Source organism: Salarias fasciatus, chromosome 14, assembly GCF_902148845.1.
Source record: "Salarias fasciatus chromosome 14, fSalaFa1.1, whole genome shotgun sequence".
NCBI classification, from domain to species: Eukaryota; Metazoa; Chordata; class Actinopteri; order Blenniiformes; family Blenniidae; genus Salarias; species Salarias fasciatus.
Window position 1 is genome coordinate 165976 of NC_043758.1, and position 72089 is coordinate 238064.

General features: G+C 45.9%; 2 protein-coding genes across 2 annotated transcripts; one reads left to right on the forward strand and one right to left on the reverse strand.

The window, feature by feature from the left end:
* The first annotated feature begins 1275 nt into the window (after window positions 1-1275).
* On the forward strand, window positions 1276-33277 carry LOC115400636 (alpha-(1,3)-fucosyltransferase 6-like). The gene is made up of 3 exons (XM_030108642.1): window positions 1276-1377; window positions 1916-2135; window positions 32334-33277. Exons 1-3 carry the CDS (start codon window positions 1276-1278, stop codon window positions 33275-33277), a joined length of 1266 nt encoding a protein of 421 aa, XP_029964502.1.
* A 27538-nt stretch (window positions 33278-60815) lies between these two features.
* Window positions 60816-68369, reverse strand: LOC115400638 (galactose-3-O-sulfotransferase 2-like). The gene is made up of 5 exons (XM_030108644.1): window positions 68347-68369; window positions 66299-66382; window positions 65911-66039; window positions 65508-65787; window positions 60816-61616 (listed from the first exon to the last, which is right to left on the reverse strand). Exons 1-5 carry the CDS (start codon window positions 68367-68369, stop codon window positions 60816-60818), a joined length of 1317 nt encoding a protein of 438 aa, XP_029964504.1.
* Between the last annotated feature and the right edge of the window lie 3720 nt (window positions 68370-72089).

Below are 72089 nucleotides of genomic sequence, written 5' to 3' on the forward strand. Positions count from 1 at the left end.
ATATTTCTGCCTGCCTGGAACTTTGGATTGGGGGACTTTGTCAGGACATGTGCCTGTGTGATGGGAATTGGTGAGTCAGGAGGCAGGAGAGGCCTGGAGAGGGCGTTGCAGCACAGACAGAGCACTGAGATGGCGCAGGAGCGCGGCCGCTTCTGGCTGTGTACGGAGCAGCGGCACCGAGGCGGAGCGGCGGCTCACGAGTGGTGAGTCGGTAGCGGTGAATCCAGGAGCGGCGAGGCAGCAAGACGGCGGCACGGTTTCCACCGCTAGGGAACCCGGGCACCAGGGACAGAGGCGTGTGCCCGTGGGTACCGGTGTGGTACAGCGAGGCCGTGCCGCCAGCCCAACATGGCCGCAGCGTCGCACCGCGGACCTCGCCTGCACCCCCTGGTCGTGAAGGCGGACAGGATCGTCGCCGACCTGCGGGAGGACATCCGCCGGCTGTCGGAGGAGCTCAGGGGAACAGACGATCTGCTGGAGCAGGCCCGGTCGCTGGCTGAAGGACAATCTATGATCATCTCGTCCTACATGAACACCACCGCTCCAGCTCCCTGGGCTCCTCCTGCTCAACCCCGGACCATCAGCGCTCCTGGGCGGAGGTGGTAGTGCGGGGCCGCAAGCCCACCACGGCTTCGCCTCCACTGCCCCTCTCGAACCGCTTCCATGCCCTGGTGCAGTACGATGGCAGCCCGGCAGGTGGTGAGGGTCCGTGGCCTCTGCTGCCTCCGCGTCCTCTGGCAGGTCCACTGCTCCCTGCTACAACAATAACCCAGAAGCCACCCCGCCAGACACCGCCAGGCCACGTCGTCGCTCCACCATGGCCCTGGACACTAACACCGCAACCCCGGAGACGGCTCTCTCCGCCACGGTCCCGGCCCGCTCCAACCCGGCCACGGAGACGGATCTCTCCCCTGCAGCCCCGGATCACTCCGCTGCGGCCCTGGAGCCGGACCGCTCCCCGCCGGTCCCGGAGCGGCAGTGATCGCCCTGGACCTCGGCCTCTGCTGCCCGCCTGAGGCTGATCAGGGAGGCGGTGAGGAGGCACTCCGGGAGCCACCACCACCGCCGCAGGGAGAACCGGGACCAGGACCAGGGCCAGGACCACCGCTCCAGCATCAAGGTTGCTGCCGGCAGCGCCGCTGCGCTGACGGAGCGCTCCCCAGCCCCGGACACCCACGTCATCTCCCCGCAGCCGCCCCGCCCCGTCCCCTCTTCTCCCCCATGTCACTCCTGGTTGGGGACAGTAGCATCAGGAATATTTGCTTTTTTAATGCCATGACGCGGTGTATTCCTGGTGCTACTGTCCCCATGATCCTCCACGGACTCCCGGAGCTCCTGCAGTCCCTCCCCTCCACTGTCCGCCGGGTCATCGTCCACGTCAGGACTAACGACACGGCCCGGCGGCAGTCGGAGTCACCAAGCAGGATTTTAAAGACCTTTCTAACCTGGTGGAGAGCTGTGGGAGGTCGGTTTTTATCTCTGGACCTTTGCCGACCTTCTCCAGGGGCGCTGAACGCTTCTCCAGACTGCTCAGCCTCAACACCTGGCTCCAGCACTCCTGCACAGCCTCCAACTTTTATTTCATTGACAATTTTAATCTTTTCTGGAACCGCCCAGCTTTTTATCACCAGGACGGACTTCACCCGAGCCGCTGGGCAGCTCCATTTTAGCAGGTAACATTCAGCAAGCCCCACGCACTGCACGCTGATGCCGGAGCATGTCGATTCTGCTGGAGTGAACTGACCCCCGCTGCCATCTACGGCCAGAGACGGACACGCGAGGAGAAATACTGCCAACGCTCAGTGAAAGATAAGTTAAAGGAAAGTGAACACCGAGATCCCCCGTGTGAGTGTGGTTCACCTTCAACTCTGTGGGAAAGGGCCTGAGGGTGCTCTCCTCTCCTCTCCCCCAGCAGCTCCACGCTCCGCGCCAGGGGAGCTACGCCGACCCGGAAGACGCTCCCTGGATCACTGCCGTCACCTACCGGTACACCACCGCAGCTAGCCTGGGACGCCGTCGTGGCCTGCCGGATCGCCGCCGTCACCTGCTGGTGCACCACCACCGCTGGCCTCGGACGCTTGCGGGGCTCCCCGGATCGCTGCCCACGCTCCGCGGATCGCCGCCGTCATTAGCTGGTACACCACCGCTGTCAGCTGCTGCTAGCCGCTGTTAGCCTGGGACGCTTACGGGGCTTGTCGGATCATCATCGCCAACGATTACCGCCATACGAGCAACAACCACAGCAGCTCGGCATTAGCCACCAGGCAGCAGCAGCAGTTAGCCACCGGACCACCAGCTACCACCAGGCAGCAGCAGCAGCTAGCCACCGGACCACCAGCTACCACCAGGCAGCAGCAGCAGCTAGCCACCGGGCCACCCGCTACCACCAGGTAGCAGCAGCTGGTATCCAGAAGGTGTATTGTGACTGGTACATTGTGTTAGAAATCTAATCACATCATGCCTCCCAAAGGTGCTAAAGACCTCTCAGTACTAGAGGAAGAGGCACCTGTAACAATGAGTGTTGTCTCCCAGCTACTTGAACAACAAAAGGAGTTTTACAAAGAAATGTTACAGCAGCAACAGGAAAACTTCAAATGTTCTGTGCAAATAATGATCGAGAGTGTAAACAAAAGAATGGATGATGTGATCAGAGATCTGCAGGGGGTAAAATCCAGTTTGGAATTTACCCATGCAGGTGTGGATGAAATGTCCAAAGAGCACAAAACAACAGTAGCAAAAATAAAACAACTTGACATTGCCATAAAGAAAGTAGAGGGGGACCTGGCTAGGATTCCTTCTCCAGACTGTTTTGAGAAACTGGATTACATTGAGAACCAGACCAGGAGAAACAATATCCTGGTGGACGGAATCCCAGATGAAAAGGGTGAAAACTGGGATGAGTCAGAAAGGAAAGTCAGAGCTGTGCTACAGAGGAACATGGGTTTGGACGCCAAAAACATTGAAATTGAGCGTGCCCACAGAGTTGGTACATACAAAGAGGCTAAAAGGCCCAGACCAATCATTGTCAAGCTTTTGAGGTTCAAAGACAAGCAGACCATTCAATCATGTGCAAACAAGCTTAAAGGCTCAAACGTCTACATTAATGAGGACTTTTCAGACGCTGTCCAGAAAAAGAGGAGAGATCTCCTCCCAGAGCTAAAGGCTGCCCGTGAGAGAGGTGACATAGCCACCCTAAGGTTTGACAAGCTGATCATAAAGCCCAAAGGCGGAAGTGCAGGTTCAACATGAGGTTGAGTTTGGTTTATGTGTTGTTTTTGTTTTGTCCAGAATTAAAGACTTATTAGTTCTGAATTAAAACAATGGATAAAGCTGTTTTAGTCCTAGACCCTGAACCCATGGACTCTAACTCAGCTGACTGCTACATTGCCTTGGAAGATCAGACTTTCAAGCCCTTTGATGGTCCCAAGTTTGATGCCTACAATGGTGATGTTGACCCAGATCAAAACTTTTTTTCCACATTTGACATTTCTAACCTCTGTAATTATTATGATGAATCTCAATTCAATGAGTTATGTTCTTCTATGCCAGCAAATATGTTTTCTTCTTTCCATCTCAACATAAGAAGTCTATCATCTAACTATGACAACTTTATTCATTATTTATCTTCACTTAAGCATGATTTTTCAGTTATAGCCCTAACGGAAACATGGCTTACAGAAGACTCTAAAGAAACATTTAAACTTCTAAATTACAATTCAGTCCATTATGTAAGAGAAAACAGAATAAGAGGGGGAGTTTCTCTGTTTATTCATTCTGATTATGATTTCAAAATAAGACATGATCTTTCTCTGAGAACAGACACGTCCGACGTTGAGTCTATTTTTGTTGAACTTCCTGTCACTGGTGGAAAGAGTATTATTGTTGGAGCAATATACCGCCCTCCAGATCTGTCATCGAAGACTTTAATGAAGGTTTGTTTTATTTACTTGACCGTGTTAACCGTGAGAATAAATCTTGTTTTATCTTAGGTGACTTTAACTTAAATCTCCTTAAACACAAGTCAGATACCCTTGTTGAGGACTACCTTAATGTTTTGTATTATAATTATTTTTTCCCTCTTATTCATAAAGCAACACGAGTTAAAGAGACATCAGCAACTCTTATCGACAACATCCTCTCAAACTCTCTGACTGGTTGTATGAAATCTGGTGTATTGTATCTAGACTTGTCAGATCATTTAGCTATTTTTCAGTTTTCTGAAATCAAGACTAACAAAGCTAAAAACATTAAAGAAAAAATTTCTAAAAGAATAATGAGCGAGAAAAATATTTCCAAGTTTAAAGACAGGCTTGACTCCAAATCCTGGGATAACATATATGAGGAGAACAATGCTGAGTTAGCGTATCAAAAATTCATGGATGTATTCTGCTCTTGTTTTGAGGAATGTTTTCCTGTCACAAGTCTTGTAAAGAAACACCACTCAGATTTCAAAAAACCATGGTTTTCACCTGATTTGTTGAAGTTTTTGAAGAAAAAGAACAAACTATATAAAAGATATGTCAACATTCCCACTCCTCTCAATCACAGTGTGTATAAATCCCACCGAAATATATATATTCATGAAATTAGATCTGCAAAACGAAAGTATTTCAGTGATGAATTAAGTAGGTGTTCAAACACTATTAAATCCACTTGGAAAGTCATATATCAACTGATTCAAAGAGAGAGGGCTACCACTAAACTGCCTTCTGTCTTTCGAAATGGTGAAGAATCTTTAACCAACCCATTTGATATCGCCGAAAAGTTTAACGAATTCTTTGTAAACATTGGTCTGAAACTAGCAAATAACATCCCCTCCTGTGACGGAAACCCACTGGATTCCTTAAAAGGAACTTTTCCTGTTATCTCCAGCTTTGAGCTCCCCGACACCCAGGAAATAAGTGATGTAATTGACCAGCTGAAGTTGTCTGCACCTGGCCATGACAATATTTCAGCATTCCTTGTCAAGTGGGTGAAGCAATCAATCTTGCAACCTCTTCATCATATTTTTTCCCTGTCTCTGAAGACGGGAGTTGTACCATATGACTTAAAGATTGCAAAAGTCATTCCCTTGTTTAAAGCGGATGATCCTTGTTGTTTCAATAACTATAGGCCTATTTCTATTTTGCCATGCTTCTCAAAGATTTTAGAAAAAATAGTTTACAAAAGGATTATTTTTCATCTAAATTCTAATGAAAATCTTTTTAAACATCAATATGGCTTCCGAACAAATCATTCCACATCTATGGCTTTAATTCACCTGGTTGATAAGATTGCATCAGCGCTAGAAAAGGGTGAGTTTGCTTGTAGTGTCTTCCTAGATCTTTCAAAAGCCTTTGATACGATAAATCACAGTATCCTATTGGCTAAGCTTCACAGATATGGTTTCCATAAAGATACTCATCAATGGTTGTCAAATTATGTTTCAAACAGAACTCAGTTTGTTTGTGTAAAAGGCTGCCATTCCAACAGAGCACAACTTCACTGTGGAGTTCCACAAGGATCCATCCTTGGTCCACTATTATTCCTTGTTTACATAAATGATTTGTGTAACATCTCAAACATCGTTTCTCCAATTATGTTTGCAGATGACACAACACTGGTTCTCTCAAACCCAAACTTCAATTCCTTAATAAGGGATGCGAATGATGGTTTAGATGCCTTTGTCACATGGTTCAAAATGAACAAATTATCTTTGAATATAAAAAAATCTAACTTTATTATCTTCAGTGGGAAAAAATCATACAATAAGGATTTATCTAAAATTATAATTGAGTCCATAGAGATGCCCCAAGTATCATCTACAAGATTCTTAGGAATAATTATTGATGAGAGTTTGAGTTGGAGAGAACAGATTTACTGTGTGAGTAAGAAAATACACAAATCTATTGGTATAATAAGGAAAGTTAACCAACTTGTTAGTAAACAGTGTCTTCTTACTCTTTATTACAGTCTAATCTATCCGCATCTTTCATATTGTAATATTGTTTGGGGGAGTACATTTACAACCACTCTTACAAAAAATCTTAATTCTTCAGAATCGCTTTGTTAGACTTGCATCTCGATCTGTCTGGGACGCTACTGCTGCTCCCTTATTTAAAAATCTCCAGGTTCTCACTATTTATGATATAAACAGTTATCAAATATGCATTTTTATGTACAAGATATTTTCTTCAGATGACAAGGTCCCTGAGCATTTTAGGACGTACTTTGCAGCAAATTCTCATTTTCATTCTTACTCAACACGACAGGCCTCAGCTCCACATCCGCCCAAATGTCTTAAATCTAGAAGCCAATTTTTGTTTAGGTATAGAGGTGTCAAAGTTTGGAACAGTTGGTACCACATTGCCAACAATTGTAGATCTTTATCTATCTTCAAAAGTCGCGCAAGAGAGCATCTAATTCAAAAGTGTAGCCAAGAGAGCTCTGTACTTTAGCTTTTCCCTAGACTGCTAACTTCTTTTTAGTTTATTTTCAGTGTTGCCTATAATGATCAACAAAAATGTCCATTTTTATGAGTATGTCCATATAAGGTCAACAGCATTTTTCTTTTCTTTTGTCTTTTTTTCTTCTTTCTTTCTTTTGTTTTGCATGAGAGTTTATGATGCTTTTTGATTGTTTTGTATTTTATTTATTTATGTATTTTATTTATTTGTTTTTTTTTTTTTGTTTGTTTTTTTTTTGACGATATCTGCATAATTTTATTAGGTGGGGGCTCTTCATAAGCCTTAGGCTTGCCCGCTCCTCCCTGCACTGTTTCTTTTTCTGCACTGGTTTTTGTGATATATTTTATTGTATGTGCTAAATAAACTAAAGTAAACTAAACTAAGCAGTACACACATCCCCCGCTGACTGACGACCTGCAAGCCCCCCCACCCCCCCCTTCCACCACATGCCGCACACACCCCTCACACACCTTCACTGCCCCTGGACACACCACACACTGTACACAGCATCCCTGTCCTCACCTCCTCCAGACACCACGTCCCCCGGACTGTTTTTAAACGACAAAGGACTCTTATCAGTGAAACTTAACCAAGAGCCACATCCAGCCCCCACCACCATTAATATGGCGCTGCTGAATGTGCGCTCTCTCTTAAACAAATCTTTTATTATTCATGATCTTATTTTAGACAATAACTTAGACAGTCTGCTTTTAACTGAGACATGGCGGCACTGACGCACCTGTTCTCCTCACTGAGGCTTCCCCACCCAGTTTTAACTTTTTATTTGCAACCAGACAGGGTAAGAGGGGTGGAGGGACTGCTTCCATTTTAAAAAAACTCATTTAACATGTGTACAGTGGCTTTTAATAGTTTTACTTCTTTTGAGCACCACGCCTCTGTTTTTAGCAGTTTAACAGTGTCCAGACCCCCTCAGTACTCCAGTCTTTTATCAGTGAATTTTCAGAACTTTTAGCAATAATTCATTCTAAATATAACAGAATTTTAATAACTGGTGATTTTAACTTACATGTTGATGACATCTCGGACTCTATGTCCAGAGAATTTTTAAACCTTTTAAACTGTTTAGATTTTAAACAGCATGTCACACAACAGAGGACACACCCTGGACCTGGTTCTAACCCCCTGGACCTGGCTCTAACCCCCTGGACCTGGTTCTGACCCGGTCTGTCCATCAGTGTGTCCTCTGGTGATGACCTGGCTGTGTCTGACCACTACTGTGTGTTTTTAACATCACCAGTTTTAACCAGCAGGGGGCCCCGGTGAGAACAGTGAGGAGACGCTACCTTACTTCTGAAGTGGCTGCAGTAGTTTTATAGAGATCTTACAGAGCACTCCTGCTGTGATTTTACCTGCACCCTGTGATTTTATCATTGATGATTTTAACAGTAAACTGAAGTCCAGTCTGGACTCAGTCGCTCCACTTTTAACTAAAACAATCAAGGGCCATCCCAAACCCCCGTGGAGGAAAAACGATACAATCATCAAACTGAAAAGAAACTGCAGGAGTGTAGAATCTGGTGATCTACAGTCAACTTGGATTTCCTCCACCTTCTTTCAACAACTCAAAATTTACAATAATGCAGTTCAACAGGCTGAACTTCCCACTTCTCTCAACTTATTTCAGACAATAAAGACAATCCTCGGTTCCTTTTCTCCACCCTCAACAGTTTTACTAATTCACTAATTTTAATAAAGCTTTTAAGGAGCCGACAGACGCTCTCTGTGAAGACTCTGCAGACCACTTCAGAACTAAAATCATGGACATCAGGTCCAGTCTTTTACCCCAACAGGTTTTATCAGTGAACACAGCTGAACCGTTGTCCATGCCTGAGGAAACACTGGTTGATGAAGGACTCTTGGTCCAGTTTTCTCCCAAGTAAAATCTACAACCTGCCTTTTAGATCCCATCCCCACACCACTTTTTAAATAACTTTATGGTTTCCTGGAGGAACAGATTTTAAATATCATGAACTGCTCTCTTCAGATGGGTGTCTTCCCCACTGCCTTTAAAATGGCGGTGGTGAAGCCCCTTCTGAAGAAGAGCAATTTAGACCCCAATGTTCTGAATAACTACAGACCAGGATCCAACTGACCGTTTTTAAGTAAAGTTTTAGAAAGACTGGTTTTTAACCAAGTCAATGACTTTTTAATGATCAATAAATACACACAATAAATGCACCCCAAATACACATGTCAACTATCATATTCCCCAGAATCTGGCCGAGGCGGTGGAGTAGCGTCCATCTAGAACTCTAAACTTCTAATCAGTCCTGGAACTGAAACTAAGCATAAAACCTTTGAAAGTCTCACTCTGAATCTCACTAACTCCAGCTGGAAAACACAGAAGCCAGTCCTGCTGGCTGGAGTGTATCCCCCCCCCTGCTCCACACTCTGAATGTTCAGACTTTCTCTCCAGTTTAGTCTGAAGCTCAGATCAAATCATTGTAGTTTAGACTTTAATATTCATGTAGATGTTGACACTGACAGCCTGAACACTGCTTTCAGTTCACTACTTGATACAATTGTTTTTTCTCAGGAGGTGAATAAACCTACTCATCACTTTAATATCACCCTCCACCTTGTTCTCACCGACGGTATTGATATGGACCAGTTAACAACCCTGTACTGTCTGATCACTTCCTGTTATCATTTGAGTTTACGTTAACTGGTTTTAAAGTACCTGGGAAAAAACTTAAACTTAGAAGATGTCTGTCAGAGGATAATGTGACCAAATTCAAGGAAATGATCCATCAATATTAACTTCACTCCATCTGTTGGCCCAGTGGACAGCAGTATCAGCATTAGCATTAGCATTAGCAGCAGTATCAGCCCCACTCAGGGTGATTTAGTCGTAGATGAAGCAGCAGCTTCACTCTGCTCCACACTGGACTCAGTTGCTCCCCTGAAGTTAATAACATGAACCCACAGGAGACGAGCTCCGTGGTACAACAAACAACTGCAAACATTAAAAAGATCAGCTGGAAAACTAGAGAGGAAATGGCATCTAACCCAACTAGAAGTATTTCGTACTGCCTGGCAAGACAGTCTATTAACTTATAAAAAAAACTTTACGTAAAACTGGAACTGCCTACTATTCATCCTTAATAGAAGAAACCAGAACAGCCCCAGGTTCCTCTTTAATACCAGAGCCAGGCTGACAGGAAGTCACAGCTCTGCTGAGCCTCAGATCCCCTCAGCCTGAAGCAGCAATGATTTTGTCAGTTTCTTTAATCACAAAATCAGAACTATTGGAGATAAAACTGAAAGCACTCTCCCCAACGTGGTCACAGACCAACCAACCACATCCTCAGATCTGTCAGTAGAACCTGACTCACAGCTACTGAGCTTCCATCCTATTGAACTCTCTGAGTTCCTCATCTAAACCTACAACTTGTACATTAGATCAAATCCCAACAGGACTGTTTAAAGACATTTTCCCCCTGATCAGTACATCAATATTAGATCAGATCAACTTATCCTTAGCGACAGGCTATGTTCCACAGGCCTTTAAGGTTCTGTTATCAAACCTCTCCTCTAAAGCCACCCTCGATCCAGGAGTTCTAACAAGTTACAGACCAGTATCCAACCTTCCCTTTATTTCTAAAATCCTAGAGAAAGCTGTTGAAGTCAGCTTAGCGACCATTTATATAACAATAACCTATTAGAGTCTTGTCAGTCAGGTTCCAGAGCTCATCACAGCACAGAGACAGCTCTGGTAAAAGTCACTAATGATCTCCTCACAGCCTCAGATAGAGGACTGGTCTCTGTTCTGGTCTCTGTTCTGGTCCTGATAGATCTCAGTGCTGCATTCCACACTGCTGATCATGATATTCTACTACAGAGACTAGAATATACTATTGGGATTAAAGGTTCAGCATTAAACTGGTTTCAATCATATTTAACAGACAGGTTCCACTTTGTTCATGTTAATGACGATTCTTCAGCCCGGATCAAAGTTAAATATGGAGTCCCACAGGGTTCTGTTTTAGGACCTATACTCTTCACATTATACATGCTTCCTGTAGGAACATCATCAGGAAACACTCCATTAACTTCCACTGTTATGCAGATGATCCACAGATCTACCGATCCCTGAAACCAGACGACACCGATCAGCTGGTCAAACTAGAAGCTTGTCTTAATGACATAAAAACCTGGATGAGTCATAATTTTCTCCTCCGAAATTTAGATAAAACAGAAGTTATTTTATTTGGCCCAAAACACCTGAGAGAAAAATGATCTAATCAAATACTGACCCTAGATGGTGTTGCTTTAACTCCCAGTAACACTGTGAGGAACCTGGGAGTGATCTTTGACCAAGATTTATCCTTTAACTCCCACATTAAACAGGTCTGCAGGACCTCCTTCTTTCACCTGGTAATATTTCTAAAATCAGGAACATGCTGACTCAAAGCCAGGCTGAGAAATGAATCCATCATCTGTTCCTCCAGAGTAGACTACTGTAACTCCTTGTTATCAGGAACCAATAACTGCCTAAAAAGTCTCCAACTCGTTCAAAATGCTGCAGCAAGAGTTCTCACAGGAACCAGTAGGAGAGATCATATCAGCCCAATATCAGCTTCCCTTCACTGCTTCCTGTTAAATCTAGAACAGAATTCAAAATCCTCCTCTGAACCTATACAGCCCTGAACAACCAGGAACCATCAGATCTTAAACAGCTGTTAGTCCCAGACTGTCCCAGGAGAACGCTTCCTTCTCAGAGTGCTGGTCTGCTGGAGGTTCCTGCTTCTCTAACAGTAGAACAGGAGGTGGAGCCTTTAGCTATCAGGCTCCTGTTATGTGGAACCAGCTCCCAGAGTCTGGAAGGGAGGCTGACTCAGTCTCTGCTTTAAGACCAGGATGAAGACCTTTCTGTTCAATAAAGCTTACAGCTAGGAGTCGCGCCTGCTCGCTCTCTTTCTCTCTCTCTCTCTCTCGCTCTCTCTCTTTCTCTCTCTCTCCCCCTCTCTCTCTCTGTCACTCTCTCTCAAAACTATTATGTAACTGTTCTGTAATGTTGGGAAAATGAGTCGTGGATTTATTGTATAAATCTGTGAACCTGTGTCCACTTCAATGGAAATAAAATTATCTCTCCCCCTCTCTCTCTCTCCCTCTCTCTCTCTTTCCACTATGGGAGACCAAAAAGTCAGAACACCAAAACCCTGGACCAAGAGGCTGTCTCTGAGGTGGAGTAGAGTCGTGCTTGAGGGATCACAGACAGACCATCAATCAGCTGATCCATTGAGACAGCCTGGATTCAATGGGTTCAGTTCTAATTGGGCTTCAATGAAAACAGCTGCTCCACTGATTAATGGAGGAACCCGGACCCAGTGAGTGGAAGGTTTACTGAACCCCGGGTTCTACCATGTGGAACCGACTCCCAGTTCTGCTCCTTCTCTCGTTTCAATGTAATTTCATTGTACTACTGTAATTTCATTTTATTGCTACATGTCACTGATGATTGTTCCTCCTGTAGCCTCTGTACCCTGTGTTTATATATGAACGGTATGTAGATACAAGAAACTTTCTGTCCTGTGTCCTTCTCTTTCTGTCCCCTCACCCCAACCGGGACAGCAGGAAGACCACCTCTGAGCCTGGTTCTGCAGGGTTCTCCTCTGAGCCTGGTTCTGCAGGGTTCTCCTCTGAGCCTGGTTCTGCAAAGGTTTCTTTCTGTTAAAAGGGAGTTTTTCCTTTCCACAGTCGCTTCTTTTGCTCATGTGGAGCTGTTGGGTTTCTCTGTAAAAGTGTCTAGAAACTACCATGTTGTAATTGGCACTTTATAAATAAAGATGAATTGAACTGAAATTGAATAACATTGTAGAAAGGCATCAGTCTGGTTTTAGAGTGAACCACAGTACCGAGACGCCCTTTTAAAGATTTTAAATGATATCAGGTGAAATTTAGATAATAAAAAACTCACAGTGATGGTTCTACTGGACCTGAGTGCTGCTTTTGACACAGTAGACCGCCACATTTTAATAGACAGATTGAGGCACCTGGTGGGCCTCTCTGGTACTGTTCTTAACTGGTTTAGTTCTTATCTCACAGATCGATGTTTTTATGTAAGTTTGGATACATTTTCCTCAGGAACCCATGAAATTAGGTGTGGGGTTCCCCAAGGTTCAATTTTAGGTCCCATGCTATTTAATCTCTACATGCTTCCACTTGGGGACGTCATCAGGAGACACGGCATCAGTTTTCATAGCTACGCTGACGACACTCAGCTGTACGTCGCCGTGTCTCCTGATGACTCAGGGCCAATAGAAACCCTTTTTAACTGTATTTCAGACATATGTTGGAGCCCAGGACTTCCGTCCCGCCGACTCCACCCGGTTCTTTTATTCTATGCTTGGTATGAAAAATGCCAAAACGACTGACTTCAGATTATGACCATTTATTCAAGTATAGCCAGATGTAATGCTCAGCGCTGGACCTTACAGGGAAAGATACAAAGTATTTCGCCCCGAAAGGGTCCTGATTGTTGATGAATCAGAGTTTTTATTCCATGTTCTTCTGGGCTGGGCCCCGACAGATAGGCTGGACTTTGTTCGCAATTGGACAATTTGATATTGATGTCAGCTGCCAACCAAGAGCTGACATCCTTATCCGGTATGTTTTGGAACACTAGTGAGTGTGTGTTGGTTTCTCCGGAACGTGTGGGTATGTTTACACTTTAGCAGAGCATCTTATAACCTTGGTGTACTTCTCTCAGGAAAGGCCTAATGTGCAGTTAATACAATTATTCCATAATAGTAGTGCCAATTAAAGTATATCCCTAACAGTTCCCCCCTTTGATATGATTTCATCACATCACCAAAAAAATGAATGTGTGAGTGTGCGTGTTGATGTGTATGTGTGTTCATGTGTATGCCGAAGTAGGTAAAATAGCCTGTCATCAATCCTCCATGACGTAGCCCCGCCCCCTCTCGGTACATTCCGATCTCAGACAGGATCCTTCACCATCCCAAGACATATGTGACTATGCGTAAGCGTGTTGAAAAGGCAGTTAAGGGCAGCAAGCGTTCTTCATTGCCGGATGCCTATGTAAATATGCATGTGTAGGGAAAGAAGATGAAAAGAGAAAAATTTAAAGAATAAAAATAAGAGGGTAAAAATAAAAGAAAAAACAGCAAGCCTCCCTTCACCGATCTGGGCCTGTCTACCTCCGTACTGACGGAAAACCTTTCCTCAGGAGCTCTAAACCCTTCATTACCACAGATCACAGCTCCAGCAATTTGCACAATTTTGTTTATATAATATAATAAGCATGCAAGCTATTTTCTAATGCTAGTATACAAAACTACAAACTTGTATTAAGGTTTTTTAATGCTAATCATTTTTAATCGTTCCAAGTGTCCAAAAATCATTTTAGTCTTACCATTATCATATGTATTATTACCTTCAGATTTTTCCAATCATTCCAAGTAAAATCGGTTCTCTAATAACTATGTGATTTGTATTATTATTGCTATTATTACCATTATTTATTTACTGATTTTATCGATTGATTGATTTACTTTTATTTTTTTGATTATTTTTAATTATTTTTTTGTGTTATTTTTCCAAGAAAACATAATATCTGTAATATTGTAATTAATTTATGTTTTAAACCGTAACTTTAGTTTTAATATAATTGTATTTTTTTTCAGATTTTCCTTTCTACTGATTATATCCTTTTTATAAATCAATACATGAATCACTGAATCAAACTTAATCTATTTTGAAGGAAAGAGGACAGAAAAAAGAAAAGGTGTGTAACTGAATCAACCCATTTATTAATCAACCTATAAATCATCATAAAAATCATCCCAAAAAATTAATCATTCTAAAAATTAATTAAAAAAAATCATCCTAAATAAGCCTAAAAAAAAAAAATTAACCAAAAAAAAAATCACTCTAAAAAATCAAGCTAAAAAATCAAAGCTCCGGAGTTTCTACGTGTGTGCAGCGTGAATATATGTGGGTATGTATTAGCAGTAGCAACGCAAATGTTATACTCAAAGGGGAGGGGCGTGGAGGTGATCTTCATCAGACAGCGTCGTCCTCTTCATCCCGATATCGCCATGGGTCCTCCAGTGGTCCACTTGGTCCTGGTCCAGGTCCTGGTCCTGGTCCAGGTAGTCTCTTCTTCAGTGTCAGGACCTCCGGGCTCAGAGGGAGACATCAGTGAGGCAATTTTTAGCCATTTGAAAAGGTGGTGGTGGATCTCGAGTGTAACTTTTAGTCAAGGCCGAATCGATGCATCTAAGGCAGGGCGCTCTGATATGAGGGACACAGCGCCCCCTGCTGAGAGTCTCCACCACTGTGACGACAGTGAGCAGCTCCAACAGAGGGAGAATATATGATTTCTATTTCCCAAAGATTTTCTCCCCCCTTCTGTTGGAGGATTATTAGCTCCAGAGTGTTCAGCCAATCTCTCTGACACTGAGCTCAGACCTTCGAAGGCCTTTGTGGGGACCTGATCAGGAGCCGAGTTGTTTGGAGAACTGAGCAGCAGACTGTTCCAAACATGCTGCTCCACCACCTTTCTCAGCCAATACAGAGTCCAATGTTCAAACTAGTCTCCCCTTCGATTATTCAGGCTCCAAACGCCATAATGTCATATTTTATTTGTTTAGTATCTTCTCTCATGCCTCTGGGCCTCCCACCACAAAGTGAGTGTTATGGCCAGGATTGTGATGACCAGCAGGGTGATCAGGCCTGACTGAATATCACAACCAGTCTACACAACGGCTTATCAGACCTCCTGTGAGGCTTGTCCGTCCTCGTCCTCAGAGTCTCTGTCCAGGTTTTTCAGGTGTCGTCGGGTGTCAGTCGGTGGGTCAGTGAAGACACGTCAAGTCCTGTGCCATCAGTCACTCTGTTATCGTCTAGTCAGACTGTGGTCGGTCTCCTGGGTCACATGGTTTGTTGCAGCCCCTGTTGTTTCCTTGGGACTGGTCCCCCACTGTCCCTGGTGGGACTGGTTTTGGAGCTGGACCTCCTGATCCTGTGAAGATAAACCTTCCATGGTTCAGGTTAGAGTTTGATTTTAAACTGAGCTCCGGTTGATTTGATCACATCGTTGTCAGAATGTTCTCCATCACCAACAAGGATCTGTTCTTTTCACTTCACTGAAATTGTTGCTCTGATTTTGTGGAGTTTTCATTAAAAATCATGCAGGATGGTTTTATCAGTAAGGCAGTCTTAATACTCCCTGTTTCTGCAGTCTGTCTTGGTAGCATGAGCTGCTGCTCACACCAGTGGCTGGACGGCCAAAAACCATTTAGAATCAAATTTTTACATTGATACCATCCCCTGTAGACGTTCCTCTGTTTTTCTATATTTCTCCAAAAATGAGTTCAGTTGAAAAACCATATTAAGTGTCAGTAAATTTTGTGTTCTTGTTCCAGTTTAGGCTGAATGTGGAGACGGTGAAGCTGATACCGGTTATGAAATCACAACAATATAATCTGAGAGTGTGTGTGTCTGAGTGCTGCTCTTTTCCTGATCCAGTTGTCTTTCTCTGGTTGTGCTGCAGCTCTTTGAAGGTTTTTCATTGTTTCATTTTATTTTGTTAGTGATCAAGGTCTACTTGTGTTAAAGCTGTTAGTAATTTAGCTACTTGTCATTTATTTAGCAGTTTAATCTAAATATTTTAATTCATATTACTACTTTATAATAATTCATCAATCAATTTTTATTCGCTGTTTTTTTTAATTTATTTATGGTTTTTTTAAACATTTTTTTCCCAAATTAGTGTCATATATTCACTCTGTCGTTTTTCATTTATCAGCTCAGTGAGCAAATAAACCATCCTTTAAGTATATCTAAATCTCTACGACGAAACCCAAATGAATTGAAATGTTCTAAAATTCCCCAAAAAATATTCAAAATAATATCAAATCAAGCAATAATTACTACAAGTTCCTCCTTACTCCACTAAGGAGGGACTGACCCCGGGGTCAAGGGGTCATGTTGCCGCTTTTTTGTGTCCAGTTAAATGAATCTGGAAGTGTTTGAGGAAAGTCTTCTTTAAAATATTCTAATACTGGTGAACACTTCCTGGTTTCTTGTTATTTTAAATTTATAGTAGAGTAGTAGTAGAGTAGCGACAAAACCTTTTCTTGTGGTCTGTCATATTTCTTTTCTTGTTTTCCGACTGATGCTAAGATTAATCAGTTGAAAAATCTTTTAATATTCTCTTCATTTTGTTGTTGTGGCTAAGTTTAATAGAGGTTTATAATAATTCTGAAATGCTGCATTAATCTCTTTCCATATAATGTAAGTTTATCTTGCTTTTGGTACTGATATTCTATATATTGATCGTATAGTTTGTCTTTTCCATATCTTTCTTCAACAATCATTTTGCAGCTTTAAGTCTTACCTGACAAATGTTTTAAAACCTCAACCTTTATTTTATCCACTTTTCTTTTCTTTATACATGTCCACATTTTGATTTGCAGCTTCTTTCATTCTAATCATTACTTGAGGATCTTATTTATCGCTGTTATTTTTCCGCAGGCCTTTTGGATAATTCTTAAGTTCTTAAGTTTTTTTTTTTTTTTTTTTAATTTAATTACTGTCCCAAGAGAGATCCGTTTACCTCTGACAACTTCTTTTAATGTATCCAGAGTATATTTGGTTAACTTCTCTTCAGACATTAATCTGGAGAAAGGTCTGTATTTCAGGTTTTATTTGTAGTATTGCTGTTTTAATGTAAGCTCAGATTCAGTTTCCAATATAGTTTTCTTTGCTCTGCTGTCTAAATGCAGAACGAGGCAAGCTGGTGAATGATCAGAGAAGTTTCTGCTTTCTAAATTCCACCTTATAATCTTGTGTCCTTCATGCTGATAGAATAAAATAAATATCCTTCAGTCTGCTCTGTGGGGAGCAGAGTGTGAAGGTCACTAGTCGTCTGATGGATCCAAGTTTTTCTATGAGTGTTTGTTTGTTGTTCAGCGGAGAGCAGTGACTGTGTCCATCATCAATAATGTCAGATCAGGTCTGATCACTTCTTCTGTGGTCAGAGTCGTGTGTGTTTGATATTCTTGCTGTGACTTGTTGGCGGTCATGTGGTTCATTCTGTTTTATCCCCGAGGCCGTGTTATTGTTAGCTGCCTCAGAGCGAGTGTCAGTCTGATGGAGAATGAGAACGCTCTTCAGCTTCCTCGTCTGGTAAAACTGAAAATCATTGGCTTGTAATAAAACTTGTTACTGCATGGTTCATGTGTGTGTAAGTTTCATGTCCCATTGTTATGTGAGCTGTTTTCTGAATGGAGTTTGTGATGGCGTCACCCCCCTTACGCAGCTCGGTTGTCCTGCTTCAATGGCGTCCACTGTTTAGTTTTGATGAAGGCCTTTTCTCCCTCCACAGTCCATTCGAGTGGGTGGGATTAATTTCAGCTTCCTGCAGTTTTAATCATTTGGCGCAGAGGGTGGATTGTTTCTCTATATTCGCTTACAAAGTTTTTGCTGTAGTTAGTTAAGCCCAGGAAGCTCATTAGTTCTTTCACCGTGGCCGGCTTCGGATGTGACAATATTGTGTCTTTGTGGTCTCCTGTGACTGATATGGAAGGTTACTCTGGGTCGGCAGAGCTGCAGCTTCTGTTTACAAACTTTAAATCCTTTTTCTGCCAACCATTTGAGGAGATAAGTTGTCGCTTCGGCTGTGGTTTGTTCTGATGGACTAGCGATCAATATGTCGTCGACATATTGGAGGAAGGTCACGTCAGGTGGGATAGTCAGCTCTTTCATTAGATTTCTCAGTGCAGCATTGAAGAGGGAGGGGCTGTCATTCAGTCCTAGGGGCAGCCTGGTGTAGGTATATTGTTTTCCTTCATAAGAGAACGCAAAGTACTTCTGTGAGTTCTCAGTTATCGGGATGCAGAAGAATGCATTAGAGAGATCCATGACTGTAAAAAATATGTTCTTTTGCTCTGTTCCTGCCAGCATGGTGTAGGGGTTCGGTGTGTCATAGTTTGATGTTTCCAGATTAGCGTTTATTGTTCTCAGATCATGCACCAGCTGAGAGTCGGGCTTCCCCGGTTTCTCAACCGGGTTCAATGGTGTGTTATATTTTGATCGACATTCAATCAGTACTCCTGTTTTCAGTAACCCCTGTATAGTGTTTCTTACACCATTGAATTTAGCTTCAGGGAGGGGGTACTGTGGCTGATAGATAGGGATCCCATTTTTCATTTTAATGCGTGCTGGTTCAATGCTGGTACAGTGTCCTACATCTGAGGGTCCCTGTTCCACTCCTGCAGGGTCCCTACTCCAGCAGTTTTTCTGCGATTGGAGAGTCTGTGTTTTCTTAGCCGTGTGTTCTTTGTAATGTGGGTTTTTTCTAGTGTTTGTGCTGCATGTGACCTGTGAACAATGCGGTAGCTATTCTTTTGTTTACAGTACTGCAGTAGTGGGTTAACAGCGGGGCTCCAAACGTTTGATTTGTCCAGGGCATGCTTCATCATGGGGCCCAGGTTCTTGGCTGGTCCTGCTGCCACAGCCAGAGTGATGTGTGGCGCTGAGTCTTGATCGAGTGTTTATAACGTCGTCAGTGTGTCTTGTAGATTCACTGCAGCTGCCACGCCTTCTGGTCCAACGTAGATATTCTCCACTGTTAACCCCGGTGTGCCTTCCTGGGTGAACAGATCTTCTTTTGCTTCCCAGACGGCGGCATATTCTGGATCAGGGTTCAGTGAGTAGTTGTAGGTACAATGTGGGGTGTTGACGGGGGCCATGTACGTCCTGAGGCTTCTGATCCACGGCCCCCATTTCTTCTAAGCCTCGTGGAGAGGAGTCTCACCGGGATGTCTCAGCCTGTCCCACCATATCTCTGACCTCTGACCTCTGCCTGTGTGAGCTGAACTGCTGTTTGTATCAGCTGATGGGATGTTTTGTCTCAGAGACGCCGCCTGATTCTACCATCAGGGAAAATACTGTCAGTGTGTTTTTCTTCAACAGATTATTTGTGCTTTCATGGTCGCTGTCACGACCTTCACCAGCAGATTTACAGGACAGTCAGATAGTAGAGAGTAGAAACATCTGCTCCAGTTCTTAACCTTCCCATTTGTGTTTTAATTTCTTTCTAAAGTGGCCATAGCTCTCTTTTTCCCTGGAAAATATTCCAGCTGGTGTGTGTATTAAGGGTGTGTGTGGCTGGTGTATTGTGCTGTATGGTGTTCCAGAGTGAGGGTCAGGATTAGTGAGGAGTCCAGTATTTTTCCAGTTCATGTTCAATTCTACAGCAGGGAGTTATTTTGGGTTGGACACAGTCAGCTACTTCTCCCCCTTGTAGGACCTCGGCACCCCAGGGCATCATGGGATGGTTTAGGGGCTGGTATGGGCTGGTTGTTGTGGAGGTTCCTGAGATTGATACCCCCCTTGTGTCAGTGGGGGGGTCAGGGGTCAGTTTTGTCACGGCCTGTATTATAGGAAAAGTTGTCCATAAGTAAAGTTTGGTTTGATCTTTTCACTCCATTAATGCAGTGGATCTTTGTGGCCTGGGTCTATTTTGGTTTTCACTGCAGTTTGAGTTTGGCAACAGATTTATCTGATCGGTAAATAAAGACTTTTTCTACGGTTTTGGAAAGAGACAGACCTAAATTATTGACCTGGTGTCTGTTTCTAGATTTGCATATTGCGATGACTTTTGCAGTTTTTCATTTATTTATTTTATTTATTTATTTATTTTTCAATTATACTTAGATTATTTCTATTTTCAAATTTTCTGAAATGACTTCTATGTGACCACCAACTCTGTGAGGTCTGGTTAGAAATTTTGTTTTTATGTTACCTGTTGTTAATTATAGAAATATTTCATCTTTGGCTTTTAAATAATCATTGCCTGGTCTACTCTTTGACTTTAAAAAAGTGGTAAGGCATTTTTCATGAAAATTAGCAAAAAGAAAAGTTTTCTTAATTTTGACTTTAAAAAGTGGTAGGGCCATTTTTCATGAAAACTAGCAAGAAAACAAGTTTACTTAATTTTGACTTTAAAAAATTTGTAAGGCCATCTTCACGAAAATTGTCCAAAACAGTTTTCTTAATTTTAACTTTAAAAAAGTGGTAAGGCTATATACTGTATTTTCCGGACTATATATCGCACCTAAATAGAAGCTGCACCCACTACAATTGAAAAAAAATACATATTTTGTCACATATATGCCACACTGGACTACAAGCCGCTGGATTACAGGCTGAGAAATAAGATATATAGAAAGATTTTGCACCATAAGAGTTTATTCATAACGTAACAGAACTGATTGTTTTTGAAAAGTGCCTATAATGCCGGGAACGCACTGGACGCGGAAGCGTAGCGGAGGCGCCGCGCGCGCGAACGTCTCCGCGCCGGCGCTTGGCTGTTCGCACTGGAGGCGTATCTGCTGCCTGCCTCTCCGCCTGGTCACACATCGGCTGCACTCGGCTGATCCGTCTGCTCTCGGTTTTCACGTTTGTTCCCTCTGTCTCGCTCTGCCAGGATGGATGTGTGTGTTTTGGTGACCTGTGGAGAGACTTTTTCTCCTCTTGTCCTCTTTTTTTCTGCATCACGTGAATGTCTGTCGCTGTGTGTGTGTGTGTGTGTGTGTGTGTGTGTGTGTGTGTTTGATTGGGTGCGTACGTGCGTATGTCTGTTTGTGTGTCCATCTCTCTTGTGATTAGACCCAAGTGACAAATTATAGACGGACGAGCAACACCGTCCGTAACTAATCGTCATTTAATTTATTTTATTTTTGAAAATTGACCGGATTCTCTTGCCTTTTCTGTTTCCGACTTCCTGTCTGGTCCGATCTGTTTGATCCAGCTTGACATATGGCGCTCACGGCTCGCATGAAAAATAGAACGAAGCCGCGGCGCCCCCCTGCGCGTTGTGTGCATCCGGTCAGATAGGTTAAATAAAAACTATACACACACACACACACACACACACACACACACACATACAGCATCGACTAGCTGTGGAAAAATACAACATATTTTGGCTGCATTTGGAGAAGAGATCGCTTTAAAAAGACAAAAAATTGGTTCGATTCAAATTCGTGATACAACGCATCAAGGGGATTTAGTCACAATAATAGCGCATTGGTTTCAGAAAAGTAACTTACTTTGGTCCGCACGACGGTCTTCTGTTCGACCCGGCACATCTCGAGGTCCTGCACCCAGCCATCCATAAACAGGGTTGGGGAGTAACGGATTACATGTAACGGCATTACGTAATCAGGATACAAAAAAATTGTAACTGTAATCCGTTACAGTACACGCAAAAAATATGTAATCTCGTTACAGGTACTTCTGATAAAAACACAGATTACTGAGCGGGATTACTTTTGAAAATCAGACGGAACAACAGACCAGCAACAACAGACATACGCGCCGTATACAGAAATTGTGACACTTTACGGCACTTTACAGCACTTTACGGCACAAACTACCACACCGTAGATCTATAAACAATAGACACCGTAGATATATAAATGATGGACGCCGCATCGACCGCTGTCTTGGAGCAACCTCCCGCTCTTACTGATATGTTTAACCGTGAATGAAACAACCCGCGTTGCCATGAATTTTACCACCTGCTGCTGGAGTCATGGCTGCTCCAGAGAGAAATCCTTCCTTTGCTGGAAATGTAGACATTTTGTATTTAAGTCAGATGAGGACCAGAACTTCTCTGTAGAAAGTAAATTCTGCCTCCAGCTGTGAAAATGCTCTCAACATCCAGGGACTCATCAAACCTGAAGACACATCTACAGGTATGAAACACACCTGAACTCACAGTGAAGCTAAAGTGTTGTTAGCCTGCTAACCTGTCAGTAACCTGCTAACCTGTCAGGAACCTGCTAACCAGCCTCACCAGGCTGAACTCAGAAGAATCTGATGGAGGCGATAATATCTTCAGCCTGGATGGAGGATTTATTGGAGACTGCATGTTTCCTTCTGTCACTGAGGAATGAATCAACTCTGAACTCTTGAAAAAATACTGTACAAGGCCGACCTGAACACAAAAACCGGCTCCTCACTCCTGTAGTGACTACAGCAGTACAGCTACAAAGCAGATTTTGAGTATAATATAAATGTGTGTTAACACTGTCATTGTGGCTCCTGGTGCTGCTGCTGGACTGTAGAGCTACTAGAGGAACACAGTCTGAACTGACGGTTCTGATCCTGAGTCAGAAAGAAAGTCAGATTCTCAGTAGGTTTAGAGGATGTCATCTTGTTGGTATTAAATGGGGCTGAACACAGAACACTCAGAGCATTTAGTGTTTACTGTGTAGAGTTGTCAATACACTGTGAGGATGACACATTGTTTTTGTCTTTATTTTTTATGTTTGGTGGTGAAGTAATCTAAAAGTAACTAAAAGTAATCTGGTACATTACTTTTTAATTTAAGTAATTAGAGTAAGTTACTGGTTACATTTTTTGACAAGTAACTTGTAACTGTACCGGGTTACAATTTAAAAGTAACCCTCCCAACCCTGTCCATAAACTGCACCTGGGCTTGCTGCAGCGATCTGAAATTGCTGAACACCTCATGCGTGTACGCACTCACACCTAAAATCATGTAATTATAGATGTGTGCGTGCTGAAAGTTCGGCAACACGCGGACATCCTTCGTCCAGTGTGCATGCTCTTACGAGTCCACTCCATTAAAACTTTTTACTTTGTCCTCATACCTTTTATTTTCTTCACCTTTTCGTCAAGTTTCTCTCTGTACGGCCCCACAGTGCTCTCTCTCGATTTATACATGTTTTTTCTATCGTCCGAAAGTCCTTCTGCTTTTTAAAATCACTGGATGTAGTAGGCTGCACGGTCATCAGCTCGCCGGAGATGGAGTTTGATTCGATTGTTAACATTTACATTTAACATTTACATTTGGTGGGGGACAGGGCGGGGTGGATGGGGGGGTAGATAGGGGGGTGGTGGGCTGTGGGGGTTAGGGGGTCGGGGAAGGTGCGTGTACGTGTATGTGTATATGTGTGTGGGTGTGTATGTGTGAGTATGTATGTATGTTTTTGTATGTGTGGGTATTTATGTAGGTGTATGTGAGTGTGTGGGTGTGTATCTGGATATGTATGTGTATGTGTGTGACTATGTATGTGTAAGTGTGTATGTGTGTGTGGGTATGTATCTGTGAGCGTGTATGTATGTGTGTGTGTGGGTGTGTATCTGTAAGTATGTATGTATGTCTGTACGTGTGGGTGTATATGTGTGGGCGATTGGAGCTATGTATGAGAGAGTGCGGTGTCCTGTGGGGGGGTGGCCCCGGTGGGCCTGGGGGCGGTGGGCCCTGGGTCTGGGTCCTTCTGCTGCCCCCTGTCTGTCCTCACCTTCACTCCTCCTGATGCATGATGGGTGTGTGCTTCTTGGGTCGGTGGTTCTCTGGCCATGGTCGCTGTCCGCCCTGGTCCTGGGGGGGGGTGGCGCTCCTGGCCCTGTCCTTCATCGGGGGGCTCCTGGGTGACGGGGGTGCTGTGGCATCCCCGGACCCCTCTCTCCCCCCGCTCTCATGCACACACACGTAGGGCTTTGGGAGGCGGGCTTATCAAGTTGGGTGTGGTGGAGGGGGCCATCTAACCCCTAAATTCCACATCCTCCGGTCCGCTCCGTCTGCGCTCAGCTCAGCTCCGGTCCGACCGCCGCAGCAAATACGTTGCTATTTTAATGACTGTAGCTGATTTCATAGCCTCCGTTCTGCTCCGGTCCGCTCCGCTCCGCTACGCTCCGCTCCGCTCCGTCAGTCCAAAATAGAGCCGAGGTCTATTTTTCTCTCCGGTCCGGTCCGTCAGGTCTCCGTACGCATAAATTTCCACAGTTCAGATGCACCAAACAGGAAAGAGAACTCCAACAACCTCCGGTTTTATACAAAATAAAATCATTTTGTCTTTATTAAAAACTTTAAACTGTTAAAAGACTTTTTTTTTTTCCGTCACATTAATTGTCGGATATATCACGAATAGACATACCATACTGATTAAAATATACACTTTAAAAAGCGGGCAAACAAAAATTAAAGCACACTATCAAATTTTATTTGACAAACTTCTGTTTTGCCTGTAATCAAGCTATAGTCGAACGTTTCTGAATGTTTACACAGCTGCATATACGGCCCATTTGCAGGCTATTGTCCATAAATTTCGTGTTTTCTACAAAATACATAGCCTATTCAGGACCGTGTATGCATTTTATTCTGAAAGGCCCGAATGTCAACATCCTGTTGCACGAAATTCAGCGTGTTGAAGCACAACAACCAGCATGAAGAGACGCTGATTTTGGAAGTGGAGAATCATAAAATTTTATATGACCCCATCATCCTTTCTACAGGATGTACAGAGAAAGATGCCAGTGTGGCCCAGACTGCTCAGCTTTTGGAGGTCGATGTGAAATAGCGCATGCGCTGCTCTGCTTCTCCGGCCGGGCGGAATAGAGACGCAGCGGAGCAAAGCGCACGCTGTGGGTTTTGAACAGACGGAGCGGTCCGGAGCGCAGCGGTCCGGAGCTGAGCGGAGCAGAGACGCACGCAGTGGAATTAAGCAGTAAGTGGCCTCAATCACTGCACCCTTCAGTGGCTCGCTTGTAGTGGCTCAGTCTTAATTGCACTTAGTCATCTAACACGACCAAATACATACAAACACACACGTCGGGGGGTCTTGGCGCGCCGTGTCGGGGGTGGGGCTGTTCAGGTGGATGAGACTGCTCGTTTGGCCTCACTCGCGGCACGGTGTGGTTACTACCCCTCAATTTTAATCGCAAACAACATATACTCCATCTACACTCACGAGACGGGGGGGGGGGGGGCAATGGGGTCTTCTGCGCCCCCGTTTCCGGATTCCTTCTGGTGGGGGGTGGGGCGGGGGGGGCTGTTGTTTTCCCCACAGGCCTGGGGTTTGGAGCATCTGTGGTTTGGGGGGCTGCTGGCTCTGGGGGGTGCATATCTGTCTGCGGCGGTGGGGTGGGGGGGTGGGGGCAGCAGTTGTGGGTGGCGGGGGGTCCTGGATGTGGGGTTCGGTGTTCCCTTGCCTTCCGGGGGTGTCTCCCACAGGATGTGACAGTTGGATGACACGGGAATGTAAGTGTGTTTGGGTTAGGGTTGACTGTGTGTGTGTGTGTGTGTGTGTGTGTGTGTGTGTGTGTGTGTGTGTGTGTGTGTGTGTGCGCGCGCGCGCACGTGCTTGTTAGCGTGTGCGTGAGAGTGTGTGAGTGTGTTGGAATGTGAGTGTGTGTGCATTTGGTTTAGGGATGAGTGGTTGTGTGTGTGCGTGTGTGCATGTGTGTGTGTCAGTATGAGTGAGTGGGTATGAGTGTTGGGTTGGGGCGGGGGGGAGTGAGGCGGGAGAGGACAGGGGGTGGGAGGGGTGGGCCGGGTGGTGGACGGGGGGGTGGGTTCCGGGTGGGGTGGGGTGGGGGGTGGGGGTGGGGTGGGGGGGTGATGCCCTGGATCTCGGGGTGCGTGGCCGGAGCGCTGGGGGGTGTACTGGCCTGGGGTGGGTAGCCCCCCGTGTGGGCTGGTTCTCCCGGGTGGGTCATGGCCCTCCGCCTATGTGGGGGGTTGGCTCCTGGGCTCTTGGGCCTCGGGCTCTCGGCCCTGCCCGCCCCGGGCGTCCGGCGCCCGGGGTGGGCCGGCTCCTGCCGGTCGTGGCTCCGCGGGGCCCGGGCCCCGGGGCTGCCGGGGTCCCCGGCCGGGGCTTTCCTCTGCCCCGTTTCTGGACCGGAGCGTGGGCGTCTGCCTGGAGGGGCGGCTTGGATCCGGGCTCTGTGATGACCGCCGGCTGTCTGGGCTCTGAGGGCCTCTCTGGCCTGCTTCTGGCCTTCTCAGAGGTCATATATGCATGATCACTATCACCATCACTATCACCATCATATTTACATGATCACACTGATCTTTAATCATTCTTCACATACTGGGTTACCTTGTCTTCTTGTGGTGGTTAGACTAATGGTGATCTGTAGCAGACCTCTCTTGATGCACGCCCCGAGTTTACTACTAGTTACTACTAGCTATATTCAAAAAAAAAAAAAGGGTTTGTGGTGTCCTTGCATTTCCTTCCTCCCCTTCACCTGCTTTTATTTTTGTGGCCTGGTCTGTTCACTAATATGGTTTTGGAAAAAAAAAAAAAAAAAAAAAAAAAATGTATGTATGGTTCTGTAATTTCCTGTGTTGGTTGTCGGCTCTGTTTTGGTGTTGTCTAGACTGGGGGTTTGGGATTGTTCTTGGTCGCGTGTGGTGCGACAACACAGTTTTGTATTGTGACTTTGTACATAGGTTGTGCCCCCCCCCCCCCCCCCCCCCCCCCCCCGTTCTCCCTCTCTTTATCTTTCTCTCTTTCTGTCCCTGCTCTCTGAGCGTTTCCGTCCCGGTCCTGTCCGGCAGCCATGCCGGATGCCAGCTTTAAATAAAGGCAGCAGCAGGAGGAGATTCATTCTCCTCCTGCTGCTAACATTAAAATCTGTTCGGATAGTAAAAGGCTACAATCATACAATATTGCACGCCCCAGCTGCCGAACAGGACAAGGGAAAAAAAAAAAAAAACATTCTCCGCATCACCCCCCCGTGTGCAGAGAGCGTCCCACTCCCGTTTCCTTTTTTTCCGCTCGTCAGACAAAGGTTTTTTTCTGTCGTTTTGGTTCTGCCATCCGTGAGCACCTCAGGGTGGCGTTGCTAACGCTAGCGAGGATTTCATGTTTGTTTTACGCGCTTTCATAATTGTACTTCTATATGAGTACCGTAAAGCAGGTTTGTTCTCGCAGGATTTATTTGGGTCGGATCCTCTGAAAGTTGCAAGTACTGTTTTCATCATACAGACCCAGGGTACAGTGTAGGGACCGGTGAATCACCATGACAAGTCTTTGTTTACCCCTACTGGGATTCTGAAAAACATTTATTGAGGGAAAAAATTGGCATAGTTCTGCTTTAACTCATTAATTATGCCAACCTAAAGATGTTTAGGATGACAAGGGGTGGGAGTCAATAAGTTATCTTCATCCCACTCCTTTTCGAGGTACAGTCAGCAAATTTGAATACCAAATTTGAATACAACGCATGTTTAGTTCCTAACTGTAAATATTCTTGTTGGGGTTTTTTTGTTTGTTTATTTGTTTTTTTAAAGGCGTAATACAGGATTTTCTATTTGCTTTGACTTCCGGGTGGCTCATCTAAATAATTGGTGGATCTGTTTGTCAATCATTCTGACGAGCTGGTTTCATAAGGCGGTTCTACGTGCTCGCTCCCAATCAGCTTCTCCCTTTTGCGCATGCGCATTCAGAGTGTTTATGTAGCCGGTGAGCTTCTGAGCTAGTACTTACCGATGGCGAGTCTGACATAATGAAACTGTTTCGGAAAACATGCTTTATGTATGAGTGAGGCCGATCGCAGAAACTGTAAACAGAGCTGTGCACGCGAGGAGAAGAGGAGATCGCGCTCGCACGCTTCCGCGTTTCCTGGGAGAAGCAGGAGAGCTGGGTGATGGTCTGGCACATGCACGTTGTTCAAAAAGTGAGGAACAGACGTTTGGCTTTTCGAGAAAATCCTGTATTACACCGGTGAGTCGGTGCATCAGAAAACCTGGAGTGGATTACAGTGCTCTGCGCCCAATAAACAAACCGGACTTCAAGAAACACATCACTCTTGAACTGCTACACGTGTAGTCATTATCTAACAAAGCCGGACTCATCCACGACCACATCATTGAAAAAGGGACAGGTTTAATGTGTCTCACTGAGACATGGCAACAACCTGGGGTCTACTCCGTGCTAAATGAGGCTTGCCCCCCTGGGTATTCATTCATATTTGGATAAGGCCCGAACAACTGGCCGTGGTGGGGGCCTTGCTGTATTATACCGCAGCAATATTGACCTATCCCCTATTCCTGTCCCTGTTTTCAGCTCTTTTGAAAGCCTGGTTATTAACTGTAAACACCCATTTTCTGCCACAGTGGCCCTCATCTGCCGCCCTCCTAAATCACACCCATCCTTCATCTCAGACACACACAATTTTCTCATTTTACTCTGCACCTCATATAAAAATATTCTGGTCATTGGAGATTTTAACATACACATGGACTCACTCACATGCCGACAAGCTTCAGAAGTCAAACAAGTACTGGACTGCCTCAACCTACAACAACTCACTGATCAACTTACACACAATAAGGGCCACATTCTGGACTTGGTAATCACGGACTCAATTCCATTAACTGATCTCCATATCTACGACATTGGTATTTCTGACCATCAGGCAATAACAATCAAGATTCCTATCTCCTCTCACTTCACCAAGCACAATGAGAAATAGCTTTCCGGAATATCAAGAACATTGACTACACCTCATTAAGGGTAGGGTACACCTCCTTCCCTCAGCTTATGATGCTGACTAAATCTATGATCAACTGAGCTACACCGTTAGTTTCAGTTTGGTGCCTGTGACTGGTGAAGGCCACGTTGCACCATTTCCCAGGATTTTTGGTGGCGACTACAGTTAACAGCGTGATCATCACTGGTCTGTAGCCTCTATGGTGAAGGTCATGTCAGGTTTACGCCCTTCCTCTGACTTATGGGCACTGGTCGTGTCCACTGAGCGACATTGTTGGTGTCAGCTTGGGCCATGGGCGGTGAATGCGACATTCGTGCCTCCTGCTCCCGGCGCGTGGTGCCTCTAGCTGCAATACAGGTTAAAGATGGTGCTGCCATTTGGTTGTTCGCTCTCTTGGACAAAGCTTCAGCTAAATTTTACTGGCCCTGTGGCCTTGTGTCTGCTACATAGACAGTGTCCGTGCCCTTTTCCTCAGCTTATCACACATTAGAAGTTGCATATTGGGTGCAATGGAAGGTTCTCGCCATTACGCTGCCGGCGGCACCCTCCTCCACAATGAGAATGGTCGGGTCTCCATGGTGTTGGAACCGCGGTCCCCATTGGCTGCTCAGAGCTTGCTGAGTGAGGCAAGAGATGACTCAATGCAGGCTGTCATGTGTCCAGCTGAGAGCGACTGCAGCTGCAGGTGCTGCAACCTTCTCAGTCTGCTGCTGTACAAACTGTACATCTGTTTAAAGATGTTAGAATTTTGAGGTTTCCGTCAAACTCTGTAGGAGAGTTTTTACAAACAGCTGTTGGGTCACAGTTGTATATTTCACATACAAAGTCATCCATTTACTGATCACAATGTCAACGACTCGTGTGTGCTAACCAGGGTTGGGGAGTAACGGATTACATGTAACAGCGTTATGTAATCACGATAGAAAAAAATTGTAACTGTAATCTGTTACAGTACACGCAAAAAGAATGTAATCTTGTTACAGGTACTTCTGATAAAACACGGATTACTGAGCGGGATTACTTTTGAAAATCAGACGCAATATACCAGCAACAACAGACATATGCGCCGTATCCAGACATCGTGACACTTTACATCACTTTACAGCACAAACCGCCACATTGTAGATCTATAAACAATAGACACCGTAGATACATAAATAATAGACGCTGCATTGACCGCTGTCTTGGAGCAGCCTCCCGCTCTACTGATATGTTTAACCGTGAAGGAAACAACCCGCGTTGTCATGAATTTTACCCCCTGCTGCTGGAGTCATGGCTGCTTACAGTGTAAATTCTGCCTCCCAGCCGTGAAAATGCTCTCAACATCCAGGAACTCATCAAACCTGAAGACACATCTACAGGTATGAAACACACCTGAACTCACAGTAAAGCTAAAGTGTTATTAGCCTGCTAACCTGTCAGTAACCTGCTGCTGAGAACCACAGCCTCACCAGACTGAACTCAGAAGAATCTGATGGAGGCAATAATATCTTCAGCCTGGATGGAGGATTTATTGGAGACTGCATGTTTCCTTCTGTCACTGAGGAATGAATGAACTCTGAACTCTGGAACAAACACTGTTCATGGCCGACCTGAAGACACCCTGCTCCTCACCGCAGCAGTACAGCTACACAGCAGACTGAGGATAGAGTATAAATGTGTGTTAACACTGTCAGTACAGCTCCTGGTGCTGCTGGACTGGAGAACTACTAGAGGAACACAGTCTGGACTGATGGTTCTGATCCTGAGTCAGAAAGAAACAAAGTCAGATTCTCAGTAGGTTTAGAGGTCAAAGGTCATGTTGTTGGTATTAATTGGGGCTGAACACAGGGTTCAGCAGAGTTCAGAACACTCAGAGCTTTTAGTGTTTACTGTGTAGAGTTGTTGTCAATACACTGTGAGGATGACACATTGTATTTGTGTTTATCTTTTATGTTTGCTGGTGAAGTAATCTAAAAGTAATTAAAAGTAATCTGGTATGTTACTTTTTAATTGAGGTAATTAGAGTAAGTTACTGATTGCATTTTTTGACAAGTAACTTGTAATTGTACCGGATTACAATTTAAAAGTAACCCTCCCAACCCTGGTGCTAACCATAAACATATATGGTTGTTGAGTAATGTGTGAAGTGACAGCTGTAAGCTAAGAATCCTAATTCACCAAGCAAAATCAAATGTAGAAAACACGAGTGTTTTTCCACTTGAACGTTCTCAGTTCAGCTCCACTCAGTTGTCAGGGTTTTCCATCAGGGTCCAGTACCTGCCAGCAGGTACTTTTTCAGCTCTCACTTGGTTGAGGTTTAAGTTGAGCTGAGGAGTCGAGGTCATTGGAGGACGAGTGACAGCGACTCATTGACAAAAACACACCTGTCTTGTGAGTGGGTGTGTTGAAGTTAACTTTGAAGAAATATAGATCCTCAGTTCATACAAATCTCAACCATATGATTTATGGATCCAATAAAAGACAGGCCAACAGGTGTGTTTGATTGTCAAACTTAATTTGCGCACTCACAACAATGCCTTCAAAGTCTTTTGTGATACTTTCATTAAATGTATTGATCAAGTTCCTCCTAGAAGCTGCATTTCACCTGGCTGATGCAGGGAGGAGCAGTTCATTGTGTGAAGGGGAGCACAGTTGTGTATTTTATTGTAAATATTTATGTTCCAGGAATTGATTTATGGGGAAGATCATCTGTGGTGTGCAATAGAAGTTATATTGTCATTTCTTTTTACCTGTCACTGAGGATTTTGTAGAAATATTTTTGTCAATATTAATAAGATGATCACACACCCCTCCTAGAATTTTGGTTTGATCCAGCCCAGGGATTGGTTCATTAGGTCTGGGCTGGACTTATGGAGGAGATGGTTAAGGAGGAGGGAGGAAGCCCCTGTGAGGCTGACAGTCTGGAGAAGCCTCTGTCAACAGCCTGTTGTGAGGGTGTGCAACTTTGAAACCTGCAAATAAACAGAAGAATTTGCAAAGAACCTGTGAACGTCCACCTCATTTCTCCACCAAACTTCTTCCGTGACCACTCGGCCCCTCACAAGACCATTCAGATGCAGATTTTTAAAAGCAAATATTCAAACATTGCAATTGCTATTTTTTAATGAATTGCTTCACATTCAGGAATAAATAATTCAAATTCACTTTGAACTGGAACAGGATTTTTTTCTCCATAAAGTTTATGACCTTTTATCACTGTGTATGAGTCTGCTGTTGGGTGTGCCACTGATTCATGACAACAGCACTGGAATTCTTTCAGGCACACAGCCAGGTGAGACTGGTTTCACCACACAGTCATTTAAGTCTTCAGTACTCTGAAACCAAATTGCACTTGACGTGAGGTTGTGAGAAAACCGACATTAAAAACTCGAGCTTGCTTGGTAGCGGCTGGCTGCTCTGTGATCGCAGGCCACAGGGCAAACATGCATTCAGATTTGTCCTTCATCAAGAACTCTGCTCTTAAAGGGATGTACTCTTTGGTCGGTTTGGCCGCAGTCAATTTTCTTTTGCTTCCAGGAATCTGCCTCCTCGACCTGTCGGATGCGTCTAATGCTGAACCATCTGTCCCCGTTTCAGAGCACGACGACACACAAATACTGCTCCTGGTCTGGCATTACAGAGCAAGTAAACCTCGTGATTGCTGGAGAAGCTTTCAGATCAGTGGGTGTACAGTCACAGGAGACAGGAGCATGTACAACAAGGCTGATGCTGTGATCATGCGGCACCGGGATGTAAAGCTTGATAAAGAAGCTCCGTTGCCTCCAGAGCCACGGCCACTGGCGCAAAAGTGGATATGGTTCGACACGGAGCCTCCCACAATTGTTCTGAGACTGTGGGAATATGAAGGTATTTACAACCTCACACTGAGCTACAGAGAGGACTCTGATACCTTTGTGCCTTATGGTTATGTAATCCCAAATGTGTTATTGGATAAAGTTCCTCCAGCCCGTTTTGCATATCCGCTCAGCTCCTCCTCGGATCCTCGTCCTGGCTTTGTGGCCTGGGTGGTCAGCCACTGGACAAAGAGTATGGAGCGTGTGCTCTTCTATAACCATCTTAAGGAGTACATCAAAATCGATATTTTTGGGCGTGCAGGGACCACCAGCTTACCACCAGGCGGGGACAGTGTGGTTCAAATGATCAGACAGTACCGGTTCTACCTGGCCTTCGAGAACTCTCAGCACACCGACTACATCACAGAGAAGCTGTGGAACGCGGTGAACGGCGGCGCCATCCCGGTGGTCCTGGGTCCGTCCAGGAAGAACTACGAGCGCTTCCTGCCCCCCGAGGCCTTCATCCATGTTGACGACTTCCCCACAGTGCGGGAGCTGGCCCAGTACCTGCTGAAGGTGAAGGACAGTCCATCTCTGATCCAGATGCACCTCAGCTGGAGGAGAGACTACAGCCTGTACATGACGTCCATGTGGGGTGAATTCTACTGCACAGCCTGCAAGGCGGTGAGGATGAGGAAAGGCAAGATTGATGTGGTCAAAAACCTTACAGCATGGTTTTATCCATGATATCTCATGAAAAACTATGGAGTATTAGTATTCCTGTGTAATGCGATGTGCTTTTGATAATATTTTGTTTGATGGGTGAAATTACTGAACTAATAAACACAAATATTTTCACTCCATTTGTCACGGTGCGGGAGACGGAGGCTCAGGTGCGGAAGGTAACCAGACGCAGGTACAGAGCTAAATAGGTTTACTGCACAGATGGGTAATCAAACAAGTCCGAGTTCTGAGTCCGAGGCTGAGTCCAAGTCCGAGGGCCACACAGCTCCGGAGTTGAGCCTGATGAAAGTCGATGGAGGTGAGCTGCGCAGACATGGAGCTGTACGGCGGGGGGAGCTGGAGCTGAGAGCGCCGACAAGGTGGAGTTGTTCCAAGAGGAGGTTCTCCGGAGACGTGGCGGTGTGAGGCAGCTAGCAGGGGACGAGAAGGTGAGCGAGGTGAGAACGGAGGTGGTCTGGACTGAAACGGGAAGGAAAACAAGGTGAGACCAGAGCTAAACATGAAGAACCATGAGCTGAAGTGACTGAGAGAGTTCTACGGTCTAGCATTGGAGAGTGGACAACAGCCAGCTTATATATAGAGAGGAAAAGGTGGAACAGATCAGGCCACTCTCCGAACAGGTGATACCAGCCAGCTGATTACACTGTTCCAGCGCCTCACACACCACAGCACGCCCACCTGCAACAGAGGGGTAAAAATACAGCCATCCTGCTGCTCTCCAGTGGGCACGACACCATTTTTTGTGCAAAATTTCTAAAAATACTGCTCTACTTTAGATTCCACAGCTGTGTGTAGTATTTTGTACTTTTGCATGATCATAAATAATTGATGATTGTTTGAAATTTTAATTCATTCGTTGTAATTTATCCTCTTGATACTTTGATCATGCACAGCTTTACTTGTGTGTGTGTGTGTGTGTGTGTGTGTGTGTGTGTGTGTGTGTGTGTGTGTGTGTGTGTGTGTGTGTGTGTTTGAGATGTGCTGCGGGCACATCGTGTTTTTTTTACGTACAGTTTCTCTGTTGTTTTTTTTTTCCATTCAGGCATTTTTGTGAATATTTATCCTGTTTTGTGTTTTGTTACTTTTTCTTTTTGAAGTAATTGTCTTTTTTCTTTTTTGGGTTTTGATTGGAGCGAGTTGCGTGCTATAAATAGCAGCGTGGAGGTGGCGCTCCCGGTCGGTCTCTCTCGGTCTGCCTCTCTCACCTCGTTACACCTGCCACTCCAGGTGCGCTCGCCGGCGCGCCTTGGACTCCGGCTCCGACAGGCAAGCATGTTGCTGGCCAGGGCATGCTAGCCAGCTAGCCGGCTTCGTGCTTTCTTTTTTTGTTTTTTCCCTTTGTGATCGCTGTCGTTTTCTGTCCAGGTGTGACCAGCCGTCCCGTTTTCGCCTTTCTTTTGATCGGGTTTAGTTGGGTTTTTGTGTCTTTAGTTTGGACGAGGGATCAGCTTCGACGGCTGCATCGCAGCTGGGCTGTGACCTCGTCTTTTTCTTAAGTTTGGCTGGTGCATCTGGGCCTTCTTTCGTTTGATACTTCGTTTCCTTTTTTTTCTTTTGATACAGTTTTTGGGCACGGGTGATGAGGGTTCGCTTGCCTCCAGAGCTTCGTCAATTTACAGTCTGAAGACGCCGACTCTGGAGAAAAGTGTTGAACAAATGATTGAACCCTCATCCTGTGTTTGTCCTGTGTCCTTGAATAATATGTGTGACTCTCCGGGTCATAATAGTGTGTGTGTGTGTGTGTGTGTGTAATGAGTGGGAGTATTCAGTCCCGCCGACAGCGGGGGACAAACGGGTCTGTTGTGTATTGAAGGTAACCTTTTTGACACATGGGTTCTTATTGAACACAACCCTTAACCACGTGTGGCATGAAACTAATAAGACTGGACAAAAGTCTCCCCATTTCAAACCTGATTTTCAAGCTCACACAGTCATGCCTTGAGAATTTTTATCAGCCTGCGTTGATTGTCAGCTGTGTCCCTCTCATCAGTGAGCACAACAGCCTTGTATCTTTCAGTCATTACACATTATGAACACATGTACCTTGCAGGAGCCATAACATGCTTTTCCAGGCCTATAAGCTATTTTAGCCCCCCAAGTACTACCACTTTTGTATTCCAAAATATTCGGGATTTTGTACGCTGTGTTTTCAACACAGAAGTCCAAACAACTTGACTTCACGTTACCGGCATACCAGCGCCTCACGAGTGTAGATATATGATACATAGACCCATTAAGACTGTGGATGGATATGACTACCAAGTCTATATTGTATATATCTATGGTGTCTACCTTGCTAGTGGAGCAGCAGTGCATGGAAATCTACGGAGACAGGAGGTTCTCCTAACGCCGGGAACGCACTGGACACGGAAGCGTAGCGGAGGCGCCGCACGCCTCTCCGCGCCGGCGCTTGGCTGTTTACACTGGAGGCATATCTGCTGCCTGCGCTCTCCGCCTGGTCACACATCGACTGCACTCGGCTGGATTCGTCTGCTCTCGGTTTTCACATTTGTTCCCTCTGTCTCGCTCTGCCAGGATGGATGTGTGTGTTTTGGTGACCTGTGGAGAGACTTTTTCTCCTCTTGTCCTCTTTTTTTCTGCATCACGCAGTGGCGGACCGTGCATTTCACACTAAGGCCTTCAGAACAGATCCGCCTGAACCAATCCACCTCTCAATAACTATTTTGTCTATAAAAAAGAAATCTTATTATGCAGATATCCACATAAGGAGCTGTTGCACAGCAGATAGATACTTGTGCAGCCAGAATAAATGCCTTTGCTGAAGTGCACAATTCTCCTACTACATCTGTGCACATACAATAAGCATCAACTTAATAAAACAGCAATCTTATTTAGGAAAAGAGGAACATTTTACTCACCAAAATCCCGATTATTTGTAAACAAAATACATCCTCCTTTCCGTCCTCAAAAAGAGTTCAACTGCTCTGTCATATAGATTATCCGTGCGTTTCAGCTCCATAAAGCCAGGGCTGAAAGTCCAGCTTGCCCTGTGGTATTTCTGGCGTAAGTTTTATTTCTCTTCAGGTCTTCTTCTTCTTCCTTGGAATAATTGCGGGTGGCGACCAACAACTTAGGTGCATACCGCCCCCTACTGTATCTCTTGGTGAATGTAAATCAGAGGGCCTGGATATGCTGTTGTTAGTGTACGCTAGCTAGAAGGCGCTGAGTCGCCAACTCGAAATCTGATTGGTTGAAGCAACTGTCTGTTTGACGCTTTACTTTACTTTACTGGGCTATCAGAACGGACAGTGAAGGCCTCAGGCAGATTTCTTTGACCCTAGCAACAGATGATGCCTGAAATCTGATTGGTTAAATGGTTTAATATGAAAAAAACATGTCTGGAAGCAGCACAACCACGGGAAAACTATGAAAGGAACTGGAACATACCGTTTGGAATCATTTAGTAAGTATTTATGGACAAAATATAATTTACATCAGTCTGTATGTAATTCAGATACTTTTCAGGCCAGCAGAGAAGGCTTTGCAGGCCCTGACGGCCCACCACTGGCATCACGTGAATCTCTGTCGCTGTGTGTGTGTGTGTGTGTGTGTGTGTGTGTGTGTGTGTGTGTGTGTGTGTGTGTGTGTTTGTTTGATTGGGTGCGTACATGCGTATGTCTGTTTGTGTGTCCATCTCTCTTGTGATTAGACCCAAGTGACAAATTATAGACGAACGAGCAACACCGTCCGTAACTAATCGTCATTTAATTTATTTTATTTTGAAAATTGACCGGATTCTCTTGCCTTTTCTGTTTCCGACTTCCTGTCTGGTCCAATCTGCTTGATCTAGCTTGACATATGGCGCTCCCGGCGCTCGCGGCTCGCGTGAAAAATAGAACAAAGCGGGGGCAACAGTACCTCAGTTGGTAGAGCAGGTCGTCTTATAACCGGAAGGTTGGCGGTTCGATCCCCCGCTCCCGCAGGCGTAAAACTGTCGCTTGTGTCCTTGGGCAAGACACTTCACCCACCTTGCCTAGCATGAAAGTTGTGAGAGTGAATGGTTGGTGGTGGTCGGAGGGGCCGATGGTGCAGATTGGCAGCCTCGCTTCCATCAGTCTGCCCCAGGACAGCTGTGGCTACAGCAGTAACTTACCCATACTCACCCAGTATGGAGAGAATGAATAATGCAATGTTAAGCGTCTTTGAGTGTCCTGAAAAGTGTTATATAAAACCAATGCATTATTATTATTATTAATTTGCTCAATGAATTGTAACAAACTCTTCAGATGATATACTGCAACATCTTCCTCTTCATCATTTATCACACGGTCCACAGATTCAGTGATTAACCAAATTAACGCCCGTTTTGTAGCAACATTTCCAGGTGGGGTCTTAGCGTTACCACACACCTCTTTGAGCTGAGCCAGGTTCAGACGCCAAGTCTTTAGCTACGTTCACACTGCAGGCTGAAGTGACCCAAATCCGATTTTTTCTCCCTATGCGACCTGTATCGGATCTTTTCAGGACAGTCTGAACGACACAGATCCGATTTTTTCAAATGCGACCCAGGCCACTTGGATATGTGGTCCTAAATCCGATACAATCTGATCTTTTGCCATGCGACTTCAGTCTGAACGGCCAGGTCGCATTTATCTGACCTACACATCACGATATGGGGCGCCGAGGACGTGTGTCTTACCGTGAGAGTTAAAAAAAGGCGCTCCGAAAATTATTATTGAACTCCGTAATTATTGAACTCCTCTCACATCACTGTCCCACCACTCCTGGCTGCGTCTCTCTGGACGGATGTTGCTGCCACTGCCCCACAAAACGCCATGGCCAAAAACTTGGCTCTCTTCCTTCTCATTCGCTAAATTCTACAGCGCCAGGACAACGGAGAGAAAAAAAAATATCAACATGCGCTCTCTCTCTCTCTCTCTCTCTCTCTCTCTCTCTCTCTGTCGCGCGCGCGCACACACAGACGGAGCTCGGCGCAGCTGATTAGAAGCGCTACGCTCAAATGATTGCTCAATGTTTAATTGTAAGAATGCGTGTTTGATCAGTTCTTAAATAAATCATCGACGCATGAAAAGCTACAGATTCTGTATGTTGTTTCTGGGTTCCGCAAACACTGAAGCGCGCTGCTGCGAGACGTTATGTCCTCTTCTGCGCATGCGGGACACTTTTGGGTGGTATTCCGTTCAGACGGGAGATCGCATACAAGTCGCATTTTAATGTAAATGTGAAGGACCTCGCAAAAAATCGGATTTCACAAAAAAATCCGAATTGAGCATTAAGCCCTGCAGTGTGAACGTAGCCTTTTAGACAAGACCTCAGCCAGCTCCTCCAGGTCCATTGTGTGTGACGTTGCTGCCCTCTTGTGGTCGCTTCTTGTCACGACGATTTCCAGCGACCCTCTCCTGGAACGCTGCCACGGTGAACGGCGTTAACTATCCCCGTACGGGCCACCAATATTTGTTGCACACCCGTGCAGACATATTCAAAATGCCCAGGCATGCAGGGGGGGTTCGAAATAAGTTGTTTAATCACATCTGCAACAGAATACAGAACGTCTGAGTATCGCCATGCTTACAACACACCAGCTTCCGCTACACTGAACGTGTGTTCTAGGGACCCCTGCTGCCATAGCTGCCCCAAACAGTGCCTGCTCACTTACCCGCACAACCCGCTTCTATGTGGTGCTATCACAAGGTGCATCAAAATCACAATTTCACATTTCACAATAAACCAAGCAAATATACAGAAACTGAAACAACAAATACAAAATATAAACAAAATATGGGGGTGTCAATCAAAATTGGGGGATATATCCACTGTTTCAAGCAATCACTGTAGTGGCTCTCACACTCGGGCAGGACCCACCACCCCAGCCAAGCCCATCTCCTTCAGTACAGCACTGAAATATAAACAAACAAACAAACAAACAAACATAAAAAACATATTGTAATGTGAGAACAGAAAACAAGAAATGTATTTATCAGTGCTGTTAACAACATTCATATATGGTCATTCAGTAAAAGGATTAAGAATAATTTCACTTTTGTTTTGACGTAACTCACTCCCATCCTGCAGCACCGGCAAATCTTCTTCCTGAGAACAGACGGTCCCCCTGTGTCCTCAGTTTAATCAGCCCTACCACATCCTCGTCAGTCCCTGAAGAGGTTACGTTACATGTATTCACAATTAATATTTATTTACTGCTTATGCGACACTCTTACACTCGAGTGTTAAATAAGCACCACAATAAACATCACAAGTAACTTGACGCAGGAATTGTCAGTGCAGTGGCAGAGAGAGAGGCCAGGTTTGGTCCAGGAGCTTCAGCTCATCACGGTCAGAGGTCAGAGGTCAAGCTCCTGCTTTACCTCCAGCTGGGACTTCTCTAGTGCTGAATAGAATAGCAAAATTTGCTAAAACAGCATGAAATTAGCGAGCATAATATTGTTAATATTCTAATATAATACAAAACATGCTTACTATACTCGGACTTGTGGAGCCATCCGCTAAATTTAGGGTCAGCCAACCATTTTGGATTAAATCCGCTAGTTCGATGTTTCCCATCACGGCTCACAGAAGGCTGCTCTGACGACCTGCTAACATCCATGCAAACTCGCGCCTCGCTTGGCCTGGTGTGAACGAGCGGCCTCATCGTGTCCCCCTGTGCTCCTCCAACTTCGGAAAAAGCAAGTGTCCAATGTTTTTTGACCCTTTCTCCGTGACGTGTCGCGTAAAAGTTGTTAGCGTGCAGACAGGTAAAGTGGTTTACAGCGGCCTGCCAGGGCTGTAAAGCACTGAGGAAAACCCTGAATATAATAGCGTTTGTATGCAGCATATGATGACACATATCAATGATCGCTAGCCGATTTCGGAGACAGCATGCTGTTACATAACTTTTCAGTCAAATGGAAAATTACTCGCATTTATAGCTGTTTTGCTGTCGCTGAGGCTCTTCCGTGCGTCCATCTTCCGCCATGTTGTGCGATGTGACGCTGCCCATTGTGGGATACATTGCTTCGTCTAGTGACCATCAGCTGTCCACTAGATTTCACAGTGAATTGTGGGATACATTGAGTGCACTATATAGGGAACATCGATGCTCACTAGGCATTCAGACACCCCTACAAAATGGCGTATCCACTATATAGTGCACTATATAGGGAATAGGGGGTGATTTCGGACACAGCCAAAGAGAGGGGGAATGGTGGGGCGGGGGGTTAGAACAACATATATACAAATTCACAATACAGAACAGTCTTGTCGACACACCACATGCAACAGAGAACAATTCCAAACCCTAATCTAAACAGCACCAAAACAGATCCGACAACCAACACAGAGACCGACAGAACCAAAATCGATAGCCAACACAAAGACAGACAGAACCAGAACAGATTTTTTATTTTTTTTTTACCACAAATAAGGGGAAGAAAGCAAGAAGTCTATGAAAAAAACAAGTGAACAGACAAAGCCACAACAACAAAAGGTGTAGAGAAGGAAGGAAGTGCAAGGATACCACAAACTTTTTTTTTTTTGGTTTTTTGGAAAAAATAGCTAGTAGTAAACTTGGGGCGCGCAAACGGAGAGATCGAGTAGGAAATTGCACCACAGCATCAAGAGAGGTCTACTACAGATCACCATTAGTCTAACCCACCACAGGAAGACAAGATAACTGAGTCCACAGGCAGAATGTGAAGAGTGATCAGCGTGATCATGCAAATGTGATAGTGTTTCTTGCATCTATGACCTCTGACCCCTGAGAAGGCCCCAGAAAGCAGGCCAGAGAGGCCCTCAGTGCCCAGACCGCTGGCAGTCATCACAGAGCCCCGATCCGAGCTGCTCCCCCAGGCAGACGCCCACGCGCCAGTTCAGAAAATGGGCAGAGGAACACCCCGGCCGGGGACCCCCCCCCCCCCCCACTCAGGCGGAGGGCCATGACCCACCCGGGAGAACCACCCCAGGCCAGTACCCCCCCCAGCGCTCCAGCCACGTACCCCGAGATCCAGGGCATCCACTGTGCAGTGTTTTCCCACATGAACTTTATCAGTTCAGCTCCACTCAGTTGTCAGCGTTTTCCATCAGGGTCCAGTACCTGCTAACAGGTACTTTTTCAACACTCACGCGGCTGAGGTTTAAGTTGAGCTGAAGAATTGAGGTCATCAGAGGACGAGTGACAGCGACTCATTGACAAAAACACACCTGTCTTCTGACTGGGTGTGGTGAAGTTAAACTTGAAGGAATGTAGATCCTTGTTTGTTTGTTTGTTTGTTTTATTTCATTCAGTTGTAAAATAAAAAGGTTCCATGTAAATACAGTCGCCAACAAAGAATGAAAGGGAGCAGAAAGAAGACAAGTCTTATTATATCTGCCCCTTATCCTCAGAAATCAATTACAAAAAAAGTAAAATTAAGAACAACAAAAAATAAACATGACAATATATACAGAACATAAGTACACACACACACACACACACACACACACACACACACACACACACACACACACACAGACGCACACACACACACACACACACACACACACACACACACACACACTTATAATACACTAAAATAAAATAACTGCTGGCCAACACAGACAGTGACATAACATTAATTCGATTACAATTAACTTAGTGCTTTTCACAACAACAACAGAAAAAGACAATCAAATGTAACCAGTATGTTTCATTGTATTTTTTTAACATACTGGGTTTAGTTAACCTTTTAAATGTGGTCCTTGACTTAGATTCTTTGATTTCTTTCTCCAGATTGTTCCATAAACTGATTCCTTTTACAGACACACAACGTTCCATCATGTTTGTCCTAAATCTTGGTTTTTTAAAGATCTCTGTTCCTTTTAAGTTATACTTGCTTTCTCTTTTTCCAAACCTGTTCTGGATGTTAACTGCAGTGTATTTGTGTGAACTTTCAGCATAATTTGTAAAATACTGTAATCTACTAGTTCTTGGAATTTCAGCAATTTTAATTGAAGGAATAATGGATTAGTTGGATCTCTATATTGTTTTCTACTGATTATTCTTATGGCTCTTTTCTGTAATATGACAACTGACTGAATACATGTTTTGCAGGCATTTCCCCAGACTTCATTGCAGCAGGTCAGATGTGGAACGATCATGGTGTTATATAAAATGTACAATGCTTTGTTATCCAGTGAATCTTTTACTTTGTGTAACATAGCTATTGTTTTTAATATTTTTGCTTTTGTATACTGGATATGTGATTTCCAGCACACATTTTCATCCAGAATAACACCCAGAAACTTGGTTTCCCTTACTCCATTGATTTCAATACCATCTATGGTAACTGAAGCACCAGTGTCTCTCCCTCTGTTACTAAATATCATAAAGTTTGTTTTTTCAAGATTCAGTGATAATTTATTTACACCAAACCATATTTTTATTCTTTTAAATTCTTCTTTAACCACATTTAACACCTGTGCTAAATCTTCCCCACAATAAAATAATGTTGTATCATCTGCAAAAAGAATACATTTGAGCAATTTGGATACAGACACACAGTCATTAATGTACAAAGTAAAGAGTTTGGGCCCAAGGACCGATCCCTGAGGTACTCCACATGTAACATACTGCAAATTGGATTTTGAATTATATATCTGGGGGGGCGCAGGTAGGTGACGTGTGATGTGGTAAGTGACGCACTTCCTGTGAGACGGCAGATTCAAACTAAGCGCGCTGACAGATTCATTTGTTTACTGAATTTCACTAACTCGGCTCTAAAAAGTCGTAGAAGTAGAGAAATTAGTGTGTTTTAGGTTCACCCTGGAGCACAGTGAAGAGGATTCGACCAGCCTGACAGAGTACATAGATCGCTGCTTCGACCGGATCGTCATGGGGAAGCCGAATCAAACATCCACCCCCTCTACTTCCTCGTCTAAAGCCAAGAGACAGCGGGAGGAATCGTCTGGAGCCATTTCTCCACCTGCGAACGACTCGACGGACGTTCTTATCTCCATAGATAAGAAACTTTCCAGCCTGGATGCTCGCCTGAACCTGTTGGAAATCCTCCACAAGGAGTTCCAGGCTGCGCGCGAGTCGCTGGAGTTCAGCCAGCAGCAGGTCGAGGCGCTCGCGGCGGAGAACGTCAGCCTCAGAGAGTCGGTGAAGACCCTCACGGAGGGGATGACCCGACTGTCAGAGGAAAACAAGAAGATTAAAGAAACGGTGATCGATCTCCAGGCCAGGAGCATGAGGGACAACTTAGTGTTCTCTGGAATCCCGGAGCAGACGGAGGAGGACCCCGAGGCGACGGTGAAAAGTTTCATCAGAACGCAGCTGAAGCTCCCGGAGAAAGCGGTGAAAAACATCTCCTTCCACAGGATCCACCGCCTGGGAGGGAGAAGACCCGGCGAGTCCAGACCCAGACCCATCGTGGCCAAATTCGTTAACTTCAAACAGAAGGAGAAGGTGAAGAGCCAGGGCCGGCAGCTGAAGGGAACCCACTACGGCGTGAATGATCAATTCCCGAAGGAGATCCTGGATCGGCGCAGAGTTCTGTTCCCGATCAGGAAAAAGTCCATCTCGGAGGGCTCCCGCGCCGCCATCGCCGTGGATAAATTATTCATCAACGGCCAGCTATTTCGTGACCCAGACATCACTCCGTGGCTCTACTGATCTCAGGTGCTGTATTCTCACTATCCCATAATCACTCCGTAAATATTGATACATAAAACAGCCATAAATTAACTAATAGTCAGTCATTGCCCGTCTCCACTGCACTGCTCACCCTGGATGTGTTTTTTTAAGCATTTGTTTCTTTTTTCACTCTCACTTTTTTCTCTCTTCACCCTTTTTCACTCTCACCCTCTCACGCTTCACTGTAGCTGCACCCGTTACCATAGTAACCCGACAGCGGGGCGCACCGGGACATCGGCTTATTGACACACATCACTGTACAGGTTCACGCGCACTATACGCATGTTGATAGACAGATTCAGAACGCACACTCAGCTGACATGCAGGCGTGCACACCAGTAAACAACGGGCTCCATTCAGACACCAGGTTTAGTGAAATGCATGTAACACTCATAGCTGTCTAGTCATGAACACTCTGAATTTCGTTTCCTGGAATATCCGTGGGGCTGGTACAAGGGAAAAGAGATTAAAAATTACCCATCGGCTTCAGGAGTTGCAGGCAGACATTGTCTTATTACAGGAAACTCATCTAACAAACTCATCAGTAGATCTTCTCCGATCAACACAGTTTCCACAGGTGTACTCAGCCTGTTACAATTCCAGGCAAAGAGGAGTAGCAACTCTTATCAGTAGAAGGTTAAACTTCTCTACTGACGGTTCAATCATAGATCCAGAAGGCAGATTTGTTATTATCACATTATCTATCCAAAATGTTAAATTCTGCATTGCTAACGTGTATGGACCGAATGTTGACGACCCCTCCTTCTTTCACTCCCTCTTCTCCTCACTGGATGATCTCTCAGGTCACACATTGATTATAGGAGGGGATTTCAACATGGTTTCTGACCTACAATTGGACAGACTGAGTACCACAGGAAGTCAACGACTCTGGCAATCCTCAGAAACTGTGAAACAGTACATGAAGGATTTTGGTCTTTGCGATGCCTGGCGCTCTCACCACCCCACTGCAAGAGAATACACATTCTTCTCTTCAGTTCACCATTCCTACTCTAGATTAGATTATTTCTTAACTAGCAGCACACTGATGAATGACATCTCAGAAATCAAAATTCATCCCATCATCATAAGTGATCATGCACCAGTTTCATTTACTCTCAGAAATATGAAGAATAAACCACCAACTAGAAACTGGAGATTTAATACATCATTACTTAAAGATCCAGAGTTTATTAGCTATCTAACAAGAGAATGGTCTATATATTTAGAAAATAACGACTTGCCAGATACTTCAGCATGTGTTCTTTGGGAGGCAGGGAAAGCGGTGATGAGGGGAAAAATAATTTCCTTCTCCTCACACAAGAAAAAGAAAGAAGCTTCAAGAACTTTAGAATTGGAATTAAGAATTAAATGGCTGGAGGAGGCTTATCATGTCTCCCCACAAGAGAACATACTGAAGGATATAAGGAAAGCTAAACTTGAACTGAATGAAATTCTAGATAAAAAAACTCAATTCCTGATCCAACGACTCCGTTTAGAGAACTTTGAGCATAGTAATAAATCTGGAAGATTCCTGGCGAATCAGTTAAAAACAAACAAGGAGAAAAACACGATTTCAGCTGTTAAAGACTCAGAAGGAAACATCAGCCATGACCCAGACAAGATCAATAATATCTTTAGAGATTTCTATCAAGGATTATACCGATCACAAATAGACACAACAGATGAGGAAATTAATACTTTTTTTAATGATATTAACCTTCCAAAATTGAAAGATGAAAATAGAATAGTGTTGGATTCTCCTCTTTCAGTGGATGAACTCCATAAATCTCTGCAGGATATGCCCAACAGTAAAGCTCCAGGTCCAGATGGCTATCCAGCAGAATTCTATAAAGAATTCTGGACCATGTTGGCTCCCACTTTTCATAAAATGGTAATGGAAATAAAAAATAAACGAACAGTACACTCAAATATGAACTTAGCCAAAATAACTTTAATACTTAAACCAGGGAAAGACCCCACACTTCCGTCCAGTTATCGTCCTATTTCATTAATAAATGTAGATCTCAAAATTATCAGCAAAGCCCTATCCAGAAGAATAGAAAAGATAACCCCTCTCATAATACATCCTGACCAAACAGGGTTCATTAAAGGTAGACATTCATCCACTAACATGCGCAGATTATTAATATAATAGATTACTCTACAATACACAATCTGGAATCCATAATTATCTCTTTAGATGCTGAAAAAGCTTTTGATCGAGTAAATTGGAAATTTCTATTTGGAATATTAACCAAATTTGGGTTTGGAACGTCTTTCATAGATTGGATTAAAATCTTATATAACAACCCAGCTGCATGTGTGAAGACTAACGAGCAGACTTCTCCAAGCTTCTGTCTGCAGCGAGGAACCAGACAGGGCTGTCCACTCTCTCCCTCACTGTTTGCCATCTTTAGCGAACCTCTGGCAGCTGCTATAAGACAAAATAAAGACATCAGAGGGATCCTGGCCAACAATAAGATAGAACATAAAATAGGTCTTTATGCAGATGATGTATTGCTTTTCCTGCAGAACTCTCCATCTTCTGTCTCCCAGACAATCACACTTATTGACAAATTTCACTAATATCTGACTATTCTATCAACTGGTCTAAGACTACAGCCATGCCTATAAACTGTGATTTACAAAGTATACCCAATGCTACAATCCAGTCTGGAAACATTAGATATTTAGACATAAACATTTCTCCAAGGATTTCAGAACTTTAAAAACTAAATTATGTTCCGTTACTGAAGTCAACAGAGGATGACCTCTTACGGTGGAGACGCTTACCTGTATCTCTTATGGGGAGGGTTGCCACCATTAAAATGATGACTTTACCTAAGGTTAACTATTTATTTTCAATGATACCAACCAAACCATCGTCTGGCTGGTTCAAATCACTGGACTCATACATGTCTAAATTTCTCTGGAAAAATAAACCATCACGTATCAGTTTAAAGACGCTACAACAGACTAAAGACAGAGGTGGACTAGACCTGCCTAACTTCAGTAATTACTTCATAGCCAGCAAGCTGCAATATATCTCCAAATGGCTTAAACCGAACAATTTAGATGAGCCATGGCTGGATGTAGAGCAGCATTATGTGAGGATCTCGTCATCTCTGACCTGCCATTCATCAGTCCCACCATCAAATCCCATCGGTGTTTTAAAAGTGTCAACATCAGTTCTTCTTTAATGGCTTGGTGGGACTTTCTAAAGCTAACCAAATCTTCTCTGATCCCGTGTAAACTCACACCCATCTGGAACAACCCGGACATCCTGCAAAACAAAAAGATGATAAACTTCACTCAGTGGAGAAATAAAGGAATCAGCCAGCTTGAACATATCATTGAAAACGGCAACTTTCTATCATTCAATACTCTCATCTCACAATATGGAATCAGCAGCACAGCATTTTTAGAATATCATCAACTTAAATCTATCATAGGTAAAAAGTATACCTTTAATCAATTGCAGGGACAGCTACCTCTCGGGGTCAAAGAATTCTTAAACCTCAGTTCCCCAAAGTTGCTATCAAAGATATATAAAATATTATCAAAGGTAGAAGATGAAATCTTCCTTCCGACCCTAAAATGGGAGGCTGACTTATCTAACAACTTTGACCAAAATGCGTGGTCACAAATATGTTTAAATACTTTCAAAATGACAAAGAATTCAAATATACAACTAATACAATTCAAAATTCTGCATAGAATTCATTACACAGGACGAAGGATGTTCCAGATGGGTCTATCACAATCTGATATCTGTTCACATTGCAATGATAACATGACTGACAGCTACCTCCATGCCTTGTGGTCCTGCACACCAGTGCAGAGGTTCTGGCTTCAGGTGTGTGAAGACCTGTCAACATGGTTCACATGCAATATCCCTGCAACTCCCACACTGTGCCTTTTAGGTGATCTGGGTGAAATTAACATGTCAATAAACTCTGTCTACATGGTTCTCACCATCTTGTGCATCGCAAAGAAAACTATCCTTGTAAATTGGAAATCCAGAAGTAATCTGAGTAACAGGCAGTTTAAGAGTCTTTTATTAGATCATATTAGCTTGGAGACGATGTCTGTCTGTTCAAAGGACCAATCAGCTGAATCTGGTTCCCTCTGGTCCCCTGTGATCAGCTCCATCACTTCAGGTCAGGGGAAGATGAGGGCCTCTCCACTTTGAGGGTCGGTTGTTGGTGGGGGGGGCCTGATGGCTGCGGGTGGTTGGTGCTGTCTTGGGGTCGGGATCTGGGCTGCTTCGCTGGGGGCTGTCTTCGTGTTTGCTTTGGATTGGGGGTGGGGGGGGGGCGCCGGTTGTTGGGGCTGTCTGGCGGCGGTGGGGCGGGGGCCCCGGAGGGCCGGGGTCGGTGGGTGCCAGTTCATGTCCGGGTGGCCGGGGTGTCCTGGGGTGGGTGTGGCTGGGGGCCCTGGTGCCTGGGGGCTGTCCCCTTCCATTGGGGTGGGGGGGTCGGCCTGGCTGGGGGGGCCGGTCGGCTCAGGCGTGCTGCCGCTCCCTGGGTCGGTGCACACCCTGGTGTCTGGTTGCTGCCCCGGAATCCAGGGCATCGGGGTGGGTGGTTGTGGTGGTGGGGGACAGGGGGGTGGGGTGGATGGGTGGGGGGGTGGCGGATGGGGGGTGGGGTGGATGGGTGGGGGGGTGGCGGATGGGGGGTGGGGTGGATGGGGGGTAGAGGGGTGGGGGTGGTGGTGGGCTGTGGGGGTTAGGGGGTGGGGGAAGGTGGGTGTGTGTACGTGCATGTGTATATGTGTGTGGGTGTGTATGTGTGAGTATGTATATATGTTTTGTATGAGTGGGTATGTATGTATGTGTATGTGAGGGTGTGGGTGTGTATCTGGATATGTATGTATATGTGTGTGACTGTGTATGTGTAAGTGTGTATGTGTGTGTGGGTATGTTTCTGTGAGAATGTATGTATGTGTGTGTGTGTGTGTGTGTGTGGGCGATTGGAGGTATGTATGTGAGGAGAGAGTGTGGTGCCCTGTGGGGGGGGCCCCCGGTGGGCCTGGGGGCGGTGGGCCCTGGGTCTGGGTCCTTCTGCTGCCCCCTGTCTGTCCTCACCTCCACTCCTCCTGATGCATGATGGGTGTGTGCTTCTTGGGTCGGTGGCTCTCTGACTATGGTCGCTGTCCGCCCTGGTCCTGGGGGGGGGGGCGGTGGCGCTCCTGGCCCTGTGTAGGGCTTTGGGAGGCGGGCTTATCAGATTGGGTGTGGTGGAGGGTGGAGGGTGGAGGGGGGGTGGAGGGGGCCATCTAAGTGGCCTCAATCACTGCACCCTTCAGTGGCTCGCCTCTCAGTCTTAATTGCACTTAGTCATTTAACACGACCAAATACTTACAAACACACACGTCGGGGGGTCTTGGCGCGCTGTGTCGGGGGTGGGGCTGTTCAGGTGGATGGGACTGCTCGTTTGGCCTCACTCGCGGCACGGTGTGGTTACTGCCCCTCAATTTTAATCGCAAACAACATATACTCCATCAACACTCACGAGGCCGGGGGGGGGGTCTTCTGCGCCCCCATTTCCGGATTCCTTCTGGTGGGGGGCCAGGGGGTCGCTGCTGTTGTTTCCCCACAGGCCTGGGATTTGGACCGGCTGTGGTTTAGGGGGGTTGCTGCCACTGGGGGGCACATACCTGTCTGCAGCGGTGAGGTTTGGGGGTGGGGCGGCGGTTGTGGGTGGCGGGGGGTCCTGGATGTGGGGTTCGGTGTTCCCTCGCCTTCCGGGGGTGTCTCCCACAGGACATGACGGTTGGATGACGTGAGAATGTGAGTGTGTTTGGGGTAGGGTTGACTCTGTGTGTGTGTGTGTGTGTGTGTGTGTGTGTGTGGGTGTGCGTGTGTGTGTGCGTTCTCGTATTTCTATCCTTGTTGGGGCCAAATGTCCCCACAAGGATAGCAAAACGTGGAACGACGTGCCTTGTGGGGACCTTTTTCCGGTCCTAAGTAGGAGAAACAGTGTTTTCTTGACCATGTTGTTGTTACTGAAAAAAGTAAAAGTGCAAAAACATTTCTTTAGGGTTAGGCTTTGTTGTGGTGTGGGTTAGGGTTAGGGTAAGGGTCAGGGTTAGGGGCTAGACATGAATGGGAGTCAATGGACGGTCCCCACAAGGATAGAAATACAAGACTGTGCGTGTGTGTGTGTGTGTGTGTGTGTGCGCGTGTGTGAGCGTGTTTGTGTGTGTGTGTGTGTGTGTGTGTGTGTGTGTGTGTGTGTGTGTGTGTGTGTGTGTGTGTGTGTGTGTGTGTGTGTGTATGTACGTGCTTGCTAGCGTGTGTGTGTGTCAGAATGTGGGTGTGTTTGGTTTAGGGATGAGTGGTTGTGTGTGTGTGTGTGTGTGTGTGTGTGTGTGTGTGTGTGTGTGTGTGTGTGTGTGAGCATGTGTGTGTGTGTGTCAGTGTGAGTGAGTGGGTGTAAGTGTTGGGTTGGGGTGGGGGGAATGAGGTGGGAGAGGACAGGGTGGGAGGGGTGGGTCGGGGGGTGGATGGGGGGGGGGTGGTGATGCCCTGGATCTCGGGGTGCGTGGCCGGAGCACTGGGGGGTGTACTGGCCTGGGGTGGGTAGCCGCCCGTGTGGGCCGGTTCTCCCGGGGGGGTCATGGCCCTCCGCCTGTGTAGGGGGTCGGCTCTTGGGCCTTGGGCTCTCGGCCCTGCCCGCCCCGGGCGTCCGGCGCCCGGGGTGAACCGGCTCCTGCCGGTCGTGGCTCCGCGGGGCCCGGACCCCGGGACCGCCGGGGTCCCCAGCGGGGGCTTTCCTCTACCCCATTTCTGAACCGGAGCGTGGGCGTCTGCCTGGGGGGGCAGCTTGGATCCGGGCTCTGTGATGACCGCCGGCTGTCTGGGCTCTGAGGGCCTCTCTGGCCTGCTTCTGGCCTTCTCAGAGGTCAGAGGTCATATATGCATGATCACTATCACCATCATATTTGCACGATCATGCGGATCTTTAATCACTCTTCACATACTTGGTTACCTTGTCTCCTTGTGGTGGTTAGAATAATGGTGATCTGTAGTAGCCCTCTCTTGATGCACGCCCTGAGTTTACTACTAGTTACTAGTCTGTTCACTACTATGGTTCGTCAGGGGAAAGAAAAAAAAAAAAAAATATATATATATATACATGTATACGTATATATATATATATATATATATATATATATATATATATATATATATATATGTATGGTTCTGTCAGTTTTTGTGTTGGTTGTCGGCTCTGTTTTGGTGTTGTCTAGATTGGGGTTTGGGATGGTTCTTGGTTGCGTGTGCTGCGCCGACAACCCCCCCCCCCCTTCTCCCTCTCTTTATCTCTCTCTCTTTCTGTCTCTTGCTCTCTGAGCGTTTCCGTCCCGGTCCCTTCCGGCAGCCATGCCGGATGCCAGCTTTAAATAAAGGCAGCAGCAGGAGGAGATTCAGTCTCGTCCTGCTGCTAACATTAAAATCTGTTCGGATAGTAAAAGGCTACAATCATACAATATTGCACGCCCCAGCTGCTGAACAGGACAAGGGGAAAAAAAAAAAAAGAAAAAAAAGACCCCTGTGGCCCACAGAGTGGGCATATTTCACGTAGGAACACGAAATTCACATCAGCATGAGGGGACAAACAGAAAACTCTCTTGACTCAAATCTGTGGGACCAACAGGAAGGCGGCCATCTTGGATACAAAATTCGCCACCATTTCGCTTTTCATTTTTCAAATGAACTGAACTCTTACTTCCTTTCTTCCAATGAGCCCAACCTCAGCACACTGCATCTGGAAACATTGACTTTCAATAATCAGCCAGCTTTTTTTGATACGTCGCTCGGTCTCCTCACAGCACGCTGTCAAAAAACGCCTTCATTTCCTGTTATTTCAACAGCCCCTCACGAGCTCATGCATTGTCCTAGAACACTCAGATTGCAGTCAGTTATGTGCCATAATGGTACTCATGTAATGCATTATAAAGTTTAATACAACTCAACTCTATAGCGCCCCCTACCATAGACCTAAAACATTAACATACTTCCACAGTAACCAAACTGTGCAGTGAAATTTTATGCCTGAACAGAAGCAAAAAATTAGGTATCACTTTAAGCACGCGGTATCATACATTATAAGTCGTTATAAACACTCATAGATGATCACAATGCTTTATAACTCACTATACAGCACTATACAGCATAGGATTAGGGTTAGGGTTAGGTCCTGGCATTGTGATAATCTATGAATGTTTATGACTATAGCTACATGTGTTATAATGGCATTATATCCATCCATCCATCCATCCATTTTCTACCGCTTATCCGGGGCCGGGTCGCGGGGGCAGCAGTCTCAGCAGGGATGCCCAGACTTCCCTGTCCCCAGACACTTCCTCCAGCTCCTCTGGGAGGGTCCCAAGGCGTTCCCAGGCCAGCCGAGAGACATAGTCTCTCCAGCGTGTCCTGGGTCTTCCCCGGGGTCTCCTCCCAGTGGGACATGCCCGGAACACCTCCCTAGGGAGGCGTCCAGGAGGCATCCTAAACAGATGTCCGAGCCACCTCAGCTGGTTCCTCTCGATGTGGAGGAGTAGTGGCTCTACTCCGAGCTCCTCCCTGGTGACTGAGCTCCTCACCCTATCTCTAAGGGAGCGCCCAGCCACCCTACGGAGGAAGCTCATTTCAGCCGCTTGTATCCGGGATCTTGTCCTTTCGGTCATGACCCAAAGCTCATGACCATAGGTGAGGGTGGGAACGTAGATTGACCGGTAAATTGAGAGCTTCGCCTTTCGGCTCAGCTCCTTCTTCACCACGACGGACCGATACAACGACTGCATCACTGCAGCCGCTGCACCGATCTGCCTGTCAATCTCACGCTCCATCCGTCCCCCACTCGTGAACAAGACCCCAAGATACTTGAACTCCTCCACTTGGGCTAGGGTCTCTCCACCAACCTGGAGGGGGCAAGCCACCTTCCTCCGGTCGAGGACCATGGCCTCGGATTTGGAGGTGCTGATCCTCATCCCTGCCGCTTCACACTCGGCTGCGAACCGCCCCAGTGCATGCTGTAGGTCCGGGTTCGATGAAGCCAACAGGATAACATCATCTGCAAAAAGCAGAGATGAAATCCTGTGGTTCCCGAACCGGACCCCCTCCGGCCCCTGGCTGCACCTAGAAATTCTGTCCATAAAGATTATGAACAGAACCGGTGACAAAGGGCAGCCCTGCCAGAGTCCAACATGCACCGGGAACAGGTCCGACTTACTGCCGGCAATGCGGACCAGACTCCTACTCCGGTCATACAAAGACCGGACGGCCCTTAACAAGGGGCCCCGGACTCCGTATTCCCGGAGCACCCCCCACAAGACACCACGAGGGACACGGTCGAATGCCTTCTCCAAATCCACAAAACACATGTGGACTGGTTGGGCAAACTCCCACGAACCCTCGAGCACCCTATGGAGGGTATAGAGCTGGTCCACTGTTCCACGACCAGGACGAAAACCGCATTGTTCCTCCTGGATCCGAGGTTCGACTATCGGTCGGATCCTCCTCTCCAGTACCCTGGAATAGACTTTCCCGGGGAGGCTGAGGAGTGTGATCCCCCTATAGTTGGAGCACACCCTCCGGTCCCCCTTTTTAAACAGGGGGACCACCACCCCGGTCTGCCAATCTAGAGGCACCGTCCCCGACAGCCACGCGATGTTGCAGAGACGTGTCAACCATTACAGTCCCTGCACATCCAGAGACTTAAGGTACTCAGGCCGAATCTCGTCCACCCCCGGTGCCTTGCCACCGAGGAGCTTGCCAACCACCTCAGTGACTTCAGCTTGGGTGATGGACGAGTCCACCTCTGAGACCTCAGCCTCTGCTTCCTCCACGGAAGACGTGGCGACGGGATTGAGGAGGTCCTCAAAGTATTCCTTCCACCGTCCAACAATATCCCCAGTTGAGGTCAGCAGCTCCCCACCTCCACTGTAAACAGTGTTGGCGGAGACCTGCTTTCCCCTCCTGAGGCGCCGGACGGTTTGCCAGAATTTCTTCGAGGCCGACCGATAGTCCTCCTCCATGGCCTCCCCGAACTCCTCCCAGACCCGAGTTTTTGCCTCCACAACTGCTCGGGCTGCAGTTCGCTTGGCCTGCCGGTACCCATCAGCTGCTTCGGGAGTCCCATGAGCCAGCAAGGCTCGATAGGACTCCTTCTTCAGCTTGACGGCAGCCCTTACTTCCGGTGTCCACCACCGGGTTCGGGGGTTGCCGCCACGACAGGCACCGGAGACCTTACGACCACAGCTCCGAGCAGCTGCTTCGACAATGGAGGTGGAGAACATGGTCCACTCGGACTCAATGTCCCCAGCCTCCCTCGGGACATGAGAGAAGCTCTCCCGGAGGTGGGAGTTGAAAGCCATGCTGACAGAGGGTTCCGCCAGACGTTCCCAGCAGACCCTCACGACACGTTTGGGTCTGCCAAGTCTGTCCGGTTTCCTCCTCCGCCAGCGAATCCAACTCACCACCAGGTGGTGATCGGTCGACAGCTCTGCCCCTCTCTTCACCCGAGTGTCCAAAACACGCGGCCGGAGGTCAGATGACACGACAACAAAGTCGATCATCGACCTCCGACCTAGGGTGTCCTGGTGCCAAGTGCACTTATGGACACCCCTGTGCTCGAACATGGTGTTCGTTATGGACAAACGGTGACTAGCACAGAAGTCCAATAACAGAACACCACTCGGGTTCAGATCGGGGAGGCCGTGCGATCCAATCACCCCCTTCCAGGTCTCACTGTCGCTGCCCACGTGAGCGTTGAAGTCCCCCAGTAGAACAATGGAGTCCCCAGTCGGAGCACTGTCCAGCACCCCTCCCAGGGACTCCAAGAAGGCCGAGTACTCTGCACTGCGGTTCGGCCCGTAAGCCGAGACAACAGTGAGGCACCTATCCCCGACCCGAAGGCGCAGGGATGCGACCCTCTCGTTCACTGGGGTGAACTCCAACACATGGCGACTGAGCTGTGGGGCTGCAAGCAAACCCACACCAGCCCGCCGCCTCTCACCGCGGGCAACGCCAGAGAAGTGGAGAGTCCAGCCCTTCTCGAGAGGTTGGGTTCCAGAGCCCAGGCTATGTGTGGAGGTGAGCCCGACTATATCTAGCCGGTACCTCTCAACCTCCCTCACAAGCTCGGGCTCCTTCCCCGCCAACGAGGTGACATTCCATGTCCCTCGAGCCAGACTCTGTGTCCGGGGATCGGGTCGCCGGGCACCCTGCCGTCGGCTGCCACCCAATCCACACTGCACCCGGCCCCTACGGTTCCCTCGGTGGGTGGTGAGCCCACTGGAGGTCAGGCCCACGTCGTCCATTCGGGAAGACATTATAATTGCATTATAATGCTTTATAAATGCTTTATAAATGTACTTATAATGTGTTATAGAGGGGGGCTTCATATAAAGTGTTACCAAAAATCATATTACCATTTTGATGCATTTGTAACCGTTAGCCAGCAGGGGAGCAAAGACCCCCCGAAAAATACATACAAATTTCTTACAAGCACACACTTTGTGCGACTGTCTTGACATTTTGATCAATTATACACAACATGATGCTGATTATATTGATGTATGAATGACTGTGATAGATGCTACAGCGCCACCTATGGGAGTGTGGAAAGATTACAATGCAATATTACTTTTACCAATCTCTTTCATATTTGACAGAAAATTCCTTTGTGGCCTCCTGATCAAAAAAAGTCAATCAGCTCTTTCCTGTAGCTTCCATGCTTTTGACTCTAGAGGCTTCTATAAAAACACATTCATTGTCTATGTGGAAATGTCGTGTGGCTTCGAGTTATACAAATGAACTGAACTACTACGTGTTCAGACCAAATGAGCCCAAACTTAGCATGCTGCATCTACACACACTGACCTTCAATAATCAGCCAGCTTTTTTTGATCTGTCGCTCAGTCTCCCCATAACAAGCCCTCAAAAATGCCTTTTTTTCCTTGCCACACCAGTCCACTCTGGGCTGCCTGAACTGCACCCCCCCCCCACCCCCTTACCCCCCCTCTTACCCCCATCCTCAATCTCCTGACTTTGACATACACACTTCAAACTCTGTACGAAATTTTGGCAGAGGACACTGATCAAAAATGTCTATAATATCTTTTACCAATTCCAAATCATTTCCATCAGGGGCGCAAAGACTGGAGGCCGCAGTGTGTGGTGTTAATGTCAATTTAGCGAGCGCGAGACATCTACGGCAATAGCAGGGAGTGAAGCACTAACGGCGATGGCTTTCATTTCCGCGCGCAGCCTTAATTATTATTATTATTGTCTCTTATGTTATGAAACCTTACACACAAACAGAGTCTAATAGAATCTAGTTTTCCATTGAACTATATATAATTTCCTGCTCTGAGGCTGCAACCGGATCATCCTATTGGTTAATGCACGCCTGTCTGTGATTAACATCAGAAAACAGTGACCTGTGAATGAATGAAGTGGATTAATTCAGCATGAGACCCCGCCCAGTACACAGGGGATTCAGCACCGCCAGCCGTGGACAGCTCCCAGATGCCTTGCCGGTGGAGCGGGGCAGCCAATGCACACGGTCAACACACGGCTCGATCATGTTACCATAACAGAAGCTGGGACCACGGCGCCGGTCCGGGGGTAAACCACCTCATCCTGATCCCCAACCTTGATTCTCACCTTGAGGTCCACCATACCGAGCCTGGAAGCTGGAGCCAGGCTCAGGCAGCAGGACCAGCACTCTGTCTCTGGGTGAGGACTCACCATTGTTGGCACATCTGTCAAACCACGTTCTGTCAAGGTGAAAATCTTCTGCCCGTCTCCGCTGTGCCGCTCCGGCCGAGGCTTCCCCTCCAATCACGCCTCGATCCCACAGAGCCTTTCTGGATCCCAACATCAAGGTGAACAATCAGGACCTGACGACTTCTGGCTTTTAGTGTGTGAGTTCATTCCAGATAGATGTTGTTTCCCTGACACAGAGTTCTGGTCCTGGAGTCCCTGGTCTACCCGAAAGTAGCACGCAGCAGGCAAAAGGCCATGTCTAATCTCTGTGAGTGTATCTATGATCCCTCGCTCGCAGACGGGGTTCTCAAGCTATGGTTCTCTGTAGTTTTCCATAGTCCGCCCCGTCATTCCCTCCTCACTCCCAGGCTCAGGGTCAGTCAGTTTCCAGCTTTCTGTTCTTCCCTCCCCCGGATTTTATCTGCAAAGAGCCCAAACCAGAACCCTCCCCGGGACCAAACCAGAACCCTCCCCGGGACCAAACCAGAACCCTCGCCGGGACCAAACCAGAACCCTCCCCGGGACCAAACCAGAACCCTCCCCAGGACCAAACCAGAACCCTCCCCGGGACCAAACCAGAACCCTCCCCGGGACCAAACCAGAACCCTCCCCGGGACCAAACCAGAACCCTCCCCGGGACCAAACCAGAACCCTCCCCAGGACCAAACCAGAACCCTCCCCAGGACTTCCTGTGCTTTTCCCAGGGTCATAATTACAGTTTATCAAAACCTACACAAGCAAGCTTATTGCATTCATATTGTAGCACTTTTACCCTCGAATATCATATGTAAGCAAGCAAGAATTATTAGAATATTAGAAATAAAAGTAATTCCCACAAGGGTAAAAGTTTTCTGACCACACACACTAAAAACAGTTGGGTTAGAAAATAACCCAATTTTAACTCAACTGCTGGTTCACAAAAGGACAAACCTCTTTTTTGGGTTATTTTAACCCAACAGGTTGAGTTCTTGTTTTGCAACCCAATTCTTGGGTTGAATTATTAAACCCAAAAGTTGGGTTATGCCAACTACAATGTTGGGTTATTCCTCACCCAACTATTGGGTTGTGCAATTTAGCGCTCCCAATAGTTGGGTTAAAATAATTGTAATGATAATAATGATAATAACAATAATAAATACATTTTACTGCTGGTTCATCCTACTCCTTCCCTACTACTTATCAGAATTATTTTTATTCTATTATTAAAAATATACTGTGGCAAAATTTTAACAAGCAGCGGACACAGCGAAGGACGACAGAGTCTGCTCTTTAGTTTCACAAGCACACAAGTTTATTGTGAGAACAACTAACCAGCGCCCTGCCCCGAGGCGCAGGCCAGGTCCCTCCTCCAAAGGTCCCCCTGACCCACGGTGCACACATAAATGAAATAAAAATAAAGGAAAACATGGCAACAGCACATGATAACAATAAACAGACACTCCCACAAAAAAAGGAAACGCAGAAAAACCCAAACCCACACACAAACTGGCCCGAAACAGTCCAAAACTCATTCCTCTTTCCCACAGTCCTTTGCGGCGGAACACAGCCTGCAGGGCAGCGGCCCTCTCGCGCCCCCAGCGACCCCTGCGACGCCACAATAATACACTTATGTGCTCTGGCAAAAACAGGTCAAAGGGAGATGATAGAAACTCAAGTTAAATCTGATACTTTTGAAAGAAGTTACCAAAAACTGGAACTCCTTTTAAGTGCCTTATGCAACACAGGTCATCGTGGAGGCTTTTCTGCGCTCTACCTCTCCCAAATCCCTCGTTTTTCCTTCACCTTTTAATGCCCCTTTCTTGTTGTATCCCTTTCACCACATCTTATTCTCGCTCTTCCCTTGCTGATGGTGCCAGGTATGTGTCTCCACTCGGTGGCCCGTCTCAGAATCAGAAATACTTTATTGGTCACAGAGGGGGAATTGTTGATTGCATGCAGCAAAGAGCAAAGAAATGGGGAAGAAGCACAGCTGGGCTGATGTTGAAGTTGAGGAACTCTACAAGTTCCTTGGGCTCCTTACATGCACATCGCTGGTGTCACTGCTGAGCACTGCAGATTACTTGAAACAGAACACTTTACATCCGAGCCATTTCCAGCTACAGTGACGGCGAAGGACTGTTTCAAGGCTTTTTTTCTTTTTGTTTTTTACCTCTTATGTTACATTTGCACTATTTGGAACTCTGGGAACAGTTATTTGAGACTTTGGGTATGCAAAGCACTGGTGTAACTCTCTGTATAATTTTGCACTTAGTTTGTTTCAAAGAGTTGCAGCTGACCAGGTAAAAAAACAGCTATAACTATACATGCTTTTTATTGAAAATATTTGTATGAGTATTACTTTATTTCAATTTTACATTTATATGTTCATATTTGCAACCTATATTTACTTTTTCAAGTTCCAAAACAGTTGGAATAAATAGTAGATTTTTTTCAATTCAAATTTAATAATTTCTGTGTATTTTTGGGCCCAGTGTGTTAATGAAGCAGGTTAAAATGAAAAAATAATTATCAGATCATATAGATGAAGTTGTGGTGAAAAAAAACATACCGATCAACATTTTTTTATGTGGTATAAAGGCAAAATCAAAAGTATTCAAAAATGGCCAAAATAGGCTCAGACTCCAGAGGGTTATTATTACCACCAACACTGCTGTATCACATACAGCATGCTTAAGTATTTAGTACCTCTTTAAAAGGTAAAGAACGCATTTCATGTCCATGAGATGTGTGATTATAAATAATGTTAATGAGATTACTCCATAATATACCCCATCAAGAAAAAAATAGCTTTTTAATTTAAAAAAAAAAAGCCCCTAACCCAAAAATGAGTTATCCTCTGAAAAACAATCCAAAAATGATACATAACCTTTAAAACCCAGAAATTGGGTTAAAATAATAGCCCTATAACCCAGAAAATGGGTTACTCTTTATAGAAATAACCCAAAAATTTAACTCGGCACTGGGAACACATAAATTGGGTTACCAAACTAACTCAACAATTTTTAGTGTGCAGGTGAAAGTTGTAGTTTTATTCAGGATGTTGACACTGTGGATGTTTCCTACAGCAGCGGATGTTCTTCACTCTGTGACTGGTGGTTCTTTACAGCAGCAGGTTCTGTGAAGCTTTCATTTCAGCCGATGTGACTGTCAGCAGCAGTAACCCAACACGATCGCACCTCAACGCTGCATTTAACAAGAAAAAAGACAAACCTTGTGGCTGAGTGGCCGTTCTGTCCGTGTTCTCCTGTGTTCTGTAGTGAATAAAACTGGAAACACTTCGGTTCCCCACTTTTGATGTCAGTTCTTCCTCGTCAGCATTTTTCCCAGAAAAGGCCAACGAGAACAGGAAGTGGATTCAAACTCTTTTTTCATTGAGGAGCCACAAACAGGAATTGGTTCATAAACTTTTAATATGAATTTAAGAAAACAAAAATTTGTCTGTTTGGGCACTGGGGGTGGAGTTTCAGGTCCAGGTCTGGGCTCTGGGGGTGGAGTTTCAGCTCTGGACCTGGGCTCTGAGGGTGGAGTTTCAGGTCCAGGCCTGGGCTCTGGGGGTGGAGTTTCAGGTTCAGGCCTGGGCTCTGAGGATGGAGTTTCAGGTTCAGGCCTGGGCTCTGAGGGTGGAGTTTCAGGTCCAGGCCTGGGCTCTGGGGGTGGAGTTTCAGGTCCAGGCCTGGGCTCTGAGGATGGAGTTTCAGGTCCAGGTCTGGGCTCTGAGGGTGGAGTTTCAGGTTCAGGCCTGGGCTCTGAGGGTGGAGTTTCAGGTCCAGGTCTGGGCTCTGAGGGTGGAGTTTCAGGTCCAGGTCTGGGCTCTGAGGGTAGAGTTTCAGGTCCAGGCCTGGGCTCTGGGGGTGGAGTTTCAGGTCCAGGTCTGGGCTCTGAGGGTGGAGTTTCAGGTCCAGGTCTGGGCTCTGGGGGTGGAGTTTCAGGTTCAGGCCTGGGCTCTGAGGGTGGAGTTTCAGGTCCAGGTCTGGGCTCTGAGGGTGGAGTTTCAGGTCCAGGTCTGGGCTCTGAGGGTGGAGTTTCAGGTCCAGGCCTGCTCTCTGGGGGTGGAGTTTCAGTGAGTGGAGTTTGCATGTTCCTTCAGGATTGACTTGGCGCCGGGTTCTTCACTTCTGCCCAGCCTGCTGTGGGAAGTGCCGGTCGTACAGGGTGGAGGTGTACTGCATCTCGGGAGTCAGGTGTTTCTGGCACTGCCCGTAGGTGTGGTTGTCCAGCTGCTGGTTGATGTTGAAGTCCAGCTTGATGTCTCCTCCGTTCCACTCCAATTTGATACTGCTAAATTCTTTTGGTATATTTTTGAATCTGCCTCTCAGGCAGGTTTTCATCAGCTCCGCCTGCAGCTGTCTCAGCTCGGACACCTCCCTCTTCATCTGCTCCGCCCCCACCTCCCTCTCCACCCGGCTCCAGAAGGTGGCGTTGAAGTGCTGGTAGATCTTCCAGTCCAGAGCGTTCCACCTCTGGATGTGCTCCGCGGTGTCTGGCAGAACAGGATAGCCGGGCTGGTCGTTCCGCTCGCTGCGCCTGAAGGTCGCCACGTCCTCCAGAGACCAGCAGAGCTTGTGCCTGAGCAGCACGAGGGACTCGTCAAAGTATTCATGGATGAGGAGAAGGTGGAAGTCTTCCTCCATGTGCTCGATGGCCTTGGCGGCTTGGAGCTCCAGGTCTCGGGGGTCCGCCGCAACGCTGACATTGAGGCCGAAGTCAAACGCCACGGTGGTAAAGTAGTGGTCGGTCTCCGCGTCTGCCGGCGTGTGGTGTCCAAAATAGTCCTCCAGCACCTCGTCCAGCATGTGGATGTCACTGGAGCTGGACACATACTTGAAGTACAGAAACATGGACTGCGTCGTGGCGACGGGGTGTCTCAGCATGGAGAAGTAGAAGGTGTCTGCAGGCATCACTTTGGCCACCTGCAATGAAAAACACATCATTTTCACTCAGGAATCAAATCTGACAGCTGTGACGAACACCTGGCGATACCTGGAGGCTGTGACGAACACCTGGCAACAGCTGGAGGCTGTCAGGAGTCCGGCTGACGCAAAGGCACTTTTTGATTTGGGTCTTTTGAGCTCATTTACGCAACCCTTTCAATTGAAGACATATCACTTCAGAGAAGTTTTGAGTTTACATGGCAACAATTTGTTTCCATGGCAACAGTAAAAACTCTGAGATCAATGTAGTTTTCATATTGGTCTAGTAGTTGGTGCTGGAATGAAGCCACACACACACTGCAGAGAACAATAAACCAGCCACGTCCAGATGTGGAGCTGTAGGTTTGGTTCAGTCACATCCAGATGTGGAGCTGAAGTTTCAGTTCAGTCACGTCCAGATGTGGAGCTGTAGGTTCAGTTCAGTCACATCCAGATGTGGAGCTGTAGGTTCAGTTCAGTCACATCCAGATGTGGAGCTGTAGGTTCAGTTCAGTCACGTCCAGATGTGGAGCTGTAGGTTCAGTTCAGTCACGTCCAGATGTGGAGCTGTAGGTTCGGTTCAGTCACGTCCAGATGTGGAGCTGTAGGTTCGGCTCAGTCACCTTCACTTCAGCTCGAGCTGGATTCAGCTGGTTTGTGATCAGATCACCTGGGAACAGGTCTTGACCTTCGTGCTTGTTGAGTGTGAGTTATTTGTTGAATAATTATATTGTATTCTTCATATTATGTTTATCTAGTATCCATTATCTCATGTTATTTAGTATTCTTCATATTATGCATGTTTTTGGTTGTGTGTGTACGCATGTGTGGAAAAAAACAATGTATTCTTTCAGGTTTGCCTGCCTGTCATTTTTCATTTTTACGGCAGCCTCTTGGCAGCTGGACAGTTTGCTTTTTCTAAAGGTCAAGGTCAATTGCCTCTCTGTCTCCCTCTTACGCAAATGAGGCTCATTGGACAAGGAATGTGAGACTATGTGAATTGTTGCACAACACCTGGCATTTGGGAAGAATGAATGGAGACTTGATGGAGACTTGATGGAGGCTGATAGGGCCTCCCAAGGGGTCACGACATTGACCTTTGTAGGGAGGGGGGAAAAGAGTCCATTGAGAGTCAACAAATGGTTTAGAGCAATTGTGTCTTGACGAAGAGTCCATTGAGAGTCAACGAACTCCACAAAAAATAGTATAAATAGATGGAGCGGAGAGCGATTGGGGCGTCAGTTCTTTTTGGTCTGCCTGACTGCAGGAGGGTTTTTTGGAAATAAAGTCCTCTTTTTGCATCCTGACTCCGATTGCTCCGAGGAGAACTACGATTGAAGACTTCAAGAACCAAGTGGATATAATTGAGGATTTTACGTTTTTTCTGGAATATATGTTTGGGGTTGTTCTTTTGTATTGCAGCTGGCCTAGGATACTTTTTAAATAAAAATCCACAACAAATTCCAGTTACATCCAGTAGAGGGCACTACTGTAAAATCAGCGTTTTGATTCAGTGACTGATTGTTTTCAGTATTTCTTGTTTTTGTCCTCTAACATGTCCTGTGGCTGAATCGTGACACTACTAGCAAACATAAGGGTGTTGCTGGAGGGTTTCTCAATGGGTAAGTAAAGTAAAGTAAAATGTATTTATATAGCGCTTTTCACAGACCAGAATCACAAAGTGCTTCACAACAAAAAACAAAATATAAAGAAAAAGAACATTCAAAAGATCATGTAATAAATAGATCAGAGATTGCTCTGACATAAAAGCAGAGAATTAGAAGGCAGTATATGGTACCGCCAAGACACATTCTGTCAGTGGGTCTGAAATGCCTTCTGGAACAGATGTGTTTTCAGATGTTTTTTTAAGGCATCCACTGAGTCCAGGGAGCGCAGGTCTAGGGGGAGCAGGTCTAGGTCGAGCTCGTTCCAGAGGCGAGGCGCAGTGGACATTAACAAGCGGTCACCCGTAGTTTTAAAGTGAGTCCGGGAGATTCTCAGCAGGTTCTGTTCGGCGGACCTCAGACTTCAGGCCAAGCTGTATGGATTGATTAGGTCTCTGATGTACATGGGTGCCTGACCATGTAGAGCTCGGAAGGTCAGCACCAGGATTTTAAACCTTGACACGGAACAGAACAGGGAGCCAGTGGAGGGATTTTAAAACAGGTATGATATGGAACCTCCTGTTGGTGCTGGTCAGCAGCCTGACAACTGAGTTTTGGACAAACTGGAGATGAGCCAGCTCTTTCTTGTTGAGGCAAGTGAACAGGCTGTTGCAGTAGTCCAGTCACGAGGATATGAATACATGAATGTTCATTTCAAGCTCGTTTTTTGACACTATGTGTCTGAGCTTAGCGATATTGCGCAGCTGATAGAAACAGTTTCTTACCAGCTGCCTCGAGTGGTGGTCTAATGACATGGAGCTGTCAAAGATCACCCCGAGGTTCCTCAGTTCAGTTTTGGTTGAGGGACTCAGGTCACCAAGGTGCTGCTTAATAGCAGGGATGGCACTGTCTGGGGCGATGATGAGGGTCTCTGTTTTTCCCGAGTTTAGTTGGAGGCTGTTGTCTCTGAGCCACTGCTTGGTTTGTGACAGGCAGTTCATTAGCGAGCTCAGTTTGTGGGTTTCCGAGGGCTTGAAGGAGCAGTACAGCTGCAGGTCATCAGTAAAAAGGTGGTAGGAGACATCACTGAACTGCTGGATTATCTGGCCCAGGGGAACGACATACAGCAGGAACAAGAGGGGTCCCAGAACTGAGCCCTGAGGCACACCACACTGCAGGCTGGCTGGTTGGCTGACACACTGAAGCTCCTCCAAGCCAGATATGAGGGGAACCAGACAGCCAATCAGGTCCTGCAGCCTGCTTATCAGGGTCTGGTGGTCAACTGTGTCGAAGGCTGAAGACAGGTCCACCAGGACCAGCACTGTGCATCTCCCCGAGTCAGCAGACATCAGGATTTCATTGGACACTTTCAGTAGAGCAGTCTCCGTGGGTTCCGTGTTCCAGATGTTTCCAGCAGTGGAACAGAGAGGAGAGACCCACAGCTGGCCACCCCAAAGAAACCTTTCTCAACTCAACTTCGTCCACAAACAGACATCGTTTCAACAAAGTGCTGAACATAAATTGCTCCGCCGCTGCGTTGACCTCTGACCTCTGATCTCTGGGTCAGTCATTTCAAACCGGGAGGTTTGACTACAGATTTGCTCGTTGAATTAATGCAATGAAAGAGTCTGTTTCACATGTCTACAGGTTAGTTCAAAACATGGGATAGTGGCATTGAGTTTTATGTCCGTTTTACCCCCAAATTCCACCGGACGCTTAAGCGCTGTGCCGGCGTCTTGTTCCTGAAGTCAACGCACACCACACAGCACAGCACCGAGCCGTTTGGAAGCGGCGGCTCAGAAAATAGACCTGAAGCGAATCACCAGCGCCGTGGCGCTGGCGTTCTGGTGATCCGTCGTAACACCGGTGCTTCTGGGACGCGGCACGGCGCTTTGGCGTCCGGTGGGATTTGGGAGTTAAAGAAAAGCCTTCTGAGCAGATTCCTGCTGTGGTTTCAGCGACAAATTCAGTTCGTTCAAAACTCCAGACAGAGCCGTGGTAAAACCTCGCTGTGTTGCGGCCGCCATCATGATTGTTTTGGGGGAGGTATGATATGATGCATCGCTAACTCCGCCTCTCGTGGGCTGTGATCGGCCCATCAGAATTTTGCTGGGCAGAAGTTAGATTCAAACGACGCAATCCCAGACTGTTTCCCCATGAAGCCCTGAGCATGGGGAGACAGTCTGGAGGACGGGGCTATCTACAGGTAGGAATCCCTGTTTGGAGATGGGGTGGTTCTCTCACCCGACCAGAGAACATGAAGAGAACGCTCTCCTGAGGAACCCACCTCGGACTTGCGGAACCTCATCTCGTTACACAGGATGTGGAACCGCTTGACGCCGTCCCCCTGGACTCCTTCCACAAACGTGGACTGGAAAAGTTCCGGGTAAGAGAACTTGAGCGCCCGGTTCTGCGGCAGGGCGAAGGTCAGGTTCCTCTTCTCGCCGTAGCGGAACAGGATGTTCTGGATTTGGCCGCTGTCGCTCCACTGACTCTTCAGGAAGACGATGTGCAACTTGGGACTGCAGCTATCAGAGGAATCCTGGAGTTGATCCCAGAACGGGTCTCTGCTCACCACAGGCGCCGAGGACGTGGAGGACATGGAGGACGTGGAGGACGTGGAGGACATGGAGGACGTGGAGGACGTGGAGGACGTGGAGGACGTGGAGGACGTGGAGGACGTGGAGGACATGGAGGACATGGAGGACGAGTCCTGCTCCTCATCACTGCCTCCTGCTCTCTTCAGTGAATCCACCAGGTGCTTGATGGGCCGAGGGTAGAACGAATACATCGTACTCAGAGAGTTGTCCCAGTGTTTCCTGCAAAGCACCAAGAACACTGAACCAGTCAGGGCCGGAACATTCCAGAACATTTCCAACTGTCACTGCTGAGCCATTCATCCAGGAGAACTCGGAGAACCTCACAGGTCAGAGAACCCTACAGGTCAGAGAACTCTGTAGAACTTTACTCAGATTTCTGCTTGATCTGAATCAAGATGAGCTTCTAAAGTTCCACAGATCAAGAGGGAACGGGTTCTCTGTTGGAGTTCTCCTCACATGATGGTTCTAACAGAACTACCTTGAGCTGAAGTCGTACAGGAAGTAGAAAGCCATGAAGAGAAGCAGCACGATCCCCAGGACGTGGAACCTTCTCCTCAGAGTCCTGCAGGCAGAGCAGAGAGTCAAAACCTGCCGGGTCACATGGGAACGTGGAACGCCAGACCGGAACCCAGCTTCAGAGCTGAAAGACCAGTGATGGAACGCTCAGCACAGCAGCTGAGAGGGATTCTGATGGGAGGTGGAGGAGGGTGGAGGAGATCTCAGCAGACTCTACTGGACTTTACTGTCACTACAGCCAAGGTCCTAGGTCAAGACAAGTTACTGCAAGAAAACCAGGAAGAGTCCTGTGAGGGTAAGCTGAGACGAGACAGTGTGTGTGTGTGTGTGTGTGTGTGTGTGTGTGTGTGTGTGTGTGTGTGTGTGTGTGTGTGTGTGTGTGTGTGTGTGCGCGTTTTTCTATACTTGTACACAAGGATAGGAAAACCTGCACAATGTGCCTTGTGGGACCTTTTTCCGGTCCTAATGAGGGGAAACAGTGTTTTCTTGACCATGTTGTTGTTACTGAAAAAAGTAAAAGGTCAAAAACATTTCTTTAGGGTCAGGCTGTGTTGTGGTTTGGGTTAGGGTTAGGATAAGTCAGGGTTAGGGGCTAGTAAATGCATTATGTCAATGAGTGTCCTCACAAGGATAGAAATACAAACCTGTGTGTGTGTGTGTGTGTGTGTGTGTGTGTGTGTGTGTGTGTGTGTGTGTGTGTGTGTGTGTGTGTGTGTGTGTGTGTGTGTGCGCGTGTGTGTGTGTGTGAGGCCACCCTCATCCTCCCCAGACTGACACTGCAGAATGTTTTTGAGGATCTTAATTTGCTGAACTTTAAAAGTTTAAACAAAGGTGGGGTTTTATGCAAAATCCACTTTTTGAGCTCTGTATAAAGCTGTAGTGTCATTTCCCCATTAAAAAGATGCAAAAAAAAAAAAAAAAAAAAATATGCATGGAGTTGTTTCCTGAACCCAGGGGCACCGAAAAGGGGGGTAAGAGGGGAAGGATTCTAGGTGCCCATGATTAATAGGGGCCCAGAAAGACCCCTGATAAAATTATGATACTGAAAAAATGAATATCGCACCATCTTGTTAATTTATAATCACAAATAAATATTATTTACAATGCGCTAAGTGTATTTGTTTTGGAAACATTTCTCAAGCCCCCCCCCTCCCTTTTTACTTAAAATGGTTCAGTCCTACTGAATCAACTGAACTGCTGACTGAGTAGAGACAGCATGCCTCAGAAGTCAGGTAGTCAGAAATGAAAAGAAAAAAGGATAAGGCAGGAGAGAGAGACCAAGGGCCGGCAATGTGTTACCCAGTTTTTCAAGAAACAAGGTGAATTTGGTTCATGTGGAGGAAAGTTCTGGAACATTAATTAGCCTGTTGTTTCTACTTTTCTACTTGTGGTTTTTGAGCTAGCTCATGTGTCTCCCCATATTACCTCATATTTTTGAAGAAAACTGGAATTTTATATTTCACTGTTCACATTTAGCAACCTGCCCACATTTAATCACCCCCCCCCCCCCCCCCCCCCCCCCACTGTGTGTAGAATAATTTATGATGGAAAAAATATTAATTGAAATGAGAGAAAAAGAAGTAGAAATGCCATGTGATTCAGGGGGAAGCCATTCCCTGACTATTTGAATGATAAAAAAGCAGCCAAGAAAAGAGAAAAGGTAAAGAGAGACTGGTTGACTTTTAGTCAAAGTATTAATTCACTTTATTGTATACCATGTGTGCTTTTCTCCCATGTACAAAAAAAGCCGTCCTCTAGTGCACTGAAGAGTCAAAATGGGTATAAATGTATGATGTGAAGTGGCATTGAATGTGTGACAAATTCCCAATCCCTGAGAGGAGTGAGGCACAGAGAGACTGCTGTTTAAGATGCAAGGATCTGCAGGGACATGTAATGAAAGAGAGTGGTGTGGATTCTCTGGTAAACAAGCAGTTACAAACAGAAATAGAGAAACATAGGGCCACCTTGGAAAGACTCTTGGATGTAACGCTACACTTGCCATCAAGAAACTTGCCTTTCAGGATGACGTTCATGATGGCAATTTCCTAGGCACACTAGAGCTCTTGTCTCATTATGATCCTCTGTTGAAAGAGCACTTTCAAAAAATCAGGGACAGCAAACAAAAACAAAAAGAAGGAAAAGGAACCAGGCTGACACATTACCTTAGCTCTGACAGTCAAAATGAATTTATCCAATTATGCGGCAGACGAGTTCTGAAAAGAATTCTGCAGGAACGGGAGGATGTCATTTATTATTCAGTCATCCGTGATGCTGCGCAGGACATTTCTCATACTGAGCAAAATGTTGTGCTGCTACGATATGTGAAATATGACAAAGCAACAGACGAGTGGGAAGTTACTGTGAGGTTCCTTGAATTCAAATATTTTCATAAAAAGACAGGGCGTGAGATAGCAGGGATGATTGAAAATGTTCTTCATGACCATGGGATAGACATCAATGACTGCAGAGGACAAGGATACGACAACAGGGCCAACATGTCAGGGAGAATCAAGGGAGTCCAAGCCCAAATACTGAAGAAGAAAAATAATCTGGCTACTTATTCTTCTTGTGCCTCCCACACATTAAATCTTGTTGGTGTGCATGCTGCAGAGTCAAGCCCAGAGGGATCGCCATTTTTTGGGCTGCATTAATCGCTTATACACATTTGTAAGGACCACCCCGGAGTGATGGGCCATCCTCAAAGAGCAAACAGGTTGCTCGTTGCATTACCTATCTGAGACCCATTGTAGTGCAGGAATTGAGGCTGTTAAACCTGCTGCAAAACACCTGCCGTCTGTCACCAAAGCCCTCGATAGCATACTTCTATGACAATAGCATACTTCTATGACATGCAGTCTCACAAGTGAAGCAAGATCAGGGGCTAAAGGTCTGAGAAAATACCTCATGTCATTTGATGCTATTGTTCTTCTCACTGTCTGGCTGAAAGTACTCCAAAGTATTGACAACAGGAATGCTATTCTGCAGTCAGGAAAGATCTCACTTGACATAGAGGCAGCCAATGTCAGAGCCTTGACAGAAGAGATGCAGTCTTTCAGAGATATGTGGGAGTCTCTCCTCGCTGAGGCAAAGCTGATAGCTGGCCAAATGAATGTTGCACCTCGGTTCAGTCAGGAGTGCAGCCGCCAGAAGAACAGGCGGAGATTCCATGATGAGACCTCTGAGTCTCAGGAGGGCACAGAAACGTGTTTCGGAACACTGTGTTTTTTACTGCTATGGACATATGGAGATAATTTTGTGTCTTTATTATTCAATCAATCAAAAAAGGTTTTGCAAAAAAAAAAGAGAGTTGAGACCAAAAAACATAAAGTTGCAATCAAAAAATAAAAGTTCAATCAAATAGAATAAATCTGAGAACAAAATTATTTAAGTGGCAACTCCACCAAATTTTTTTTGACATCAAAACAGAAAAAAACTTTGGTTTTGAATTGTGAAGTTTTGCTTGCAAGCTCAAAAGTTTTGGTTTTGAATTAAAAAGTTTTGGTTGCAAATTCAAAAGTTTTGGTTACGAATCCAAAAGTTTTGGTTGCGAATCCAAAAGTTTTGCTTGCGAATCTGACTGAACCCAATGGGCGGGGCCAACACTCGTGGAAGAGAGAAGAGCTCCTATTGGTCGCTTTGACCTCGCTCCTCCACCGCCTGTCTCTGCGCTGTTGCTGCTGCTTCCGCATTGGTAAAGGCCAGTAGATATTACAGGATTATTGGCAGTTATCCATGCCCGAACCATGGGCCGAATTTTGTCCCGGTTTTCTCCTCCCGAATGATGCCAAAGGTCTGATTGTCAAGAGTATGTAAATGAGTTCGGGTCCGATCTTCCTGTAGTGTGCGGTGTGTTCCGAGAGGTTTTTTTTTTTTTTTTTTTTCCAATCGGAGCCGCTCGGGAGGCATTGGAAGCCGAGATCGTAGATAATGAACATGTTTAATATTTCCGATCGCAAATCCTGTGGTGTGCGGTGCCCTGCTAGACGATCAGCTCAGAGCCGACCTGTCCACACCCTCAGAATAAAGCTCCCTGATCGGCCGAACAGTTCCGTTTTACTGAGGTGTTGAAAAAAAAATCCCCTCTCAGCTGTCAGAGCTGGAGACATGAATATATGTCTTTGAAATATATTCACTATATGACAGTGAAACAGAAACGCTCAGTAGTGCAGAAAACGAGAGGTTATTCCTCAATAACTGTATCGCTCCTGGATGAACTGTATTTCATTCAGACCCAAACCCAGATCTGGTTCACTCATCTGCATTTCGCCAGTCCTGCAATAATCCCAATGTTTCAATTCATCTCCATTATTAACCATCACGAAATAATTGCAAAAACAACTTTCTGAGGACTTGGACGTATAATGAAACTTTTTCCTAATCAATGCATTTTAATTCTGGTCTAAACCATTCAATCTGGGGACAAAAAATGATGATTTTTTTAAAAAGTAGCTTGTCCGTCACAGATTGCGATAACTTATTTCTATACTGTTTCTCTCTGGAGTGAAACGTAAAAAAAAGAAATAAACACATATGAATGAGCTAAATTATTATCAAATACGGGGTAAATGATAAGAAAATGATGTCAAACTACGTATGTTCCCCTCGTGTATACTGGAACATTTAAACTTTCTGACAGTAAACACTCCGTGCTGCGCGCGCACGGGGGGGGGTGCTCTGAAAGAACGGAGCCGATATGAATGAATGACGTGGGGGAATAAGCTCTCCGCTTATTATTAATAGTGGAGATGAATGTAAACACAGGACTGAAGGGAAAACGCTCAAAATCAAGTTTGACTCCGCGAGATTTTGAAGAGCGAGGAGCCGATTCTCTAATGAAGAATCTTCTAGTGTGTTCCACAGGACACCACACGCTAGAAGATCAGGAGAGGAAGATCTGGTGCGATCTGTCCTCTGTTGTCTTCCAGTGTGTGGTCTCTGAATCGGGGAAGATTGAAAAAAGCCTGCAATATCTACTGGCCTTTACCGAATGCGGAAGCAGCAGCAACAGCGCGGAGACAGGCGGTGGAGGAGTGAGGTCAAAGCGACCAATAGGAGCTCTTCTCTCTTCCACGAGTGTTGGCCCCGCCCATTGGGTTCAGTCAGATTCGCAAGCAAAACTTTTGGATTCGCAACCAAAACTTTTGGATTCGTAACCAAAACTTTTGAATTTGCAACCAAAACTTTTTAATTCAAAACCAAAACTTTGAGCTTGCAAGCAAAACTTCACAATTCAAAACCAAAGTTTTTTTCTGTTTTGATGTCAAAAAAAATTTGGTGGGGTTGCCACTTAAATAATTTTGTTCTCAGATTTATTCTATTTGATTGAACTTTTATTTTTTGATTGCAACTTTATGTTTTTTGGTCTCAACTCTCTTTTTTGTTTGCAAAACCTTTTTTGATTGATTGAATAATAAAGACACAAAACTATCTCCATATGGACAGTATCATAAGTGACTTGGGAACTAGGTTCCAGACCACAGCAAATATTGTAAATGGATTTTCTGCTGTTCTGAAAGTTGGGCCGATTAGTGAGGAAGAACTCTCTTCTCTGTGCCGACCATTGATCACAAAGGATTCTGGTGGTCTTACACCTGTCACACCCCCTATCTCTGGATCCAGCGAGTGGCAGGCCTTGCTTTTGTATTCTTCTCTCCTTCCTTTCCTTTTCTGTAGGTGGGCATATGCTTCTGGTGAGTGGGGTGTGGACTGGTACAGGGAAGCAGCTGATTACCTGAGTGCTTTCACCTGCAGTT

Bases quoted from the DNA above. Each gene is read 5' to 3' on its own strand.
- LOC115400636 (XM_030108642.1), top strand. From the start codon at position 1,276: ATGACGCGGTGTATTCCTGGTGCTACTGTCCCCATGATCCTCCACGGA. The intron at 1,378-1,915 runs GTCAGGACTAAC...CTCCCCCAGCAG, and splicing joins TCCGCCGGGTCATCGTCCAC to CTCCACGCTCCGCGCCAGGG. The intron at 2,136-32,333 runs GTACACCACCGC...TCCCCGTTTCAG, and splicing joins ATCGCCGCCGTCATTAGCTG to AGCACGACGACACACAAATA.
- LOC115400638 (XM_030108644.1), bottom strand. From the start codon at position 68,369: ATGAACGTCATCCTGAAAGGCAA. The intron at 66,040-66,298 runs GTAGTTCTGTTA...GGTGCTTTGCAG, and splicing joins CTGTACGACTTCAGCTCAAG to GAAACACTGGGACAACTCTC. The intron at 61,617-65,507 runs GTGGGTTCCTCA...TTTTCATTGCAG, and splicing joins TGAGGTTCCGCAAGTCCGAG to GTGGCCAAAGTGATGCCTGC.